The 72,089-nt window shown below is 33.9% G+C and overlaps 4 protein-coding genes across 6 annotated transcripts; 2 read left to right on the forward strand and 2 right to left on the reverse strand.

Annotated features, from left to right (window-relative positions):
• Positions 1 to 27,822: 27,822 nt before the first annotated feature.
• LOC141680505 (inactive protein RESTRICTED TEV MOVEMENT 1-like) lies at positions 27,823 to 28,705 on the forward strand. Its single transcript, XM_074486713.1, has 2 exons — positions 27,823 to 28,029; positions 28,176 to 28,705. Exons 1-2 carry the CDS (start codon positions 27,823 to 27,825, stop codon positions 28,494 to 28,496), a joined length of 528 nt encoding a protein of 175 aa, XP_074342814.1. The 3' UTR covers positions 28,497 to 28,705.
• Positions 28,706 to 38,426: 9,721 nt separating this feature from the next.
• On the forward strand, positions 38,427 to 40,624 carry LOC141678274 (inactive protein RESTRICTED TEV MOVEMENT 1-like). Its single transcript, XM_074484553.1, has 2 exons — positions 38,427 to 38,769; positions 38,909 to 40,624. Exons 1-2 carry the CDS (start codon positions 38,572 to 38,574, stop codon positions 39,236 to 39,238), a joined length of 528 nt encoding a protein of 175 aa, XP_074340654.1. The 5' UTR covers positions 38,427 to 38,571; the 3' UTR covers positions 39,239 to 40,624.
• Positions 40,625 to 42,883: 2,259 nt separating this feature from the next.
• On the reverse strand, positions 42,884 to 45,339 carry LOC141676536 (uncharacterized). Of its 3 annotated transcripts, none has more exons than XM_074482203.1 (4): positions 45,176 to 45,339; positions 43,950 to 44,543; positions 43,438 to 43,579; positions 42,884 to 43,324 (listed from the first exon to the last, which is right to left on the reverse strand). In XM_074482203.1, the coding sequence occupies exons 2-4, from the start codon at positions 44,503 to 44,505 to the stop codon at positions 43,261 to 43,263; spliced, it is 762 nt and encodes a 253-aa protein (XP_074338304.1). In that variant the 5' UTR covers positions 44,506 to 44,543; positions 45,176 to 45,339; the 3' UTR covers positions 42,884 to 43,260. The 3 variants fall into 3 exon arrangements, with proteins under 3 accessions (XP_074338304.1, XP_074338306.1, XP_074338305.1); XM_074482205.1 differs by having other exon boundaries at positions 42,884 to 43,321; positions 45,176 to 45,333; XM_074482204.1 differs by lacking the exon at positions 45,176 to 45,339 and adding an exon at positions 44,636 to 45,079.
• A 4,144-nt stretch (positions 45,340 to 49,483) lies between these two features.
• Positions 49,484 to 57,116, reverse strand: LOC141677580 (galactokinase-like). The gene is made up of 12 exons (XM_074483576.1): positions 56,710 to 57,116; positions 55,539 to 55,585; positions 54,209 to 54,303; positions 54,023 to 54,105; positions 53,120 to 53,188; positions 52,133 to 52,318; positions 51,526 to 51,660; positions 51,198 to 51,332; positions 50,918 to 50,988; positions 50,210 to 50,287; positions 49,905 to 50,046; positions 49,484 to 49,778 (listed from the first exon to the last, which is right to left on the reverse strand). The coding sequence occupies exons 1-12, from the start codon at positions 57,058 to 57,060 to the stop codon at positions 49,668 to 49,670; spliced, it is 1,503 nt and encodes a 500-aa protein (XP_074339677.1). The 5' UTR covers positions 57,061 to 57,116; the 3' UTR covers positions 49,484 to 49,667.
• Positions 57,117 to 72,089: the final 14,973 nt, after the last annotated feature.

The raw sequence follows: 72,089 nt of genomic DNA on the forward strand, positions 1-72,089 counted from the left end.
TTCTTTAAATCTCTGTACATTTTGGTACTCCCTGGATGGATGGAATACCTTGAATTATGTGCCTCCTGTAAAATTTCATTTTTCAGCTCCGTCACTGGTGGAATCCAAATTCTAGATGAAAACCTCAGAATACCTTGATCATCCTTTTGCGTGCATAATTCTTCACCTACCAAACGATTTATATCTTGATCCATTATATCTTCCTGACATTTCTTTATTTTCTCAAATAATTCTGGTTGGAAAGTCATACTGTATACTTTCGCTTCCTCAGGCTTGCAAACTTTAATCTCCAATTCTAATTTCTGAAATTCCTTATATATGTCTTCAGGTACTGATAACACATTCAACCATTCCTTCCAACTCAATGCGTCTACTACCACGTTCGCTTTATCGGGATGATAATTAATCGAGCAATCATAGTCTTTGATCAACTCTAACCATCTCTTTTGTCTCATACTAAGTTCCTTCTGTGTGAATATGTACTTTAAGCTTTTGTGATCCGTGAAAATCTCGCACTTTTCTCCATACAAATAATGTCTCCAAATCTTCAAAGCGAAAACTATGGCTGCTAGCTCCAAATCATGAGGAGGAAACTTATGTTCGTGTGGTTTCAATTGCCTTGACGCATACGCAATCACCTTTTCATGCTGCATTAGAACACATCCTAATCCTTTGTGAGAAGCATCACTATAAATTACGAAATTCCTTTGATCATCTGGAAGTGACAAAACTGGTGCCGTGATCAATCGTCGCTTCAACTCCTGAAAACTTTCCTCGCATTTGTCGTTCCATATAAACTTCTCATTCTTTCGTGTAAGCTTTGTTAATGGTGTGGCAATCCTCGAGAAATTTTGAACAAATCGACGATTATATCCCGCCAATCCTAAGAAACTTCTTACCTCGGTGGGTGTTTTCGGTCTCTCCCAATTCGTAATTGCCTCTATCTTTGCCGGGTCTACTTTGATCCCTTTATTACTAACTATGTGCCCTAAGAACTGAACTTCCTGTAGCCAAAACTCACACTTCGAGAATTTAGCATATAACTTCTTTTTCCTTAAAATTTCCAAAGTCGTTCTCACACATTCCGCATGATCCTCTTCCGTCTTTGAATAGATTAAAATATCATCTATAAACACAATAACAAACTTATCCAAATACTCCTTGAAAATTCTGTTCATTAGGTCCATAAACGCTGCCGGGGCATTGGTCAATCCAAAAGACATCACTAAAAACTCGTAATTTCCATACCTTGTTCTGAAAGCTGTCTTTGGTATATCTTCTGACTTGATCTTTAGTTGATGGTATCCTGATCTTAAATCAATTTTGGAGAAATACTTGGCTCCCTTCAACTGGTCGAACAGATCGTCAATTCTGGGTAACGAATATTTGTTCTTGATCGTAAGCTTGTTAAGCTCCCTGTAGTCAATACACAGTCTCATGCTTCCATCTTTCTTCTTAACAAATAATATCGGGGCTCCCCACGGGTATACACTGGGTCTGATTACTCCTTTTTCTAACAGTTCTTGCAATTGCTTTGCTAGCTCTTTCATCTCAACAGGCGCCATTCTGTACGGGGCCTTGGATACTGGTTCTGTTCCAGGTGCTAAGTCGATCGCAAATTCAATTTATCTATCTGGAGGAAGTCCTGGTAACTCATCGGGAATTACGTCTGGAAATTCATTCATAACTGGAATATCGTCAAGTTTTGTTGGTTCCTGACTTCTGTCAATCACATATGCCATGAAATGCTCACATCCTTGTCGTAGTAACTTCTTGGCTTGAATCATCGTTAAAAACTTCTTTACTTGTTTTTGACCCTTGAACGTTATTATCCTTTCGTCAGGCGTCTTCACCATTACCTTCTTATTTCGACAATCTATCTGGGCATCGTGCTTAGATAACCAATCCATCCCTAATATAACGTCAAATTCTCCCAACTTAAATGGTATCAAATCTACACAAAACTTACTACCAGAAATCTCAATCTCACAATTCCCACAAACTTGATTAACAGATACACGTTCTTGATTTGCTAATTCCAAAGTCATTATTTCATTTAAACACTCAACTGGACAATTTAACTTACTAACAAAATCTTGTGAAATAAAAGATCGAATTGCTCCCGAATCTATTAACACTTTGGCACATAAAGAATTCACATTGAGCGTACCTGCCACGACATTTGTATCCTGGATAGCATCCTTCACTGACATGTCGAAAACTCTAGCCCTTGGAGTCTCATTCACGGTTGAGGTAGATCCCATAATCCTTAATGCATTACTGACTGGGGCTGATGTCTTGCAATCCCTGGCCATATGTCCTGGCTTTCCACATTTAAAGCACATAAATCCAATGGCTGGAACCTTTATTGCTGGATTCCGGATAGGCTGATCATTACTTGCTGGTTCTCTTGCTGACTGATTTCGGCACTCCCTCGAATAGTGCCCTTTCTGGTTGCATTTAAAACATACCACATTTAACTTATTACAAACTCCTTCATGCTTCTTTCCACATACTTGACAATCTGGAAAAGTTAGTCTCAACTGATTTGGCTGATTTATATTAACTGGACGGTTGCTCTGGCCTCCGTCTCCTGCATTATGTTTTCTGAAATTAAAATTTCTCCCTGGCTGAAACTTGCCCTTCTTAAAATTTGGAAACTTCCCTGGTTGTGACTGACCCTCACTTCCCTCAACCTTCCTTTTCTTGCTTTCTTTCTCCTTCTGGAACATCTCACTCTCTGTCTCTGCGATCATAGCCTTCTGTACTACTCCTGCATAGGTATCCAATTCAAAAACGGCTACCTTCCCTCTGATCCATGGTTTCAAACGTTGCTGAAATCTTTTAGCTTTCTTTCTGTCAGTATCCACATACGATGGTACATACCTTGACAATTCCTCAAACTTACCCTCATAATCTGTTACCGACATGTTCCCTTGCTTTAATTTTAAAAACTTCTGCTCCATTTGATCCTGAACAAACTGAGGAAAATATTTTTCTAAAAACAATTCCTTAAACCTTTCCCAAGTAATAACATCTGCACCTTCCAATGTCTTCACCATCTCCCACCAATAGGTGGCTTCATTCTTCAGATAGTAACTTGCAAACTCAACCTTCTATTCCTCCTTTACTTTCACTAAAGCAAATGCCTTCTCTATTTCCTTTAACCATACATTTGCTTCAATTGGCTCTAAGGAACCCTTGAATTTTGGTGGGTTTACTGCCTGAAAAGTTTTGAAAGTTACTTGGGGGTTGGTCTGCCTTTGTTGTTGTTGTGCCAGATGAACTGTTTGTTGGGCCAAGATTTGAAGAATCTGGGCTATTGCTGGGTCTATGGGTCCTGGGTTCACATTTGGGTTTGTATCATCTTGGTTATTATTGTTGTTGGTTCCTTCATTCTGGGTGTTGGTGCGGGTATTTCTTCTGGGAGGCATTTTCTGTAAAGAATCAAACAACTTATTCAGCTTTTGAATCAAATCTTTGTATAAAAGAAAAGTTTTGTAAAACAAAGGTATCTCTTTTTGAAAACAGTTGTAACTAAGTAAATTGGATGCTTCTTTACAGAATATAAATAGTCATGGAAAACAGGGTACATGGTTTCACAGGGTATAACTGGTGCAATAAATAACGTAAAGTAAAACATGTGTGATAAGGTAAATGACAGTGCTGGAAAGGAAAAAGATACTGATATATATAAATCCAAAGTTTTAGGTAGTACAAGCGTAAAGACGCTTCGGAAGTAAAAGCAAAAAGGGTACAACAACCTGCTCACTAGTCAGCATAGCTAGTCTATAAATACAACTCAAAAGTCTACTGATATACACTACACACTACTGTACATACTATATAACCATAACAACACTGCTCAGCATCTCCATCTCTGAATCTCTGGCTCATGGCAAATCTGGACCTCCTATCTCTTCAAGCTCCTCTAGAACCCACTTAGCCCACTCCACTAGGAAATCAGGGGTGATGTCCTCATGTGTAGCCTCAGCAATCCTCACAGCAGCTGCTCTACGAAACGCCTGGAGCCTCTCCCTAAGTCGCCTCTCACCACTCCCCATCTCTCTGGTACGCATGATATGCAATAACTCCTGGATCTGACCCTGTAGGAATCGCTGCTCCATAAGGCAAGCCTCAAACTGATGATATGGGACAGGATATGAAGAGAACTGGAAAGGTACTCCTGTGACTGAATGACTAGTAAAGCCTGAATCAGCAGGTGGGGGTCCTCTGATAGGTGACCTCATGCCTGGAGGTGGAATAGCCTGCAATGGTACGGGCTGCAATACAGGTAGAGGTAGTATAGCCAACACTGGTGGAACAATAGGACGTGGATCCGAAGATGGCACTCCAACTGAAGGCTCTGAGTGATCAGCTGATACGGGAATAAAAGAGTCGGCCATCGCTGCTATCTGAAATCATATCGCAATATCAGAATCTCAACTCATAACGCGAATTACACTAATCCCTGATATACTGAAGCACTCAACCTCTCGATGTTCTATCTTTCTATTCCTTACTTCTAATCCTAACCCTCTACCTATTCCCGTCAACCTAGGCTTGTGTCAGTGACTTATAACCTGTAGCTCTGATACCAAACCTGTGGCGCCCTCCAAACCCGGGTCAGAAGTTTGGGGTCCACATACACACACATCTTATTTATAACCTTCTTATAACAATAATAAAGATAATAATAATATACAGTGACCCTATTTACCAACTACCACGGATCGCAACAGGTTAAAGTATGCACACAAGCCACACATCTACTTATATTACATATCGTTCAAATCCCAACCATTCAAACTCAAACTGAGTATTAAACTTTATTACAAACTTTTACAGACTTAAATTATTCCAAAAGAAGCCTACTAGCTCAGCTTTCTCAACCTGAACCCCTAGCTCTCGCGCTGGACTGGGGATCCTCGTTACCAACTGGTTCCTTTTAGCTGAAAAGAATATAAACAACATCGGACAAATGAGCTAACTAGCTCAGCAAGTCATAATGACAAAACTGAGAATAATGATCATCAGGTGAACATGATTATGATATTAAGTGAACAATGGATTATGATTTAGAATTGGATATTATACTTTTAATTTAAAAACCAAGGTTAGGCTGCTGATCAGTCACGCACTAACCCCGAGTAAGGCACACAGCATTGCTCTAACTACTGGATCCAAGGCACACATTGGCCTAACTTGACCATTACATGGTCTGACCACGAATCTGGTCCACAATTTTATAAAAACAATCCAATTCTAACATAATAACAGAATAAGCAATAATAAACAATAATCAGAATCATTAACAATAATGAGTGTTTAACAATGAAAGGGTTTCAATCCTTGTAAGGATCAATAAGATAATTTAAAAGCTTGGATGCTGGTATTGAAAGAATTGGATAACAAAGGAATCAACATTTCAGGGTTTCAAAGATTTGGGCTTTCAAAGCATATAATACAATGTTTGAGTACATAATTAATTCAGTTTAGTGTTTGGGATTTTGTTTGCATGTATTTTTGGAGTAGTATCGTATACTTGAGGTTCGTGTTTGGGTATACAACAATCAATGGTCTAGAAAGAATAAGGTTCATGGCTCAAGATCAATAAGTGGAATTAGGGTTTAGGTTTCTGTGCTTCAAAGCACTTGCAATATCACATGATTATCCAGTACTATAATATCTCGAGAAAGTTCAGAACACTTGCCTGGTACTAGCTTACTATTCTGCACTCGCTTCCAATCACAATCGTCTTATTCCTCAATTACCTGTTTCCCTTTCCTACGCCTTGCCTCTTCTGCTCACATATCATAAACATCTATCAATAATCGACTCATAGAGTTCTATTCAACACATACTTCTATCTACCCTTCGTTTTACCCAAATCCGATTAACGGATTGAAAGTTATGTAATAATCAAGTAAACACCGAATATATAGACTGATAGTTAATTAACAAGTCACATATAACACATAATACATCACGTACTCAATGATATATTATTTATAAAGAAGTCTCTGGTCATAAATAGGCTTTCGGGTATTTAAAATGATTTTTAAAACATTTTTCGGAATTAAAACGGGTCGTTGGATCAATTTCGGGTTAATAAACAGGGTTCGGTTGGCCAATTCTGGCTCCGAAATAATTTTATAATAATTATCGAGCCTTGGAAATAATTTAGAATAATATTTTAAAACTCGAAACTATTTTTTGAAATTTTTAAATCATTTTTAAATAATTAAATCTAATTAAATAATTAAATAAAATCAATTAATAATTAAATAAATCAATTAATCAATTAATTTTCGAATTAATTGACCAATTAATCAATTAAAATTAACTGAAATTAATTAACTAATTAATTCAGATTTATTTTTGAATTAAAAATAATTTTCGGAATTAAAATACTAGTTTTTAAGAATTTTTATAATAAAAATAAATAGGAAATATGATTTTTAAACATTTTTAAAACAGGAATCCTAAATTTGCAAAGTCTGGAAACCTGGGGGACCAAACTTCATTGTTTTCAAAGTATAGGGACCAAACTGCAATTTTGCAGTTCCAGTCGCCGGAAAATGTCGGGGGTGGCCGGAGAACTCGACTCCGGCATCCTCCCACCACCACAAGCTCCAGATCAATACTACACAATACCAGGAATCTATATCTCTATATCTGCAATCAAAATTCATCAATAACCCCAGACTTGGCCGGAAATTGGCCAAGAACATCGCCGGTTTCCGGCGAACATCGTGAATTTTAAAAACACAACTCCCTTCGATTCAAATATCCTCTGATAACGAGCTATATACCAATCGATTGTAAATTTCATAAGGAACAAAACCCACTATAAATCAACAGCTAATAACCCCTAAATCAAAAACCCCCAAATTTCAATTGAAAACATTCATACGGGTTATAAACCCTAATTTTAAAATTCGAAAATCAAACTCAAATTTGAACATGTTATTGAACTCCAAATCAGACGTATAATATATCAAAATCATCAGGAAAACAAGCTCTACAACATGCAGTCATCAAATCATACAAACAATCATCCGAACAAAATTCATATTTTTAATAAATTTAATTCGAAAATAAATAAATTTCTAGAAAATAAACCTTTGATTCTGCAGTGAAACAAAGCTCAGAATCTGATAGAACACTTCAAATCCTTCGTTTTGGTTACTCAAGCTTTGAAAACAAAGATCGGTAACGCCTTCATTTTGCTGTTTGATTCCTAGAACAGTTATAAAATTAACTATCTGCAAATGATTTTGATACGAAATAAAATACACTAAAAGGCTATTTATAATTACGGAAAATTAGTATCCCGTTGGATCATTCCGGATATAAAACGGTACGTTTATTTATAAAAACTGATCCAAACGGTATCGGTTTTCGGGATAATTATCCAAATCAGTACAATTTGTACTGCGGTCTTGGTCTCAGCGCCTGGTTACACGTACTACGAAGTGATAATTGGGATAGTTTAATAAAAAGCTCCTGTTTATCGAAAATACGGGTTTTATTGATTTACCGAAACGAATATTGTATCGAAAATGTTGCGCCGGGACTCGCGCAGAACAAACCGTACGCCAGATCGAAAAAGTCGAAATATTGAATATGCTCGGAATATTACAATTAGGTTAGGAAGGAGTTCTCGGAAGATTTTCGGGTTCCAAAAACGTAACAACGGATGACGTCGATTGGTTCCCGTTTTTGTAAAATAGATTTTAAATACTCGGAAAAAGATTTTATAAATTTCATATGATCCTTAATAATCCATAAATCAACATAAAAATAATTAGGAAGATATGACAATTATCTATATTTTATTTTGGACATATAACAATTGAAATACGCAATTAATATTATTTTTGAATATCCAAGTACAGATAACACTTAATAATTAACTCACAGAATATATACTGAATATACATAATAATTATTTAAGAGCAAAAAGAATCGCACGATATATCCGGGATATTACAATATAAATTGGAGAACTTGAGGTGTTGGGGCTGTTGTAGTATGATATGGATGGATTTTGGTTGTATGAATGAATTGTGGTTGATTGGTGGTTGGTTTGGAGTAGAATAAAAATTGGTAATCGCGTAAACATAGCCGTCGTAATGTCCGATCTACTTAAACTGTTTTTGCTCTTAACATCAGAACCCGAGAACTCACTGTTAGGATTTTAATATTGCCATGATTAGATAGTTCATGTTACGAGCTTCGTTTTGATATGTGGTTCATTTGAATCCGATGTACGGTTTAGGAAAAATGACCGTTTTAAGTAACGGCGTTTCGCGAACGAACCATTACCCCTCGCCTTACTTTGAAACATAGGTTAAAGACCTTAAAGGACTAATTGGAGTATGAATCATTTATGTAAAGTGTATTAGGCAGTTGGTAAGGCACTCGCGAAAGAATCTCCTTAAAACCCTTAATGGTTAATTTATTAAAAATGGTGGAGCCGAGGGTACTCGAGCGACTTAAGGGAATCGTTGAGCGCAAAGCCAGTGTTAGAGTCTAATTGGTTAAAGTATAGATTCATAAGCGACTTTGGTTTAATTCCAACTTATATGTTGTTTATAAGTTGCTCAGGCAAGTTTTCTACCCGTTATACTGTTGTTGTGATGTATATATGTATATGCATTATTTTTTGATAGATGCATGTTGGTTAATTAACAAATTTTGCGATATATTGAAGCATGCTGATATGGTATATATATGCATGTCTGTTTCGTAATCTTGATATATATTTGTTGATTCATATGCTTATTAGTTGCATAATACCTATGCTAGAGATAAGCATTAGTTGCGTATACCCTGAGTATAGGGGACCCAAAGGTGAACATTTTCTAAAACCGAGAATCAATGTTCCCGAGTATATTATATATATATTGATATAGTTTTCAAAACTATTAATCGAATAAGGTTTATTCGATAACTTTATTTTAAATAATGAATATTATTTGAATATTCATTCGAGGACTTATGACTCTGTTCATTTGATTTAATGAATATTATTTGAATATTCATTCGAGGACTTATGATTCCGTTTATTCTACTTATTGAATATTATTTGAGGACTTATGACTCCGATTATTTACTAAATAATATTCTTTATTTTATTAAAGAATAATGTTTCGATAATCAAACTTATTTTCGATTATTCAAATAAAGATCGTACTTTCGTATAAGTATATCTTTGGTTATTTATTATTCATTTCAAGTATGAGTTTTAAAACTTCTACTTCAATTATTTTTATAAGGATTATCCTTAAGGGAATATTATTTAAATGATAATATTCAGATATTTTCTAATATATCGGGACTGATTTACTTTATTAAATTAGCATTACTCCAAACACTCTTTAAAGTGTTTTCGAGTCTTCAAAATGATTTTTAAAAGTTAGAGCGGATCCCAAAACTCATTTTTATATTTAAGATCTTCCTTTTAAAGGGGATTTAAATACTCGCTCAAAACCTGAGGGATCCGGCTCTGTGGTGTATTTTATATTCGCAACGAGGTTGCTGTTTTGGTAAATGAATTGATTACTTACCCAACGTTCGGGAAGTAAGTCCATCTATTGAGTCGACATAAGAAACATGGGCTCAGTGGGCGTCCATGAAAGTGTAAGTGGCTCAGTGGGAGTCCATCAAATGCGTAAGTGGCTGAGTGGCAGTCCAGCATAAGGTCCTATTGCGACCAGGGTGATGACCAGTGGGGAATTCATCCATCTACTAGTAGAAAAGGTTACTTATTGGTATCTTTGCCTGATCAGCAAGTAATCAAGTTTATGCCAAAATTCTTTTCCTTTTCAAAATTTATTGGATATTACAAACTCTGTTCATACTTTACATAACAGAGGGTTCCAGGAAATGTATAAGAGATATATATATGGATATATATATCGGGACTAAATAAAGTATCTCGAAACTTCATTTCATTCAATAATATATCAAAGATTGAATCTATTCAAGTCTTAACTTGTGGTCTCATCTATGGGATGACCTTTTGAAACCTATAATACTTTGAACAGTGGTAGTTCATGTAGTTTTATAAATGATATAAGTATAGTGAAGTATTTGGTAACTTCATCCCTTGTTTCTGCTTATATCTAGTAAGTAATTATCTTACACTTGATAAGGGTTTCCAGTAAGTTATCCATTTAGATACTTGCATTATTGTTTACACTATATATTATCTTGCGAGCTGTAATGCTCACTCTTGCTTCATTTCTTCATCACACAACAACAGTTAGGAACGATGGCCAGACTCAAGCAGACCCAGCGCAAGAGCGTGGGAAGCGCCCCGCGCCTTCCCGTTGAGATCATAGTTGCTATAGCTGCAGAGGTAGATCTATCTGTAGATCAGACCTTCTACTTTTGGGAATCAATTATGTATAATTATAACTTGTAGCAGATAATGGCAATTAATTGTAAACTTATCAAGTAATCATTTTGGTTGTAATAACATTTAAATTGTGGATTCAAGGACTTGTACTTATTTCAATTTCATCTCTGAGACTATAACGGGTTGTGGTGTGTGTTAGTGTGGGGTCACAGCATGAGGTTATTTATTATTAATTCAGTTAAGTGATATTGTGGAAAGAAAGACCGTGACGACCCGGATCCCCGACCCCGGATCTGGGGTGTTACAAAGGCGTACCAATATTCCATAAATATATAGAGCCCTTTTCTTATTTCATTTTATTCGTATAATCACAATCAATCAGCAAAAATATAGAATTTACAGAGAAAACCTTAATTATTCGTTACATTCTTGAAAATCAAACTTACAAACGGAGGTGTTATCGAATTTGGAATCGAGCGTGCAATATATCAAATCGAAGCTCTTGAAAAGTTCTTACTGAATCACTCAACCATTTTAGTGCAGAAATCAAGGTGATTTTCTTATTTATTTATTTTAATTCAAATTATTTAATAATTAAAAGAGAAATTTTTGTTCTTGATGTTGTTAATATGATTTGATGGCTTAATCTTGTAGATAATTTTATCCTAGTCATTTTGGTATATTATATGACTAATTTGGAGTTCAATAACATGTTCAAATTGATGTTTAATTCTCGAATTATTAAATTAGGGTATTAAGTGTTTGAATGTTCTTAATCAAGAATTGGGTGTTTCTCCCTTGAGGATTATCAGTTATTTTTTATGATTGCATCGTGTTCCTTGTTAAATTTAGACTCAATTGGTATATATGAATGCAACAGACGATTGCTGGACAGTGCTTAATTGAGTTCATCGGATTCTGGTCGAGTTCGCCGGGATTCATATTGATTCCACTGGATTTTGAACTGGAGGCTTTGTTGATGTTGATTTCCAGCTTATATGTGATTCTGGAAGGATATTGAATGAGTTTGCTCTGAAAACCATTGAAAACGAGGGTGTTTGGAGGTCGAATTGGAATCGCCGAATTCCGGGAGCTCGCCGGATTCTGCAGAATCTAGGCGTGTTCTTGGCAACCCGATTCCATTTCATACCCGACCCGTTTTCATTTCTAAAACCCGGTTTTGATTCATTTTACTTCAAAATCATTTATGAAATGTTGTTCTAACAGTTTAGCCCCTGAAAATTTCTAAACTTTGCAAATTTCAGACTTCTGTTTCAAAAGTTTTCGAAAATTGGATTTCTGTTATAAAATTAATTTCATAAATTGTTTTTAATTTCCAAAAATTCCAAAAATCATTATTTTAATTGCAAAATTCATTTTTAATTCAAAAATAAATCTGATTTATTTTATTAATTAATTTTAATTAGTTTTTAATTATTTTAATTAATCGATTAATTTTATATTAATTAACTTAATTAACTTAATTAATTATTAATAGATTTTAATTGATTTAATAATTAGATTTAATTATTTATTTTGATTTAAAATTTCTGAAAAATAGTTTCGAGCTTTAAAATGTTATTTAAAATTATTCTCAAGACTCGATAATTATTATAAAATTATTTTAAAGTCAGATTCGGGTGTTCGAACCCTATTATTTAATTATAAAATGATTCGGAGGCCCATTTTAATTCCGAAAAATGTTCAAAAATTTTTATAAATACCTGAAAAATCATTTTAACCCCGAATCTTCTTTTAAAAATTATTTTATCGAATATATTGCGTGCTATATGCTACGAGCTATCTGATTGATGTGTTATATGCCTATGTGGTTATTGTTTGACAGTTTTTGCTGTAACTTCCAATCCGTAAATCGGATTTGGGTAAAACGAATGGTAGATAAAAGCTTATGACGTCTATGTGACGATTATAGTGATATGAGATTGAGTATTGATAGATACTTGTGATGCCTAGCAGAGTAAGCGTGACTTAGAATAAGAAAATTAGTGATCCGTAAATAGAACTAAAGCATAGAAAGAGAATGCAAGTGATTGATGAATAGAAGTAAGGCATAGAAAAAGAAGGAAAGTGATTGATGAGTAAAACTGTTAGATTAGTACAAGTAAAGTTGGAAATCATCTGTGATAAGGCAAGTACTTCTGAACCTTTCTTCAAGATATATTGCAAATATTTTCGAACTTTCTCATAACATATTGCTAGTATTCAAAATATATCCTATTTTATATTGCAATCACTTTAAACTATTCAACCTTGAACCCTGATCATATCATTGAACTTGAGCTGTAAGCCTTATTTCTTGTAAACCACCAACGATTGATTTCCCAGATATTAAACTATACAAATACGATACTACTCCACAAATACATACTCACCATAAACAAAATACTGAAACATAATTACTTGAGCATACAGAAATGTGTATACTCTATACTACCCTATATCATCAAAGATCTATACCCTGCTTTATCATTGAACCATTGTTTATCAGATACTTGATTCTTCATCATTCTTGAAGCCATTCTTCATATTTACACCTTGATATACCCAGGTGATACCTATGAAATGGTTTATGCTCTAAGCTAAATGTTTTATCAATGTTAATTATGATTATGTTTTTATTGAATTACAATGGTTATCATACTGAATTATTTAAGAATTGGATGGTTTTATAAATGTGGACCAGATTCGTGGTCAGACTAGATTCATGGTCATAATAGGCCAATGCGTGCCTTGGATCCAGTATAGAGAGCAGAGTTGTGTGCCTTGCTCGGGGTTAGTGCGTGACTGATCAGTAGCCTAACCTTGGTTTTAAAATGAAAAGTAAATATCCAATTCTAATCATTGCTCATCTAGAAACTTGATTCTTCTGAATCATTTCATTTGATCATTGTTTAATCTTAATTATTGTTGTTATAACTTGCTGAGCTAGTTAGCTCACTCTTGCAAACCTTTTTATATTTTTAACAGTTAAAAATGAAATTGTTGGTAACAAGGATTCATTGCCCAGTGTGCGAGCTAAGATTCCAGGTTAATTTGGATCGAGCTAGCGGGAGCTTTATATTGTAGATGAGTTATGCAAGATTGTAAGAACGAAATCATTATCAGTTGTAATTTGAACAAGTTGGGATTTGGTATGATGTAATAAAAGTTAAGGTTGTGGCTTGTTTTTATACTTTAACCTGTTGCGATCCATGGTTGTGTAAAGAAGGGTCAATGTCTATAATATTTTATATACAAGTTTATATATTGGGTGTGTGTTGTAAACCCCAAATTTCTGATCCGGGTTTGGAGGGCGTCACACAGGTGGCCCGGATCCAGAACCTTTCAACGGTCCGGATCTGGAGATATGTTAGCTCATCACAGACGTCCACACTTCTTTTAGTCCAAAACTCACCAACGGTCCAGATCAAAGGTACAAATCCCTAAACCCTAATGGAAAGCCTATAAAAGGTTGATCAAAAGGTGTATTAGAGTTTACTGAATCCGGAGGGTTGGGTAAAGATTAATTCAGATGCTGCTTGTCGAGTGAGAACGAACCAAACGGGGGGTAGGGTGTATTATCCGTCATGATCAAGGAGGTTTTATCCATGATAAAAGTGTGGTGGTTCAAAGACGATTGTAGTCTAAGGAGATAGAAGCTATATGTTTGCGCGAAGTATTGTCGTGGACAAAGGAGTGGACGACGCATAAATGTATATCTGAGTGTGATGCTAAGGGGGTGATAGATGCTATACATGCAGAGGGTGGGCATACATTTTTTGATACGATTATTGATGACTATAAGGATATTCTTAAACACTTTACTTATGTGTTAGTACTACTGATGTGTTAGTAGTGTTAAGCCCGAGATCTGTAAATACGGTAGCACACTTGTTAGCACAAGCTACATATTCTATGTCAGATTCCAAGAAGTGGCTGGATACTGCTCCTAGTTTCATTGCTTGTAATATTGCAGCTGAAGTTGTTTGATTTAATACAAATATGTTTATTTTTTTTAAAAGAACCAGACGTCAATAACATGATTTTTCTTTATTTAACCGCCAGTAATGTTTCTTACATTATTTACCTTTTTATTTAAAAGTTCTTATCGATTAAGCATATTTTGTGAAAAACAACTAAAAAGAAAATTTACATTGTTTTTTTCTTATTTAAAACAAATTATATATTTAATTCTTATTAAACGTTTAAATAAACGTAACTATTTTACTATTCCACGCTTTTCAACAGCCTTATAAATGCGCTATTAAATAAAATATATAAAAATATATTTGAATTTTTGATTTCATGTTGATCATTCTGAAATTATGAATAATAACTTTAGAGATGAATCATCGGCTTTTTCTGAACTTATCTATGATTTTCGTTTTACTAGAATTCTTGAGTATAACCCAATGTCAAGTAAATTATGCTAGCAGTGACCGTATAGACCTCGGGTTTTACCGTTCTACTCCCGCATCAATCAATTTGATTAACGTGCATATTACATGCGTGTTTATAATCACATTAAACAATAAGCATAATAATAAACCTAACAACATAATAGTAATCTTAATTTACTAAACAAAAGTACTTTAAAATGAACCATATAAGACCAGACCCCTGGACTTGCAAGCCGAAACAAATTTGCAAAACACAAAAAAAAAATATTCACAACTTCAGTCAGACGATACAAGTAAAAATAAGATCCGGTGGCCTAAACTCGTTATAGTTCTTAAGAGGAAAATTATAAATAGAATAAGATCCCTTTAAAATAATTAATTATCTTTTTTATGAAAAAAAATCTTCTGGTGAGGACATTAAGCTTAAATCATTGTTAACTTGAATAAAGAGGATATAATTTCTATTATACAAATAAATTTAAATTTAACTTTGTATATGATTTCCATTTTGATAGAACGTACACAGCTCAAAATGTTCAATATGTAAGTTGTGCTTGATTTGTGCAATGTCAAAACATATTTTTTTTAAGTTCGAAGTTTGTAGATTTTATTCTGAATCTTTATACAAAGATGTAAATCATGTTCAGTTTGGTGACTGGATGCCCATGACAGAAGAATATCATATATCTTTTTGAAAGAAATGGATACATAAGTCCTACAACATCTGTAATGATAAGCATATTCTTATGTATATATTTCAGAGACTACAAGCCTTTCTGCAGGTCTGCTATTTATATAAAATGCACAAATATTTTTTAGTTGAAATCATTTATTTGTGTTTCGTCATGTTGCTCATGGTTTACTTATTTTATTGATGAATGTTATATTGTCGTGGATATATAATTATAAAACTGGGTGAATTATGAGTCTTTCAGATGATCTGATTGATAATAAGCACATAAATAGCACAGATCTTTATTTCTCGGTGTGAAAGACGCATTAAATTTATTCAATTTGTTTACCATGAGGGTGGAGGAAACAAGCTTGTGTTGTCTAAGAAGATTGGTGGTGAGGTGATGGTGGTCGGGGTATCTTGCGGTAAAACTTGATCTGCAGGCTTCATTCATTTAAATTATCGATTATTTTCACTATGTTAAAGTTTGGGCCATCCTGGAGTATGAAACATCAGAAATAGCAGAATTATAGTTGCTGGTAGTTAACTTGTCCCTTCTTCGGTATATCCAAATCTAGGTTCCTAATTCTTTAGATTACAAGAATCCAGATACTTAAGTCCAACATATGGAGAAGTGAGGAATCGAACCTCCAACCTTGTTTCAGCAAGAAACCAATAAGATCACGAATGATGCATATCAAAAACAGGTTATTGCTCTACCAATTGAGCTACTTCCCCAGTTACAATAAATAACTAAATTCTCAAATATTTTGTAAAAATAAAGAAATATGTGAATTTCTAGATAGTAAAACTATGAGCAGGATTTGAAGCCCGGTTATTGGACACTAGAGTCTAGGCTCTTTCAACACTCCTCACATATTTCTAATTAAATTCTTGTAAATACAAAAGTTTACATAAAATATTTAAAAATAAAGAAGGGAAAATGTTCAAATATTTGTTCCTCCTGTTCACTAGTAATAGTTTGAAAAATTTCTCGAACAATCAAATGTTTTAATTCTTCACATCGATACATAATCCCATTATAATACCTAAAATTCTAATAAACTAAAGAAATGGAGAATTGCCCTATATTCATATAATAAAATAGGAAGTTTACGGAGGCGTGTGAGAAGCATTGTTCAAGAAATTGGCCGATATGCCGATTTATCTTCTGAAATATCGCTCCAACACAAGCTACCGATCTAATTGAAGTGAATCGCTAGATTATACATTTTGTGAACATCGGGTCAAAAAACGGGTCAAAAACAAGAAATCAGGTCGACGAATCAAGCAAATTGGGTCACTGACTCACTATACTTTCGTTGATTCATGCTTTAAGAATAGAGAAGAGAAAGAGGAGTAAGTTAACACTTATTGATGAGCTTGTATGATAGGAAAGCAGCGTAACCAATGAGTTTTGAATTGCTACTCAATCATCTTTCCGCCGATGAGCTTGTAGTCGATGCCGCCTTCACCTTATAAAAAACTATATATAAACAAGTTCATGCTTTCTTGATGATATTGTTATACACGTGTAGGCTATTTCAATTTAATAGAATATAATAGTATCATATTGTTACCCCTATATTTTTGTATTATATATTTGCATAAAAATAGTAATGTCTTAATATTTAATTTCTAAACAATATTTAAAATACATATGATTTATTCTGATTTAAGATTCCGATAAATTCCTGATTTCTGATAAATCACAAATCGGTACCTCAACCGATCTAGTCCGATTTCCGATTTTTATAACACTGGTGAGAAGTCGAAACTCGAATCTTTGTTTCATCAACAAACCAAATAAGATCATGTATTGATACTATCGTTGTTAACTAATCGTTACTCTATTTGGAACTGCTTTAATCAAGCTGATTTTCTACCTTTAAATGGGAGCATAACATATGATAACTATCACCAACAACTAGCTGAGGAGATCGTCAAAGTTTGGGTTGTCTATCTAAGAAAAGTCAGAATCTTCTACAAGGATGGCTCCTTCATTTTGCTAAGCAGAGAAGTAATGGAAACATTTTCCACCACAGAATTGAAGAGAGTGATAAGTTTAATGAAGGATAAGGATACTAGTACAAGAATGTGGAAAGTTGTGATGTCTGAAAGGCTGAGAGAAAGGGATGAAAGGCATGCAAGGATAAAGGCTGAAAGGGAAGAATGAGAAAGGCAATATGCCAATAAGATTGAAATGTTTGAACAAAGATCGAATGAACTCAAGGCAAGGGGGTTGAGCAGACTTTCAGAAGATGGACATTTTCAGAATATTCAAGTTGGCGGATTTTCAAGATTCAGGGTCAATTATCTCAATTACTCATTGGATGAATGGCTCAAACTGGTGGAAGCTTTAAGAGGGACAAAAATTATTGAAGAACTCCTAGTGCTAGTAAATCTTAAGGACCTCATTAGGAAAGAAGCTGGTTATGAGAAATTCACCTGATGGCTGTAATTTTGAACTGATGTAATTGATCAATGTACATAAAGTGTAATTCTTATTTAATCTGACAATTTAATATATTTGATTTTAGCTTGGGGATAGTCTTGTTATCATGCAAGAATTTTTGATAAGCAATCTTTTCACAAATTGGGGGAGATTGTTGTGCAAGACATGCCTGTATAATAACAAGACTAAATCACATTGACAACCCTAATATTTAGTTATATGTTAATCTAAGTTTGTATTCCGTATTATATTCCTCGAGTCTGTAAAAGTGTTTAGTAGATTAGACTGGGGGATTTTTCTGTGAATAGTTTCAAGCTAAGGAATAAACTCTAGAAGAAGATCAAGTCATGATCATGCCTCAGAGAAAAGATGTAGAATCTTGAAGTTGAATAATGTTGTTCTAGGAAAAATATTATACGTCAAGATATCGACAAGTCACAGATCAAGGTATATCGAAAAGTCATTCGAATAGTCCAAAATGGCTTATAGAGAAGTCTCAGAGATATCGACAAGTCAAATGCATGTAAAGATCTTAGAGATATCGACAAGACAAATGAAGATGCATATATAGAACTGAAGATATCGATAAGTTAATTCTGCATGTAGAGATTTCAGATATATCGACAAGTTAAATTCTTTATGTAGAGAACTCGAGATGTCGATAAGCCAAAAGCTGAGATCGAGAACTGGAAGATGTCGACAAGTCAGTCTACATATCGAGAACTAGAGACTTCGATAAGTCATTAACATATGTCGAGAACTCAGACATCTCGATAAGTCATTAACATATGTCAAGAACTCATACATCTCGATAAGTGATTAACATATGTTGAGAACTCAGACATATCGATAAGTCACTTTAGTTATCGAGATGTCAGTTATCTACTAAACCAAAAGGGGATCTCGACATACTGTCTCAAATTCAGAATACAGACAAGTTCAAGATTCAAGATTATCAGTCAACAAATAATTCATTCACTGAATTTGAAAGTCGACAAAGCAGCTTGAAGAATACAAGATCAAGGGCCAAGATTAACTGGACAAATGATGGTCACAGACCTCCAAGCTTCTACACAGTTTTGCTAACACCGGAAAAGGAAATAGACAATTTTCTTTAGAAATTGGTTTAGTACATTTTAGTGCAAGTTTTGTAAACCTGTGTTGCTAGTCTATAAAGCATGCTCGAGTCCTTAGTTTACAAGTAACAAACATATCTAGATTTTTTTGTATTCTCTCAATAATAAAAGCTGAGTTCTTATTTTCTTAATAACACAGATTTGTAGCAAGACAAACTTGATTAATACAATTAAGTGAGTTTTTGATATATTGTATTTGTGTTCATTCTGTTAAGCATAATATCTACATTTCTAAACTGCTTTGTTTAAACCAAAATTCATTGAGCTTAAAACCAAGAAAAATCTAAGAAACACATTCACCTCCCTCTGTGTTACATTTCATATCATTCAATATCTAACAATAAACCCTTACAAATAAAAGTTAATTATGTTTATTTATTTAAAAAATGAATAAAATTACAAACTCAAATTAATTTATGTTGACGTTAGAATCTAAACAACATACACTAACTTCTTCCTAAAGTCTTCAAACTAAAACTCTTCCAAATTCATTTAAACAATTAAAATTATTAAAGACAAATAGAAAAATAAATCAATGAAAATGTTATAAAGTGAGAGATGTTAATGTCCAAATTATTTTCAAAATTAAAATTCACAAAATAAAATAATTGACAATAGAAAACATATCAAAATTAAATGATAAGTAACAGTATCATCAAACAATAAAAGATTAAATACAAAATTCCAATTCAAATGTATATTGAAAATAAAATAATAAATAATAAAATGGTATTCTGTTATGAATACCATAATTTTAAAAGTTTTTACAAAAACACTATCACTTTTCAAAATTATTTAACACAAATACGTTTTGCAACCTTGGAATCGCTTTGCAATCATATTTGCAACATAATTTGAAATAAAATACAAAATAAAATGAAAACCAAAATACAACCTAAAACTGTTGCAAAATTGAAACTAAATACAACATATTATGCAACCTCCTATTTTTGTAAATATTTTCAGAATAAAAAATTATTACCACATCGAGTAAATAGGAGATATTTCTACTGTACATAGAGCAGCCAATTAACTTTTTTTTGGGATATGCAATGCGGGGTTTGTCCGAAAGGAGACAATATCATACAAAGCTCGCAACAAGCCCGCAAGAGTTGACTCAGTTGGTTAAAGAGGGGATAACTATCCTCTCGGTCACAGGGCCGAATCCCTCGGGAGGAGAATTTATGATTATACCTCCTGAGCCAGAGTTTGTCGCTTAAATGCGGTTTACCTTGGTTCACGTAGTTTGCAGGCTATTGCGTGAGCCCCTAGGGCTTACCCAGAACGCACCCGAAGGATAGCGGCTGTGGGTTAGTTACGATAAAAAAAAAGTATCTCGCAACAAGTGGTGCAAATAGTTTTAGAATCAGGTAAAATTGCAAATAATTTTATGAGAACTTATATTTTTGGCAAATTCAGTAAAATTAATCCTTGCCCACTCTTAATAAAGAATGGCTAGTATAATAAATTAAGGACAATGTTTAATCTCTTATATATATAATATATAGTAATTAGGGGCTTTCTTGAAATAATTTATTCATTTGAAATTAATGAATTACCCCTCATTTATATACAATAATAATAATAATAATCAAGTTTAATACCATATGCTAATGACGTCTAGCTTATTATTTATTAATAAAAATATATTTATTACAACTTCATTATTGTATACTAACAACTTAGATTATGAATCACAATACATGCTTATGTCAAATTAACTATTGTATTACTCATTTTCACACAATTAACAACTTAGATTATGAATCACAATACATGCTTATGTCAAATTAACTATTGTATTACTCATTTTCACACAATTAACATTAAATACATTTTATGTGTGTATATATAACACATTTATACAAATATTTAAAGTAATATAAATTTATTTATATCTAGAGTACGGTCGTTGGGTAAGACCAAAAATATGATTACAAAGTAGTGTCTAAAATATTTGTAATTTATACTTTGATGCACGATATACTTTCTTCATTTTGAAACAAACAAACCTACGTAGAACGTGTTGAAAACTTCAATTAGCTAACTCTCATAATTAATGAAAAAGACAGTGAGACGACTGCTATCGTGAGTATTACAAACCTAACCCAGGATATTAAGCAACGAACACAAATAAACTCAATTTCTTCTTAATTGATCAAAATGAATTTAATTGCTATCATAAATATTGCAAACCCAGAATAAAAAATTTAGGTGACTTATACAAATTAACTCGATTTCTTCTCGATCGATCAACATGAATAAATATTCATTTTCAATGGCATTAATTGCAAAGCTCAAAAGTTCAAAACACATTTACATTTTTTATGAATATTATCTATCAGTTGTCCGATACAAAATTGGAAGAAAGTTCATATCACAACAAAATATATCATATATTTCATATATGTAACATGAAGATAATTTATTAACGCACATGCTTTTAAAAAATACACGTGTTTTGCACGAGTTATAAAGTATACAGATTGAATAAAGAGGTCAGCGTACCCAAACAGAAATAATTATTCATAATATTACATATTTTTTATTTAAAAATATGTATAGAGAGATTATAATAGCCGATGTTAGAACATACCCGTACCTATAAAAATTATAATAGGGGAGTTTAGAACATGACCGTGCCTCGGGTTACAGAGGTAGTTAATCAAGAGAATACGAAGCAATGTAGCTAGTGAAGAGTGCTTGAACTGAAAGGAGGAATTCTTATAGCTTGGGATGGATAATTTATTTGGAATTAAATTAATGACAATAGGCATTCAAATCTTTTTACAACTGGAAACATTATTCTAATGTATGTGCATTTGAACATGCATGTACATTTAACTAGATAATGGCGTTTCTTGATCCCCATCAGTAAATACTAGTAGTAGGAGTATATATATAGGTAAGTTTTATCCGGAAAAAAAATTACTTGCAACTTTCACCATGTTAAAAGTTGGGCCATCTTGGAGGACTCGTACAACTGGACGTAGTGCATCTGGACGTAGTGCATGGGATCAAAGAGGGAAATCTGATATCGCAGAAATCACCGTATCTCGGTCTCAAACGCGCATTTCTTTTATTCATTTTGTGTATAGATGGAGGTAATAGACTTGTGATGTCTGAGAAGCTGGGCAGTGTTGATGGTGGTAGTATTTTCTTGAACACAGTAAGCACCATTTCTATCGATCATGAACAATAGATTACCTATAGCTTCATTGTGAACTGTGTTTGCGATAACAATATATTTAAATAAATTACTGCAGATTATGCTTGATTATCCACATGAGGTCATTACTGGAATATCTGGCAAGTACGGAACTGATCTAAATGTCCATGGATCAAAACGCTTGAGATGTATTACTTTTGTTACAAACAAAGGCAAGTACGGACCGCTAGAAGTAAGCTCAGCAAAATACAAGAGGGAAATTGAGTTCGAATATGATGTTGGATGTAAGCAATTCGGTGGATTTTTTGGCACCTTCACTTCTGATGGCATAGAGACTATTGGAATGTATTTGAAGCCCCTTGAAAAGCTTACAATTCACCCAGTCAAAAAGGAGTGATCAAGCAGAGTCAGATAGTTTCAATTATTTATGTTGAGTAATTAGTGTGTTCTTTAACATAAGGGCTAATTGTTAATGAAAAATTTTATTTGAATATTTCCGAATGATCCTATGTACCTGTTATGAATCTTAACTCTTATTGGAACCTCTAATAATCAGGTAACTTTTATTTAAGCATTTTATTAATTTAAGCTTTATGTTAGTGGTTAATGTTATTGGATTTTATTCTGAGTAATACCAAATCATCCTCTAATTTGTTCTTTTATTCTTAACTTTATAATACAAGGAAATTATAGTATAACAGTTATACTAATGCATATCCCTGTCTAATCTGGAAATTATCAAGCTGAGGAAGCTATAGCAGAGACCAAAATGTTGTTTTCACTTTACAATTTGTACTGGCTTAATTCTAACAATATGTATAAACTGATGCAATTAATTAGATATATATATATATACTTCAGAAACTTTCATCTATGATTTTCTTAACAAACAAGACATTGGCACTTGTTAGAAACAATACACCCACCTTTTGTCACTTGGTAGTTTCTGGCAGTTGATAATCAACTAATAGAAAATTTTCAATATTGGCTGGCTTTACTTCTACGGGTTTTTTTAACAAATTACTGTGAATTAAAATGCATAATTCAACAGGCATAAAAAGTGCACAAAATACTAATTAAAGCTATGTTTCCAGAACTTTGTGCAAAATCCCACATGACAGATTGATCAAACACCAAATCTTTGCAGAAGAATAAGGACAATGGTGCAGAACGTTAGACACACACTGTATAACTTATGTTTTGCAGAATAGGGCATAACTTAGTGCAGAATCCTGCTAACAAATGTATCAATGCCACGTTTTTCCATAAGAACATAAACCTTTTTTGTTAAATCATGCACAACCTTTCTGATAACAAGTGATATTTTGTAATAGAAAAGCAAGTGTTTGACAACAAAATTATATGGAAGAAAATAAACTTAAAAACTCAAGGAATTTAAATACTTACGTTGGATAAAAAAATTTAATATTTATAATATAGGATTAAATATGAAAGTGGTCACCCAACTGAAAGCCTTATATCAATTTAATTATCAAATTTAACGAAGTATCATTTGGATCACCCAATGAAATAATAAATATCAAATAGATATCTCTAAATATGTGCTCGATAATTATAAATTATTTTATGAAATTCTAAACATTTTTTAAATCCTATTACAACCAAACGAAAAGTTATGAATTCATAATATTTTAGATGACATAGTGAGATTTTTAATTTATACTAATTTTTTTATTAAATAAAGAAAATTTCTACAAAATTAAAAATAAATAGTAGATAAAATTTAAAAAATCTTACTATATTAACTAAAATACTAAAATTCATATATTTTCATTTGGTTGTAAAAGAATTGAAGAAAAATATATAGAACTCCATAAAATATTTTTTTATTCTCGAACACATATTTTGAGGTGCCTGTTTGATACTCCCTCCGTCCCTTTCAATTGTTTACATTTTTTAGAGAGTATCCGACACATATTTTAAGGTGCATATAAAGTATAGTTCTGTAATTATTTTTTATAATTTTGTTTTTCTGAATAAAAATTAAAACATTCAGCTTTTATTCAGAAAAAAATTGTAAAAATAAGTTCCATATTTATACTTTTTATGCACCTTAAAATACGTGTCGGCACTTCGTCAAAATATAAACAATTGGAAGGGACTGAGGGAGTATTTATTATGATTTTAGTGATTCAAATGATATCTCATTAAATTTGATGATTAAATTGATATATAGCCTTAAGTTGAGTGAAAATTTTGATAGATAACCCTTAGAATATACCCCTCCATGTGTCCTGTTTTGACTAGTCGACAGTCAAATTATTTAAGTTTTGATTTATGCATAATATATAATTAAATAATTTTTAAAACTAGTATCATTAGAAAATATATCTAATTCTCTTTCAAATTTATTTTTTATTTTTAAAAAATAATATATAAAAGTATCGCAATTATCAGTCAAAACTTGTCAAATTTGACCATATATTAGTTAAAACATGACACAGAAGGTAGTATTTCACTAGCGGAAACATTCATTTGGTCTAGTAGAGATCTTCTTTTTCTAGCGGTTCTTCATGGGAATGCACGTAGATAATTGTTCCCAGGCTTCCTCTTCAATTCCATTGGTAGAGAACAGGAATTCTAAAGTATTAAAGTTAGATAGACGTCTTAAAGTTTTCCTAGCCACTTTTCCATCTCGATCAATAAAAATCCAAGAAAAGGAAAAATTTGCCCCTTGCATTGCATTGCAGCCATATAGCACTGGACGCAATCTATGAGGGTCGGGGACATTTACCCGGAGCCCGGGTCGTTTTTCATTTCTTGATCATTTCACTTCTTCTTCTTTGACTTGGATCATCTTTATAGGCTTTTTATCAATATTTGTTTCTCGTCATCGTCTTCTACTATGGCGACTGTCGTATTACCATTATCGCAATAGTCGTAGTAAGCGACTCTCATATAGGTAACGCATATAGGGGCGCCCTAGGCTCTGGAGACGCGTTCCGGAACTCGTCCGTCATCTTTCTCGGCAGTGATCCAACCCATTTTCTTAAATGACGATTTTATGGTATAACAAATGTTAAATGCAGTCAGGTTATTACTGGAGTGACCGGCAAGTACGCAAGTGATCTACATATCGATGGACCAAAACACTTGAGATCTATTACTTTTGTTACAAACAAACGGAAGTTTGGACCGGTAGAAGGAAGCTCAAAAAATTGCAGTAAGGATGTCGCCTTCGAGTATATTGTAGGAATTAAACAATTAGGTGGATTTTTTTGGCACCTATTTAGCTGATGGCATAGGCCATAGAGAGTCTCGGAATATATGTGAAGTCCCCTGAAACGTTTACAAAAAGGAGGGATCATGCAGAGTCATATACTTCTTTAACATAATTATGGAGCCATTGGTTTAATTATCTGTGTTGAGTAATTATTGTTTCCTTTAACATCAATACTAATTGTTTTTTTGTTTATGCTTTGTGATACTGTTCTATTATCCCTTATCGGAGGTTTATTTACAATAATAATTAGTTTAGTTTCGATATTATTATGATAATGCCATGTGCTTGAGTTTCCATAATTTTGTGGGTTTTAAACGTCATATTTTGATTTCGGAGTTTTTGTCTATTGTATTTTAAATTACCCGATCTGGTATCTCTTCACTCTTTGTTCATATGTTATTTTTCTTTGGATATATTAATAATATGTATTCTATCATTTAATATGTTTGATCCGGTGGCCTAAATCATTATAGTTCTTAAGAGGAAAGTTATGAATAGAATAAGATCCCATTAAAATAATTAATTATCTTTTTTTATGTATACGAATCTTCTGGTGAGGACATTAAGAGGGTTAACTTGAATAAAGAGGACATAATTTCTATTATACAAATAAATTTAAATTTAACTTTGTCTGTGATTTCCATTTTGAAAGAATGTACATAGCTCAACATGTTTAATATGTAAGTTGTGTTTGATTGGTGCAATGTCGAAACATAGATTTTTTCTTCAAGTTCGCAGTTTGTAGTTTCTATTCTAAATCTTTATACAAAGATGAAAATCATGTTCAGGGTGGTGACTGGATACACATGACAGAAGAATATCATATATCTGTTTGAAAGAAATGGATACATGAGTTCTGCAACATCTGTAATGATAAGCATATGCTTATGTATATATGCCAGAGACTACAAACCTTTCTGCAGGTCTGCTACTTATATAAAATGCACAAAGATTTTTTTTAGTTGAAATCATTTATTTGTGTTTCGTCATGTTGCTCATGGTTTACTTATTTTATTGATGAATGCTATATTGTCGTGGATATATAATTATAAAACTGGGTGAATTATAAGTCTTTCAGATGATTTGATTGATAATAAGCCAAGACGCATTAAATTTATTCAATTTGTTTACCATGAGGATGGAGGAAACAAGCTTGTGTTGTCTAAGAAGATTGGTGGGTGAGGTGATGGTGGTAGGTAGCTTGCTGTAAAACTTGATCTGCAAACTTCATTCATTTAAATTACTGATGATTTTCACTATGTTAAAGTTTGGGCCATCCTGGAGTATGAAACATCAGAAATAGCAGAATTATAGTTGTTGGTACAGTTGTACTTAACTGGTCCCTTCTCCGACTTTCAAATACTTAATTCCAACCATATTTCAAATCGAACCTCGAATCTTGTTTCAGCAAGAAACCAATAAGATCACGAATGATGCATATCGAAAACGAGTTATTATTCAACCAGTTGAGTTACTTCCCCAGTTATAATAAATAACTAAAATCTAAAATATTTTGTAAAAATAAATAAATATGTGAATTGCTAGATAGTAAAAGTATGAGGATGATTTGATTCTCGGTTATTGGACACTAGAGTCTAGACTCTTTCAACACTCCTCACACAGTTTTAATTCAATTCTTGTAAATACAAAAGTTTACATAAAATATTTTAAAATAAATAAGGGAAAATTTTCAAATATCTGTTCCTCCTGTTCATTAGTAATAGTTCGAAAAATATCTCAAATAATTAAATGTTTTAATTCTCCACATCGACAATTAAACATAATCCCATTATAATACCTAAAATTCTAATAAACTAAAGAAATGGTGAATTGCCCTATATTCATATAATAAAATAGGAAGCTTACGAAGGCGTGTGAGAAGTCGAAACTCGAATCTTGTTTAGACAACTGACCAAATAAGATCACGTATTGATACTTTTGTTGTTAACTAGTCGTTGCTCTATCAATTAAGTTAATTCCCTTGTTACGATAAAAAAAATCAAAATCACAAGTTACCCGTATAACTTTTAAAATTAGAAACACAATCAACCGAAAAATAGGAAAAATTATAATGTTTTACTATTTGATTGCGGGACAGGGGAACAAAGTACACTCGTTTTTAATGTTTCTAAACTTGAAGTAAATTAAAAGGGCACGAGATGAAGAACGTAGCTGGGGAAGTGAAGTTAAACTGAGCGGGCGGACGTAATTAATTGTCTACAAGATTATGTTAAGTTCAAAGTCACTAAATGCCATTTGACAGCCTGAAAACTGAATGGTCATTCGGCGTCCATACATAATTTCATCAATAATTATTACTCCTACTATATATAGTAAATAGCACATTTTAGATATATCTTGTTTGCATTTCTTACAATGTTGAAAGCAGGACCAACATGGCGCACTAGGGGACAAGCATTTGATCACCAAGGAAACACCGAAATCGCACAAATCTTTATTTTTCGTGGTGAAGACAGCATTTTCTATTTTCAATTTCTTTACGCTGAGGATGGAGGAAATAAGCTTGTGCTATCTGAAAAGATTGGCAGTAGTAGTGCTATTGGGAGCAACTCCTTAGACACTGTAAGTGCCCATATATTTTTCAAAGTTTAAGAATCTCACGTTAGGTTTCTTTGTTGTATCATAGTATTCAACAGCTGATGGCATCGTTTCCTACAAGTTGTGTACGTAAACCTATTATTTGTTCATGTACATTGTTGGTAATGCAGGTTACTCTTGATTATCCATCTGAATTCGTTACTGGAGTTAGCGGCAAGTACAGACAAAATCGATCTTTTAACAGTCCGACAAAGTTGAGATCCATTACTTTTCATACAAACAAAACCAAATACGGACCATTCGAAGCAAGGCCAATTCGTACACAGCAGTTTCCTCCAGAATCTGAAATGGAGTTCAGTTATGATGTAGGCCTTAGCAAATTATGTGGATTCTTTGGCACGTATTTGTCTGATGGCATTGAGACTATTGGAATTTATCTGAAGCCCATTGAGAAACTACCAATCAATGCTGTTAAAAAGAAGGGCATGTGATCAAAAGCAATAGAATTGGTGCAATCGATTTATCAATGCAGAGGAGTATGTGCTTTCTTTGACGATGATGATGAGTTAAATTTAAGCTTTGTGTCGGTGGTTAATGTTACTGAATTTTATTATGAGTATTTCCAAATCATCCTCCTATTTGTTTCTTTCTTCTGAATGTAACAACCCTGCTATAATATGTTTACTTCTAGTTTATTTTTTCCCGAAATTATTCCATTAGGTATTATTCAGTGATAGATGCTATAATCAATTATTGTTGGTATGTTATGATGTTTATCATGTCTATTCTGGAGACTACCGAGCTAATCAAGAAGCTATAGCTAAAGACAAGAATGTTGTTTTTACTTTACATTTTGTTACTGCCTTACTGGCCACTGGCCTTTTGATACAGCGATTACGTTTTTGAAAAAAGACGCTTCAAGTCTGCTTTTTTTTTAAAAAAAAATTACTACCTCTGTCCTTTTCATAAATATTATCTTGTACCCGTCTTTATCAGTTGATTTAATACTATGCCAACCAAGGCATAATATTAAATATTTTCCAATATGATTCTTTATTTTTACAAGCAGAATCATCATAAATGAGCACAACCTCAAAAAATTTCTTATTCTTTTCAAGTTCTTCATAAGTCCGCTTAAGTTCTGAATTAACATAGGAGGAAAGACATAAAAATATAATGCTACGACCTTATTTTCAAGAGTATGAGTAGGTACCCGAGTGAAGTTAAAAATTATTAAAAAAAAATTATCAGATAAATTATTAAATAACTTGCAGGTTTAAAAGAGTATTAGTACAAGAGCTTACATGGAGTGGAGAGATGAGATTAAGCGTCTTCAATGATTAACGAATAAATACATAATAGCAGGTGATGTATGGCTCAGTAATGAAAAATGAAGAGATAGTCCCAAGGTTTTGGAGCACCTAAAGGTCTCTTTGTGTTTGATTTAGTTAATAACTAGTCGGAAAAAAACCTATCTTGGAAAACACTAATGGTGTGTCCGGAAAGGATTAGGGATTAGGAAAGGTTGGAAAGAAAGAGTTTGAAATGGCCCCGCCTTATAACTTGGTCCCCTCACAGAATCTGATATTTGAGATGTTAGTAATGCAAAATGTTTAGGTATGATTATCTTCTTAAAAAGTGACTTGAGACCAAATGATTAGAACAAAGTATATACTAGAATATTAGGTATACCTTTTGATTATCTTTATATATGACGAGATAATCCCTCTTTTCGGTAAAGAGAAGGTCATGCAAATCAATAACATCTCCGTTAGTGATTTGCTTCCTCACGGGTTATTTCCGCTTTTTCGCCATTCGACTAGAACTAGATCCTCCTGATCCTTTTTTTTCCTCTTCTAGTTCAATATATATACTTACATGTAGAGTATTCTCCAAACTGAGAGACCTGCAAGAAACACGGGAATGACACTGATTTATTCTTGATAAATATATGTGCTCCTGGGATTCGAAACAAAGGCCCCCCTCCTCCTCGCACCCGACTTCTCAACATCCCCGACATAAATATATTTCAAGAACTTGCGTTTTTACTACCGGGGAAGCCTCTGCCTCTCTAGGTTATATAAGTATCAAATTTAGTTAATTTAAATACAACTAATTAACCGCCATTACCCTTTTCTTATTCTCTATGTCTTTTTGTGTAAAAATTATATCAACATAGCAAATTATGTGAAAAAAACTAAGAACAAAATGTAAATTGTCTTCTTCTTTTTCTTATTTCTTAATTGCAACAAATATTTATTTGAATCTTATTTTTATGTTTCTTATTATGAATGTACGCTTCGTATATTTAGTGTACAATTAGTACTTTAGAGTTTAGATGCAAAAGAATAATGTACAATAGGTCGATTCTCTGAGTAAACAAAAATGCTAGGGTACACCTTCATTCATTCACACCAATAATATCAATTAAATAATTTATCAGTCATGCCACATCACACGTCATACGTCATTTAATAACAATTTTTTGTGCACCTTTTTTTTATGCCTCTAGCATTAGTATCCTCCGTAATTCAAGCTAGAGATCAACTTCTTCGTTTAATCCTTTCATTTTCCTCTTTCGTTTAGTGTTCACTGTTCTGCTAAACGGTGACATCATATCGGAGATCTGGTGACAACGGATCAGGGTGGTAATTATTTTCACTACAAGAAATATCATTATTATCAACGACATATTCTATTGGGAAGTTAATAAAATCTGTGGGTAAAAACGTTTTCTAACAGATCGCCTACTAAATTGTATCGTTAGAGAAAATGTCGTTGGGAATCACCTTCCTAACCGATTTAGATTTAGGTATCTGTAACTAAGTTAGCAACAAACTAATAACACTTACAAAGTAATCAAAAAATACCACCTGACCAACAGAATATTCGGTTGGTAATTCTAGTAACAAACTGCTAACAAAAAAATTATTGTTAAATTTGGTTACAAAATACTATGCGAATTTTGACAACTGAATATCAGTTTGTGTTGACACGCCCTTTTACAACCTCAAATTTGTCCAGAGAAAATCTCTTGTTAATCAATTGGGAGACCTTGCTAATAATCACATTTTCTAATATGATATTCGTGCAACATTTCGCTCTCTAAATATTCAACTCCACTTATAGTTACAACTCATTGTAAAGGTAAAATGAAAGATTCAAAAAAGTTAAGAAATTTTAGAATCAATCAAATATAATTGTACAAACATTATTTCTAACACCAAAAATAATTGCACATACAACACTCTCAATATATACAATTTCCAAAACTTAGGACTTCCTCAAAAGATTCTCATATTTTATACAAAATTAATTCAACCATTTATACTAGTGCCTAATAGCAGGAGTACTCAATGCATTCTGAGCTTCAACCTTTGTTTCGAATATCGAAATCAAACCCATTTGGCCTTTGTGGTCTTTCATCCGGTGTAAATCTAGCTACAACAAAAATTAGTTATTAGTCATATATAAAAACCCAAAACTATAGTTACAATCAATATATTTATAGTCATAGATGATTACCTTCTGTAACTGAACTAAATGGTGAGCATAACTTCTTTAATTCTTGATTTGTGCTTTAAAATGACGCTCAACAAAAATATGTTAATCTTTTTTAACTTGTGTGTGCAAGTGTGATAAAGAGGGGGGTAAAGAATGAGAAAGATAAAATTGCCGATAAATAGCTAAGAACTTAATCGCTTCGGCGCTAGAACTCAGGTCCCTACTTGAGAATACAAAAATTGAATTGGGTGTATAGTGTTGGGATGGGAGGGTGTAAGATGTGAGAGCAAAAAAAAAGAACAACAGCGTGTAATTGATTGTATAGTTGTGATATAGTAGGGTGTGATATATATATAGGCCTTTCTTCAAGAGAGGACTCTCTTATATAAAGAACCGTAGAGAACCTTAATTTCATGCTAGAATTTCATTAAATTTGTTGCTAATGTAGAATAATAATTATATTTAAATATAATAAAATATTTTATTTGAAAAAAAATAATTTTAAAGTTGATTCTATTGTGAAATGAGTTTGGATAAGTGTGAGTTTAATGTGATTCTACTACAGAATCACTTTAAACTATTTCATCAAATTTAAATGATTTTTTAAATAAAAAAAGTGTGCAACTTAATTTTTTAATTTGATAATTAAATTTTGTAACTATAAATGATGAAAAATAAAATAAATTATCTATTTATATTATTTTATTAAGGGTTCTCTACGGACCTCTATATAAGAGAGACCTTTATAGATTGCTACCCTATATATATATATATATATATATATGATAAAATTTTACAAGAGGTTAACAATAAAAATATGCACGACCAATCTAGAATTGCTACAGATTAGTGACAGAATAAATATAATCGATCTACAATTATAACAGATTAACAAGGAAAAATAGATAACTGATCTATAATTATCAACTGATTACTAACTGAATGAAACTGACATCAGTTAGTATTATGTTAGTAATTTATTATTATTCTGTTAGTATTCTGTATTTAAATATCTGTTGATAATTCATTAGTAATTCTGTTATAACTTTTGGTCAAGTCAATGGAAAATTTCATTGGCAACTTTTCATTAGTAACCCGTTGCAAAACCGTTGATATTATATCGGCTCTTTAAAAGTTTGCAATTGGTCGGCATTCCGTTAGTAATTGCTAGCAATCCGTTAGTAATTGCTAACGGATAGATTTTCGTCATCAACTTTTGTTGGTAAAAATGAGATTTCTTGTAATGATTTTGATTAGAGTGGTGGCTTAGTTTTTGGGATTGTTGACTTTTGTAATTTGCAGTTGTGAGTAAATATAGTTCAGCTTGATTTTGATTTTCTAGTTTTTATACTTATAATTTGATAGTTTTTTTGTTTATTTCTTTTAATACTTATACTGAAATACTCAATAATTTTGGTATGTAGTCTGTTTCCAACATCATGGATAGTATTTTATTTGCTCGTGTTGGTGCTAAATTTTTACTTTTAATATCATATGACCAATTGTATTGTATGGTAAATAAAATAGTTTATGTTCTTTTTCGATTGTTTTGGAAAGGCATGTGGTGAATTCAAAACATTTAGTTTTGAGTGGGATCTTCAAGAAAAATATTTAGAGTTCAAGACATCAAAATGAGTGCAATACGAGGAATAGAAGTGATTTATGATAGTCGCCATTGGCCTTCAAATCTCTCAAATGATTGTGCTTTAATGGAAAACTGGTAGGAGAGAAAGGCTCAACTAATCTAATGAGAATTTTTAAGATACACGTAAATCACATGTGAAAAAAAATTATAGGCCAATGTATTGTCTCGCGCTTACTTTACAGACTATGGCTCTGTTTGGGAGTGTTATTGAAAACTGATGTGCTGCGAGAAAAAATGCTGGCAGAAAAAGTGCTGTCAGAAAAATTAGATGACTGTTTAGTAATTTTTTTAATTTATACATATTTTGAGATATAATATATGAAAATAATGTTTTTGAGAAGGTTTGACGTTTACACTGATAGCTACTTTCTGCAAAAGCTGGAAACAGCTTTTTCCAAAAATATGAGGGGACATATTTTTGCTAACAACAGCTTTTAGACCAAAAGCGTTTTTCCAGACAACAGTTTTTAGAATTTACCAAACACCTTTCTGCTGTTGTAACTGTCTGCAACAGCAATATCAAATGGGGTTTATATGATCAAATTTTTAATGTTGAGATGTAATGTACTTTTATGTATCATTAGATATCATATTTACCTAGAACTTTGTAGAAACAATCTCTTCGTTCTTTTAAATGAGGATAAAGTTGCGTATATACTGATTATGGTTGATTTGGTTTAGTGTTCACCGTTATACTCCATTTTGTTGCTCATGCTCGCGCACATACTCGTAATATTTTTAATTGTTTATTATTTCCAGATTGTTTCACGCATATATCACAACTCGATTGGTTGGTTTAACTATTCTCTTATAGTACGCATCTATGCGAATATAAGATTTGTCACAATGTTAAAAGTCGGATTTTCTAAAATCACACAAATATTCATTTGTCAGTCTGATAGCCAAGTTAATTTTATCCAGTTTCTTTATAATGGAGCTGGTGGAAATCAACATCTGGAGTCGCGTAAGATAGGTGGATGTGGAAGTGGAAGTAATTTGTTAGACTTGGTAAGCACCTCAAATTCAATAGAGTTGGTTGTCAACGGTGTTTGTAATTGTGTATTTCCTACATTTGTGATTCTCCGGCTAGTTTGTTTAATAATACTATTTATGCCAATGAAGATTAGGTTTGATTATTAAACATTATACATTATTGGAATAAGCCGCAGGTATGACGATCATTGGGGTTTAAATACTTGGAACAAACGCATGTATGTGTTGTCGGAGGAAATTGATAACACGGATGAGAAGGTGTTGGAATATAAGACCCGTGGATGGGATTCTTTTTCCCTGAGATGTTTATAGGATCCAACCCACCGTAGTCTATTCATGAGAGACTTCAAAAATAAACTTCATATGCAGATTGTATCTGATTAATTTTGGTCGTTTTGATAACTTCCTGATTTGAAGGTGTTATTAACAAAATATTCATTCTTTCCTCATTTTGAAGAGAAAATATTTCTTAGAAATTAAGCAGTAACTATTAATCTAAATTAATAATTCATAAGTGAGAGATTTGAGAATTATTGAACTATATCAAAATAATGGCATAATAGGATGGACCATTTGTTGCAGCCAGTTCAAGCTGGTGGCACTGGCACTCTACTTCAACTATAAAGTGGAAGAGCCTGGGAGGTAAATTTGTGGCTTTTTTGGCACCATTGACATTGGAAGCATTTGAATCTATACCAAGCCAATTATAAAAGCTAATCAGCCATGAAAGAAATTTGTTGCGGAGTCGTAAAATTCATAATAATATATCATTTTCACTGGTTCAAGGATATATTTGTTTTTCTTTGCGAATTGTGATAATTATTAATGCATCCATAAGATAGTGATTTTAATGTAGGCTCGTGTGTATTCATTTGACTGGTTCAAGGGTTTATATCTGTCTGTGTTTACAAATTGTAATGGTTATGAATCCATGTAAAACCTCAATCGAACTAGGGTGGTTATAATGAATATCAAGGCCTTGTTCCATAGTGCATAGGCCTTAGGGTTGTTCACGAACCGAGCCGAGCCGAGCCGAGTTTTGATCGAACAAGGCCGAGCTTTAATTTTTTTTCTGACGAACCGAACCGAGCCGAGCTTTCTAATCGAACAAAAAACGTGTTCGAGCTCGAGCTCGTTAACTAACGAGCCGAACACGAGCTTGTTCGCGAACATAAACGAGCCGAGCCGAGTCGAGTCGAGCCGAGCCAGAAAAAATTCTGGTCAACAGATGTTTGACTGTGAAAATAACTTATCAAATAAATTTATTTTTTTTTGAAAATTTGGTTATATCACTAAAATATATATATATCTTGACATCCATACGGTTGGATCGAGGAAAAATATTTTTAAAAAAATCGAAACACCAATTAATGACTAAACACTAGTTAGTGGTAATAGTCAAACTACTACTTGACTGTTAAAATAACAAATCAAATAAAATTATTTTGGTCTGAAAATTTGGTTATATCATTAAAATATATTTATTTTGACATCCATACGGTTGAATCAATTAAAAATAATTTTAAACAAGTCGAGATACTAATACAGGACTAAACACTAGTTACTAGTACTAGTCAAACTAATATTTGACTGTTAAAATAGCAAACCAAATAAAATTATTTTGATCTGTAACTTTGGTTATATCAATAAAATGTATGTATTATGACATCCATACGGTTGGATTAATATAAAGTATTTTTAAAATAATCAAAACAACAAATCAGGACTAAACACTAGTTAGCGGTAATAGTCAAACTAATACTTGACTGTTAAAATAACAAACCAAATAAAATTATTTTGATTTCAAACTTTAGTTATAACATTAAAATAAATTTATTTTGACATCCATACGGTTGGATCAATTAGAAATAATTTTAAATAAATCGAGACACCAATACAAGGCTAAACATTAGTTACCAAGACTAGTCAAACTAATGTTTGACTATTAAAATAGCAAACCAAATAAAATTATTTTGATCTAAAACTTTGGTTATATCAATAAAATATATTTTTTATGATATTCATACGGTTGGATCAATTAGAAATAATTTTAAATAAATCGAGACACCAATACAAGACTAAACATTAGTTACCAAGACTAGTCAAACTAATGTTTGACTATTAAAATAGCAAACCAAATAAAATTATTTTGATCTAAAACTTTGGTTATATCAATAAAATATATATTTTATGACATCCATACGGTTGGATCGATATAAAGTATTTTTAAAATAATCGAAACAACAAATCTGGATTAAACACTAGTTAGCGTTAATAATCAAACTAATGCTTGACCATAAAATAGAAAATCAAATAAAATTGTTTTTGATGTGAAACTTTGGTTATATCATTGAAATATATATTTTATAACATACATACGGTTGGATAGATGAAAAATATTTTAAAAAAAATCTTAACTAAAATATAATTATGAAGCTACATTTTAAAATTAGAAACTAAAATATAAAATTTCTAAATCACCTCAAAATATATCACATATGGTATGCAAAATGATCGTTGGAAGATAAAAAAAATACAGTTAAGTCGGATTTTAAAAAAAAATCATACCTATATAAAAATATTTAGGATATATTAGAATTTTTTTGAATTTTAACGAAGGAGTTCGAGCCGAGCCGAGCCGAGCGCGAGCCGAGCCGAGCCGAGCCGAGTTTGAGCCGAACAACTCAAAGCTCGGCTCGAGCTCGATTTGCTTAACGAACATATTTTTCTGTTCGAGCTCGAATTCGAGTTCGTTAACGAGCCGAGCCGAACGAGCTCTTAACGAGCCGAGCTCGAGCTTGTTCACGAACAGCTCGGTTCGTGAACAGCCTTAATAGGCCTTGGCTTATTTGCTAAAAATTTCTTGGGGTTTATTATACTTTGGCCCTCGAAATTTCATGAAATGTACACATGAACTATTAAAGTTTAAAAACGTACCTCTTGACCATTAAAGTGGGCTAATGTACGTCTCGTCCCTATTTCGAGTAAAATTTGTAAAAAATTGAATATGGGCGGTGAAGGTCAGGGGTAATATCGGCTGAAGTGCTAAAATATACAATTTTTTAAAAAGTTTGTGTTAATGTTTTCAAAACTTTAAATAGTCTATGTTAATATGTATGAACATTAAAACTTCAAGAGAAAAAATAAACAAATGCATAACTCCTTCCAATTCTTCAACTCTGAAAACTTCACTTCAACCTGCACTCTTTTATCACCCTACCCATATCAGATAGTCTTACTGAACTACTTCAGATACTACTTCAGATAGTTTGAACTACTACTCAACAAATCAAACCAAATTAAACTTAAAAATTAAGTTCTTGTAACGGGTCATCCTAGCATGTTAAATCCACCGGAGGATGACTTGGGTCATCCTAGTATGTTAAAGTTCCTGTAATGGGTTGTGAATGTAGATTTTTGTTTAAAAATTTTAATGGTTAAGTTGTATAATTTTTAAAAAATTTATATTAATGTGTACAAAGGTTAAAATTTCAAGAGCAAACATAAACCAATTTTACTGTGTAACGTTATAAACCTCAGGAAAATTACTATCTTGCCCTTTATCGTAATGTCCAATATAAAATTTTTGTCTGTTTTGAACGGAAATATGGTCGGGACCTACATCCGCCATACTTCAATGGCAGGAGGTATGTTTATAAATTTTAATTGTTCGTGTGTACATTTAATGAAACTTCGAGGGTTAAAGTATTATAAACCCAAATTTCTTGTGCAGAAGTTAATAATTATGTATTTCAACGGCATTTGATCGGCTTTACAAACAATTGGTTATTTTTAGAATATAATATAACATCCTCGTATGGCTCCTTCTAACTCCTCCAGGATTCTGTTCATCATCAAAACTCTGGTGTTCACATCCTGCACCAGAAGATGTACCCGCAGCACTCAGACATGAAGTCAACTGTAAGTTTAAACATGATACATTAATTATATGAAGTCAACGAAATGGTTGTTGGTGTTTCAATTAGTTGTCAATCATAGTCTTCAATCTATTATCTCGTCATCAATGATCCAATTTTTATTACTATTATATTTTAAGTCATGGATCGTTTAAAAGAGTATTCTTAACAAATTATTTGTTCGATAATTCATGTGAAGTAGTTAACTATCAGCTGAATTACAAAATATCAAAGACAACAACATATTGAAATTTAATGAACATGTAGTGTGTTTATAAGAAAAAGACATATGCCGTGTGAAATGAAGAAAATATGCAAGTCAATGGCACGTAAATTTCTGGTTGGCCTGAGCTGTTTATTTTTTGCATTATTTTGCATACATTTAGATACCATGATATTGCGATGAAATGGTACTCATTAGTAGTTGTTAAGAGTTTATAACATAAATTATTCAACAAGTCTTAGACAGTATATGAAGTTCTATTCTGGAAGCTATCATCTCCCACAATGATCAAAGCTGGACCAACTTGGAGAACTAAAGGAGATGAGTGGGATCACAAAGGAAGATCTGACATCGCTCAGATTATTATTTCTCGCTCTGAACATCGCATAAAATTTATTCATTTTCTTTATGTCGAGGACGAAGGAAATAGGCTTGTGCTGTCCCAAAAGATCGGTGGTGGTGGTGCTAAATCTTTAGACACTGTAAGCCCCTTACTTACTGATCCGTATTTAAGGAGCTTAAATTAATTTGTCTTGAAATAATTTTCAATTTATCAGTGGCCTCCTCCCTGTTTATGCAACAATACCTTTAACTGGTTTAAATGTATTGATGTTACTGCAGATTAAGCTTGATTATCCATCCGAGTACATTACTAGAGTTAGCGGCAAGTACAATTATCGTTGGTTTTCAAAATTCTTGAGATCGTTTACTCTTGAGACCAATATACGCACTTATGGACCTTACCAAGCTGGTACTCCCAGCTGCTGGTACAAGGAAATCGAGTTCAATTACGAGGTTCAAGGTAAATTCTGGGGATTTTTTGGCACCCACAGGAGTCTTAAATTTTGTGGATTATTTGGTGCCCACAAGCGTGATGGCATTGAAAGCATCGGAATTTATATCAAGCCTGCGGAAAATTTAAATCAGAATCGTATTAGTTACATCACTTGATAGAGATGGGCTTAAAGGTTATGCATGGTTATGTATTTGTGATGCTGGCTAATGCTCAGGGTATGAGGCCCTGTTTGATAAGCACCTGGTCATGTTCGTAAAACTACTAAAAGTGCCGAGTGTGGAGTTGGTGGTTTGAGTTTCTTTCTACCAAGGTATCAAATCTGTAAGTTGTGGACGCATCTCTTCTTATGTTTTGTTGTATTTCTTTTGTGTAGCAATCCCTTTTATTATTTTACAACCTTTTTTTAAAAACTCTTACAAGTGTTAGAAAATTCAATTGTGCGGATATTGGTATCTTGTAGGAGAGGCTACAGTTGTTTTTATGTCTTTCCTTTGGCTAATATTTTTTCCCCACATATAAGCTATGTTACTTGGAGTTGGGTAGAAGTGTCCGCTATGAATACGTGTCTAAGTATTAGACTCGGCAACATTTTGAAAAATCTACATGCTTTTTTATGCATAAAATAAGTGTACAAGTCCGAGTGCCGAGTGTACGACACCGGTAGTTAAATGTTAAATGCATAGTCCGAGTTACATAGCTTATAAGTCAAAGAAAATAGCTAAGAAGTACTTTTCAAAAATGAATTGAACTTGCAAGTAGGGCAGATATCAAAGACTAAACAAGTCAAGTACTGCTTTTCATCCTCAAATCATTCGTTGTTGAACCACATATCTAAAAAATGGCAAAAAGGAGAATGCTCCATGAATTGCTTGATATCACTCTGTGAACAATCTGAAATGGCACAAATTTTGATTGGCAGCAATGAACTTCAACCTATTGGTTCCATTCAGTTTGTTTTCATTGAAAAGATGACCACCTAATCTTGTCTAGCCACACTGTTGAACCCGACCACTATATACTATGAGTGCAGTAGCCCCTGAGATATGAGTGATCCAAAATTTGCATTGTTTGTTTTAAGTTTTAACTTGTAATTTAGAAGAAATTACAAGTTAAAACAAAAGAAAACCCAAGTAGATAGTAGATACTGTGTCTCAACTATAATATCAAATCCCAATAGCTCAATGGCCAATTTTGGCCATCTAGGCCTCATCATGGCCAGCACTGTAACATCGGAGCACACAGCAGGGCTTTAGAACATCCAAGAGCTTTTGATGTCCGATCCGGTCCAAGATTAGAAAGCAGGCTAGGTTAGTGTTTACTGGTTGTAAGAACACAAGTCAGTGCATTTTCCAGATCAGACCTGCAGGGTAACACTGAGTGAATTCTTTTTAGCACTTGTATGCTGAACATGTGTATTTCGAGAGACCGAATAATTTTAATCGTAGAGACAACCAAATAAATTGGCTAACTGTAAATTCAGCTTCAGTTCCTGATGTTTTAGCAATCATGCTAGATTAAATTGCTTCCCTATAATTAGATGTCATTATGATTTTCAAAAGATTTGTGTTGAAATGATATTGTATTATTTATGGAGCTTAGTTAACCTGATAAAGGAATGCCTATATACGGGATCAGAAAGTTTTATCCATTCACTGAGATTATTAATCTATCAAGGTTAAAAATACACTGACATTGTTCATCTATCAAGGTTAAAGATGCAATATCCATATCATGTTGGAATAAGAAAAAAATTGGAATTAATTCACTGAGCTTCTACTGCAAGGATAAATGTCCAGCAGGCTTCTGGATATATACATGACATGGCCCCTGCAGATTATCTTCATATATTGCAAAACATAAAAGAATGTGTGCCCATGCCAATTTATAAAGGATGAGGATTACAAATTCAGTCTGTTCTTGCCATCTTTTACTTCTCCGTCTTAATCTCTTCATTTTTAATTCAACTGTCATGCAGTTCAGGATCACGTAATAATTTAGTAAATTTAGAACAACAGATGATTCCAATATACCCCGATAAATGAATATTCGATAAAAAAATAACCTCGTCAAATAAATAATTTTTCCGGTTATAATATAATATACACAATATATTTTTAACTTCAATAAATAAATAATCTCATTAAATATATAAAATTTTTAGGTCCCTAACGTATTCATCTATCAAGATTTAACTGTATGTGCATGCATGAAGATTTTCTATAATTTAAATCACTGTCAAAAAGAAAAAGTTACACGTAATCATGAGAAAAATGTGAAATTCCACAAATTTAAACATTAACATAATCATGTCTCAATCATGTCTGCGGTCCTAGCTGAGTCTCCATCCATCAACTATATTGTAATTGCGAGGCTATAAGTTGACTGGTATTTAAAACTATTCTATTTAAAATAATAATTTTAATTAAAAAAAATCTTTTTTCTTTAATTTTTAAGAAAATAAACTTAAAACGCGGTGAAAATACCATGAAGTCATAAAAAACCAAGGGTCATCTAAAGCAATAAAATGTTTCACAAAAAAGAAGAAAAAAACAACTCCGACCCAACACTATAATACTTAACGGTGTAAATTTTGGTCTGAAACCAACTCTAACCCAACATTATAACTACATACGCAAGGAAGCTTTTGGGGATTTCCATCTGGGATGCATAGTTTGATCTAAGAATTTAGTAGCTATCTGTATTTAGGTTTTCAATGTCCATTTGAATAAGTAGATCCCAGTAAAGCTGCAACTTGCCAATTAAAAATGCATATGATTCATGTGAACAATTATTGCTTTCATGATTGCCAGTCTGCCACCACAGAGCTGCCAAAATCTGTATCCGCAATAGATTCCGCAACAGTAATTAGCATTAGTTTTGCTTAAGATATGCTCATGCAGGATGCAGCTGTGTGCTTTCTTGCAATTTGCTCAAGTCCTAATAATTCTACCGCACCTCCTGTTGTAGCGGTATCTCACTCGAGAGCGTGAATATCAAACTCAAGTTCTTTTTTCAAAGATTAAGGATACGCTTTTATAACTAAGACATACAATCCTCTGAAATATTAAGATCTTTAATAATCAATCAAAGCTTGATCAAGCAATGACCTCAAGTAGTAATTGCTTATTCCTTCGAGCTCTGAAATATTTAGAAATATTAATCTCTATTTTTCTTTTGCAAGATTTTGTCAAAGGATTATTGACTCGTTTAAGTTCAAATTTTCCTCATGTGCTTCTCAACAGCGAGATACAATATAAAATGCCTCATGTGCTTCTCAACAGAGAGATACATATGAAATCTCCTGCTAAACATAGTGTTAGAGATCTTGCATGTGTCTCAGTTCTCTCAAATGCAAGCAACAAGGATTATTCTAAATTGAACAGCATAGACCCATATGGGCACTTGTCAGATATGTGCCTTGGTAACATGTGACACTGCTCAATTGAATTACTCCTGATTATGTAATACTTGCTACTAATTAACAATATATTTGAATTTAGTCAACTGCTGATCCTGGGACAGGGATGGAAACACAGAAAACTAAGGCATAGCACGCTGCTAATGAGACGGATATTGTTTATATGAAGAACAAAGTTGTGCATACATTCTGGCAATTTCGATGTTTAAACAAATTATTCTAGACAGCGTCCTCATCAAACACTTCATCATCCCGTAAACTCAAACCAGTATTGCATTATCTTAGTTTCATAATGAAATAGCAAACCTGTAAAAGAGTGAATTCTGAGAAATAAATGCAGAAAATTAAGCATGTTAAAGAAAAATCAACTGTAACTGATCCACAAAAAAAATTATTTATTAATATAATTCATCACGATACTTAAAATGGCTTCAATCACCACGATCTACAGAACTGTAAGATATCTATAGTATTTACAGGGGTTTACTTTGGCAAAATATCACAGATTTAATAAGAAATCTTCTTAGAGGCTTGATTTGGTGACTAGACAATCAATCTGAATAGAGCTGGAGAATGCTTATAGGAAATCCGCCAGAGATTATATGAATTTTTATACAGCCTTCAGAATTTCACAGCGCAGGCACAATTATTGTCAGAAACCACAACGTAAACATGTCATTCGCGTGAACCCCGAGAAGCTTGACAATTTCTTATTCTTATCACTTGTGTGTATAAGGCTTTTCAGATTTTGATACTATTTCACCTTGCTTCTCTGCTCCCCTTGCTCTCACGGTATAAAATTGCAAACTGTTCTGCAGAACTGCTAGTTTCCAAGTAGCAAATAGAAATTGTTTAGGGAAAGTGACAATGACAGCAAAAAATTACAGGTGTGAAAACCAAAGCAGACAACTTAAAGCGGGGTAGAGAAATACGTACTTGGGGGACACTGAACTATGTAACTCAGTACCAATAGTGGAGGGGTTCCGGTGGTTAGCATTTATTATAGAACCATCCTCAATAACTCTAGCAGATTCTGGAGAGCCCGCAAAACTTGCTGTTGAACTTCTAGAGGACACTCCTACAGAAACAATTAGGATCATGAGTTTTGCAATTTTTGAAGGGAGAATAAAACAGGTAAACTTGCATACAATATTTGGCATCAATCAGTAATACTCAAAGTATCCCTAGTAGCTGATACATTACTCAGTAACTATAATAGTGCTAATAAACAATTAAAAATAATCTTCCTGGATTTTTATTGCAAAGGCAAACCCAAATTCCAGATTAAAGGGAACTTAACTATATCCCTCGGCAAAGAAACAAATATCACAAAGCTGGAGCAAGGAGGAAATGTCGTCTATGAAAATATTCAATTTTCTATACACAAATGGAAAACACCTATAATTAACAATACACGATAGATATATACAATCAATTAAGATGCATACCTTGAAAAAGTATAACAAGACAGAAGACAACGGTGAAGAGCATGGCAAACAAGTTTCCACTTGACGATGATGATGATGATGATGCCTTGGCAGCTTTCATTTTCTTCAATGCCTTCATTCGCTCAGTCCTTGCCCGTTTCATCATAGCTAACTGTGCAAACTCTTTAATGAGCTTCTGATCAGCAGCATCCAATGACAGACCTCTAGGTGGTCGGGGAGGTTTTGGAGCCTTCTTAGCACTCAACGTTTTACGTTTATCTCTCCCGGTATTATTTTCTTTTAGATCAGCAACCTCTTCTCCCTGCACCTTTTCATCCATCAACAATTTCAATCTTTCTGGAGAAGTCACAATACCATTTGATGATTTCAAATTCACTTCATTTTCTCCCTTTTCTATAACATCAGCACTAACAAATCCTCTAAATAACTTGTCAAACAAATTTTTATCTGAGTTGACAGCTGAAACATTGTCTGCTTGTCGCGCTTCATCACTAATATTCACACCGGCCTCAAGATCAATCACGGACTCCCTTTCTTCCAGAAGAAGTTGATCCATCAGGGCTATTGGTTCTCCTCTCCCAAAATCCTTCAATTCTGGAGACCAAACCAACCAAATCTTTCAGGAGAACTCATCAAACTCTCAAGAATATATGCCAACAATTAAAAAAAAAAGCTTCTCAATTTACCTAGGACCAAAATCCAGACTTAATAAACAATTAACTCCATCTCCATATCACAAGACAATTCCTTGAGAACCTCCACACAAATATCCAACTATTCTTTTTGCTAATTAAATTCCCACATTTTTTCCGAATTTCAAAATTCCCACATTGAACAATGAAAAAAAGGACTACAGAAAGAATCAGCAAGCAAAAAAAATATATACACTTCCTTAAAATTCTCCATAGTATATCATACATAATCACACATAATCAAAATTTCAAAACTTTCAATTCCATATAAAACAATAAATTTCAAAATGATCAATAAAGCTTAAAGGACAAAGTACTACAAGCCCACCAAAAGTGACATAAAAACACAATCTTTACACAAAACACGCATAAAAATCCAATCTTTCAAAATGCAAACAATCAATTACACAAAAAGACACAATCTTTACACAACACAAGCATAAAAAATCAATCTTGCAGAATGCAAACAATCAATTACACAAAAGAAAGACACAATCTTGAAAATGTATGTAATAAAAGGAACTAAATTTTTACCTTAGGGAGGAAATTAAGGAAAGCCCAGATCCAATGAAGGCCAAATGGAGTTGAAGGGGTTCCTTAAAATGTGAATGTGAGTGAGTGTGTGTGACACAGAAACAGAGACAAAAAAAAGATGAATGCACGAGGGTTTTGGGGACAAGCAAGAAAGTAGTAAATTTATTTCAATTTTTGAAAGTAGGACAGGGACTAATACTATACACTTCACTATTAAATGTACATTTATGTACACATGCATGTAATTTCAAACCATATGATTTCTGGTTTATCAAAAGAAAAGAAAAAGCATTCAACATTCGATTATATCAAAGAGAGGTCATCATTTGATATTCCTAAAAATCCTAGTCAAGCTCCACCGACACCAAGAGTGACTCTACATGCATGCATTTCATATTTTTTGGGAAATTATGTTCTTTTTCTTTATACAAATTTGATCATTTTATTTCTCCCATTTATGATAAATTAACTTTACTTGATTGTTTTATTTTCCTTTGAAACATGTTCTGATTTTCTGTTCAAATTTTTTAAAATTGACTACAAATTTTATGTTGATATTTCATAATTTTAATTTTATAAGTTAGTTGAACTTTGTATCTTTTGTTGAAGAGGCGCGCAAGAGTCGGCAACTCTTTTATAATGAATATACTTAGTGACTTAACTTTTCACTTTCAAGAAATAAGATTTTAATTATCATTTTATTTTTGAAAAAAGTAATTCTTTTAATTACAAGTTAAAGTAAAAATGATCAAAATATCACTACTCAGAAAAAACTATTTTTTATCAGAAAAAACACAAGCTAATTATACATTTATAGAAAAACAAAAAATCATGCGATAAAAGCACAACAACTTATTATATTGGGTTAACAACGTAAACGCATCTTACAATGCTTTTTCAGGAAAAAAATTTCTTTTTTAAAAAAAATTGTTTTAAAATCTGAAATTAATGAAAAACTGAAAAGCATGTGTTAAAGGTAAAAAAAAAACCAATAAATATTGTGTTTATAACATAAATAAAAAAAAATATCTTATGAACGCGCAGCTGCTACCGACGAAAAGGGTAGTTATCAAGAGAGCCAACTTTTGCGGCTAACATAAACCAATTTTACATGCAGGAAAAAGAAACTTTCTTTTTAAAAATTATTTTAAATTCTAAAATTAAAGAAAATATAAATTAAAGATGCGTTTTGATAAAACAGTAACTAAACTATATGTATGTGATGTAAAGGATCCCTTGATATTTCGAATCATTTGTGCTTTGCACAGGTATTTCAAAAATTATTTAATAAAATAAATAAATAAATTTATAATTAAAATTAAATAATATAATTCTGAAAGATTAAGTTATTTATATAATAAGTGTATTGCATCTACATATTATGATAAATTTATTTAAAAACTACTTTCGTTACATAAGTTATTTTTCTGTTATATATTTTATGAGATTATTTCTATAAATAAATCTGTCAAAATTTGAATTTGTATTAAAAACTTATCATAAGTAACACAATTTATATCTATAATTGTATTGCAACGTTTCTATAATTAAAATGGGTCATAATAAATATATGAATCTTTTATAAACATAATATGGATATCAAACCTAAAAATGGATAGTCTACTGGGTCAAATTAAAGTTAAAAATTATATTGAGCCAAAATATGGATACAAAACCTTAGAAAAGGGTTATCTAGCAATTTATAATATACATATTATGAAACGGCCAACATCCCAACCCCTATTTTGGCTGTTTAATTTAGGGCATGTTTGTTTCTAATTATAAGTATCGATGACGAGTGTTTGTCGACACAATTTATAAATTGAATCTATAATTTATAAGTTGAATGTTAGTAACGACGTAATTTTTCTTAATTTATTTTGATTTTTCTGTTTTTTATTAACTTTATTTTAATAAATATGTTTTTAAATATCAATCTAATCTAAAATTCATGAATTAAGATAATTTTATTTAAAAATTATTTATTTAGTTTTATTTAAATAAAAAAATTCTAATTTATAAGTAAAATAATTCAAACACTTATATAACTTATAAGTATTCATCTACTTATCAATTAAAAGTCACTTATTTATTTTAATTCATAAATTAATTATTTTAAAATTTCTCAGGCCAGCACTTACTCTTGTCCTTTAGCTTATCACTTTTCAAGAAATAATATTCTAATTGTTATTATATTTTGTCAAAAAAAATATACTTGGACCATAGTCCAAACATGGAGAAAAGTTGAGAAGACCATGATTTGATTTTCCAAAATATGTATTTACATATATAAATTTTACTAAAATTCCAAGAATGATGGGACCTAGTTAGGTAACAGCGGTGACGACAACAATGATCTTTACAAACGATATACATGTGCCCCTGTTTTTATAGTTGGCGTATATAGTGTCTATCAAAATTTATTATTAATGTGGTTTTTATATAGTTTCTATTTCCATAAATTTATGATAAATATCTATTTCACAGTAAATTACAACAAACAATACTTTAAGCACGGGCGAATAGCGCAGATTCATCCTGAAAATTTATTAAAACGGATATTTAATTATTTTACATCATATTTGTCAAAAAAAACGCATTAACTTATTTAAATGGCTTACACAACCCTTGTTAATAACATGATCAAAGAAAAGTCAGTAGTAACTGATTAATTCGAAGGAATTTCTTGGCTTTTTAACAAAAAATGGGGTTTAAAATTCACATGTAAAAAGGATTTAAAAAAATTAGTATCAAAATAAATGAAACAATTACTATTTTAAAGTAGGAAAAAACAGGTGCCCGCACAAATGAGGTGACAGATACATCCGTATTTCACATGAATCAAATAGTAAAAGTGTGTATCCTTTTTGTAGTGGGAGCCTGGTTCATTTAACGGTTCTCGAGTTCATCGGCATCGCAAGAACAAAACTCTATTTCATTAATCTTTTAATGCAAAAGTTGTATATTAACCCTTTTGGTCATAGTTCCAAATAAAATGGTTCAGAAAACGTAGTGCCGGCCGAGGGTCGAAACCATGATCGCAAAAAAACAAAAATGACTACCAAATCAATTTTTTATACTAAATTAATGTTAATATGATTTATGAAATTTTATTGGTGCAGTGGTTAGAGCTCTTGCCTCCCAGAGAGTAAGGATTCTTCTCTGCATATTTGTGAATTTATTTATAAAAAATATACAGTTTAGAAGAGCAGTTCATTTCCGAGCTCTACCGAAAATAGTTACTTGTACAAACAATTGCACGTGGTTTTAAATATTATTTGATCTCAGAATTAGACAAATCTTCGTGTTACAATTATTGAAATGTTGGTCCCTAGCAAAGATACATCAAAGATCGAAAACATAAATTTGAGAACAAAAGTGGACCAGTTTCATAGCATGCTATAAAGGAGGAAAAACTAGCGAGGCCCTTACAACTACTATCCTAACTGCAACTCATTTTGATCTCTTTTTTTTATAGTTCATTTTCAATCAAGATCAAGAACACTGCTTCAACCCGTAACCTGTATTATTGTTTCTTAAGGACTTTTGATGATAAATATCAGGAATATAATTAAAAATGAAATGAACTATATGAAAATAAGTGTTATAGGGAATAGGTATTCAGTTAAATGAAAAGAATTAGTTATTATATGGTTCATTTATTACGTTTTAATATATTACATAGTTTCCGTGAAATTTTTAATTTCATTTAATTCAATCGTATCATGTTGTTAAATTTTTTGAAAGTCAACATTGAAATAAACGTTTTTTGTTAAGTGGTTGACGTATTATTTACCTGAATGTGATAATCCTTGAACCCATGTTATCGGCGAGTATATTCATTAAAATAAATATTTTTAGATATAAATAACCCTAAAAACTCCGATGAAAAGCATATATACATGCAGGTATGTCTCAAAGAAACTCCAACAAGACATAACTAACCATCAGAATGTCAGTTTATTTTTTTTCATCAACATTTTTTCAGTTATTTAACAAAATGAAACATGTAATCTAATGAATAATTTAAATGAGACCAAAAATTTCATGGCAACTCATTTAATATATTGAAACATAATAATTGACCTATTTGATAATTAACCGTAAATGGAAATGAGATTTTCGTGCTGACAAAATATATTCTCAACCAATTACCAAAACATAAAAAATAAGTTCTGAATTTCCTTTAAATAGACTCCATGAACTAAAAGTACTTTTGCCTTTGCATATATTAATAATTTAGATTACTTAATCCGCTAGTGCTGGGTTTAAACAAATACAAAGTGTTGTTATAATGCTAGCTGAATCTTGTTGTTTTGAATATTTAAACGAAGAAAAACAAATGTACTATTAAAAATGGCTGCCGACAGTTTCACAGCCACTGGGCTCACAATAAGTGATATACAAATGGCCTAAAAGGCAAAAGCCCATTAAGAACATGTAGCTGAATATACACATAGTATGAATTACAATCCAGACGCAATTAAAATATCTAGAACTTAAAAATAGCAGCACCACTAGATGGCTTAGAAGCAAAAACATAGAGACCGAGATCAGTTTTGTTGATCACTCCTTTGTCAATCCTTGATTTAAAAAATTGTTCCTAGAACAAATAAATTAAAAGCACGTTAAACTGTGTTAACAAAGAAAAGGCTAACCATTTGCTTTGGCTAAAGGATTGCAGCATTCACTCCAGCAAAAATTTCAACTGAAATATCTAGGTACTTACCTTCAAGTTGAGGATAAACTGTGGGACAATGCTTTCTTTCACTAAAGCTACAGCACAACCACCCCATCCAGCCCCAGTTAGCCTTGCCCCAAAAGCGCCATTATCTCTACAAACCTCTACAAGTTCTTCCAACTCCGGACAACTAACATACATATTCAATACTAAGTCATCAATATGAATTTAAGAAAAAGACAAAAAATCAACCTGCATGCTAGTACGAAAGTGTCTCGCAAGCTCAGTAGTAGATGAGCCTTTTCTGAATGAGAGCAATTTCATATGATGGAATATTTTTATGCAAAACGTACCTGCATTCATACAGCACACTACAACTATAGTGACTATCATTCATAAGGTCCCCAAGCTTTTTCAGCTTGTCTTCTTCACTACAATAACAGAAACGTAGTTTAATTAGAAGTTTGACGGTTAAATACTAATTGTTAGAGCTGATATTTACAATATCTTAGTTGTATAGTATATCATCATTCAACATCAAAGCCATGCGCAATATATTTTAAGTTTTAACTTTTCTCGGATAAATTCAATATATTTGTACAAGGAGGGAGAGTGAGGAGTTGAACCCATGCCCTTCGTCATGGGTAAGGGATGTAAAAATTATTACCTTAACCTAGTGAAAATCGAATTGAATGCCAGTATTTTCTTTTAAATAAAAGGAAAACTATTTAATGATTAGATTGTTCAAAAGCCTCTATCAAGATGCCACAACTAGAAGTCTACAACTGATGACAACAGAACAGGGAGAAAAGTATGTAATAAAACAAAAGATGAACAACCAGATCATTTTGTTAAATACAATTTCATGATTTTGAAAAGCTCTACAACATAAAACGAGGAAATTTACAAAGTGATCTTAGCTAATTGCGTAATTGCATTCAAGTGTTGGAGCTGGTAGCATTTTTACTCGGATAAGGTACTATATTTAGGATTTAAGCAGCAAGACATAACCTAAAAAAGCAAAACCATATAACATGCTGATGTGGAGGAGTATTACCAACCTTGCATCCGACGAGACTGCATTTTTGAAATTATATACACGCTTGGCTTCTGAGTACACATGAGAGGCTCTCTGGTAATGTGGTCAATATTCATTAGGATATGGAACAGGACAGGTAACAGATATATAGTAACTCGTAACTTTTACTTCAACATTACTAGGAAACTTCAAGTAAATGTAACTAATTTATAAACAAAAGTATACCTAGAAAAATGAAACATCTAAAAGCTAGAATCATTATCTGATTCGCACATACATAGAGGCCTGCTCAGATAACTTACCTGGAATAGCTTGAAGTGCCTGGCTGCTTTAATCACATCCAAAGAAGATGGAGAATTTGCAAAAACCACATGTAGATTTTCACCAATAATACTTTCAATATCTCCGGATGTATATGGTTCTTCATTTAATAACTCCTGTCAAGCACAGGGACTGTTATAAGTTGATCGTGTGGGTCGAAAAAATTGTTTCTTACAAGGAAGAACGATTCTGAAGAGATGTAATAAATAAGTGTAAAGCCAACATATCATCCAATTACTAGACAAAGCATAATTAAAAAATGGAAAAAATAATAGAAATGCTTGTATGAGATTATACGGATGAAATTACCTGGACAGCAATACCAGCATCATTAGACCCTCGGCTCTCTGCAAATGCGACACATAGCCTTTCAACATCAGAAAGAGTTTTAACTTCAGATATTGCTTCTTGAGGTTTTTGTCCAAGCTTAATAGCAAGAACAATCTGCAAATACATTAAAAATCAATGGTTTGTACAAAATCAAATTTGACCAAATTAAACTCGATTTGCAGTTATTATTTTTCTCTCCTTTACGCAGGAGCTCAGGTACATAAAGTCTGACATAGTGACGTACATAGATGAACACGAAAGCAGCATAAGAAACCAGATAAGCAGCATCAATGGATTCATAAATTAAAAATCATCAAACAAGGAATACATTGTTAAAGAATAAAGCATACAAAATATCGTTTTGAACCCGAGGATACTTTTTTAACATTAATGCTCATTTGAAACCTACTAATTTAAGTTCAGCACATCCAGATTTAAGCCCAATTCCAAAATATGCATATTTGTGATGGCCATGGGAGTAGAAGCAGGCACAGATCAAAAACTCTCAATGACGGAAATTGGAGGAGCGGATTAATTTTTATTTTATGAAGGGATATAAATAATAGAGTATTAAGATCAAACTTACGGCTGCCAGTCGGCATTCAACGACCCGATTATTGTAATTTGTAGCAGCCGTGACTGCTTTCTGGGACTCAGCTAAAGAATGAGCTATCACAAAAGACCCGCCAGCTGGAAGCTGCACATCAGTTGCGCGTATAGGGTTGAAATCAATTAGCTCTGCAAAACCAGCTCTGGCCATGACGGAAATAGCCTGTTGCAAAAAAAAGTACCAACCACTCAAGTACTCACCATATAGTACCCTAACCACTTAAGTACTCACCATTAAGTACCCCAATAAGGAGATTGAAGATGTATAGAAGTAAAAAAAACATAATTACATTATGCACCCTCCATAACTACAATTTTAGCTGCTAATGAGAAGTGTTAAACTTGCCCAAGTGCAGTAACATAACGAAGGGCAATGGCTTAAGAACCCCCCCTGGTAATGCTAAAATTCTGTAAACAATGGCATGAACGGTTAATCAAATATTATATGTTTACCTGCAGAAAGGATTGGCATGTATGACTTTAAAATCTATAGTGCAGCACAGAAGCCATTTTGTATGATCCAGTTACAGATCTATTAAAAAAGCAGATAAAGTAAACTTCAAGGAGGGGAGGGGAATCAAAGTTCTGCATTCCAAGAGGGACTGATGTAAATTGATTCCATCTAAATACTTTAGCACTAGGTGATCAATAATACATATTGATATTCATAAATCAGTGATTGAGCAAGGCAGATAAGTAATCGTAAATGCCTAGCATAATTATGAGATTGTACAACAAAGTTGACTAAATAGTTTACAGTCATCAAGGTTTCTATGCATTAACAAGAAAACAAATAATTAATATCTTCCCACAAAATATAGAAGGTAGCAGAATGCTAATACATACAAGTTAAATCTAAAGTATCACATTAGGTGGGAAAATAAGAATGTAGACACAGGGAATCAGGAACTATTAGCTATTTAGCAAAAAAAAATAGCAGCTACCGCATTAGTAGTTAAATTACCTGATCCATACCACCAGATTGTGTCCCAATGTGTCGCTCACAATCACAAGTAAGTTGAGCAAGTTCTTTCTGTAAAAAAAAAGCGTAGAAAAAAGAAATAGGAAAAAGTTACAACTTAAAATTTTCCAGTGGTATATTGTTAATTCAACATCATATATTAGAATATTCCGACTTACACTATTACTACCATTATCTACATAGATGCTATAGTAGATGCAGGGAGATAAATTAACAGCAGAAACACAGAGGAGAGACCAAAAAATGATAGGTACTAAGGACCAGGATAACTAAATATTCCCTTTAAAGATTGTTTAGGTACCTACAATCTTCCTTGTTAAGTCTATAAATATATGTTAAGTCTATCTCTTCATCTTCTGAGCTGATCTATTTTCACAAGGTATATTCCAAAAAGAACGTAATACGAAATTTAACCAAGCACGCGGTTTTAATTGTTAACAAATTTACATTCCCAAGTCAAAGTAGAAAAGAAGCATAAGCATGGATGTATAAAACCAAAATCATGATATTTTTCATCCTAGCGAGAAATATTTATAGTTCCACTTTGTCACTTGTTATATGAGGATGGGAAGGTACTAGAGCAAAGAAAATGTTACCCTCCAAATTTTGATAAACATATAAGATCCAAAATTGAATTAATTTTATTTGGAAACTGGTTTCACTTATAAAACTGACTAGCTGGAGATATATGCATAGATATATCCATATTGAAGTATTATATGGAAGTTGCAAAAGAAAAAGTCTTATGCAAATTGTGAACATGACAGGAACCTATCTGTGGAAGTAGTGTCCAATGATTCAACGGTCTAAACTCTATAATATTCATGTATAAACCAGCAGGATTGCCAGAGAAAAAGTATCTCTGTTGATAGGCAAGTACAATACCTTTGCCAAGCTAACATCAGAGGCTGCCATTATAGCAATTGTAGAAGAGCAAACAAATGCTGCAGAGCTCGACAATCCAGATCCTGTCAATGAGGCACTGATTACACAACAGCATAACAAATTTTACACATCACCTAGAAGGATACCATGACATGCAAATCATGTAGTAGAAGTTCAGAAATATACCCGTTGGAACTGTCCCATCAACTAAAATATCAAGTCCTACTAGTGGACCAACTTCCAGTCCCTTTAATTTAGCATACTCGTAATATCCCTTATACCTGCACGAAGGTATAAGCAGCTTTGACAAAAAAGGAAAAGTGTAGTTGTAACTTAAAATACTTGTGCAGGCATGTGTGTGCAAAAATCAGGACATAACAAAACCCTGCTTTCTTATTTTTCTTCTGAGATTTGTTTATCTTTCAATATTCAGTGTTAGAGTGGACATCTAAATTCAAGGGATTATCAACCATTTTTTTAGCGATATCTCTTCAACTTTCTTGAGTCAAAAAAGTAAATAAAAATATTTTGGTTACCAGAATGCAAATCAGTGTTAATTGTTAAAGGACATCTAAGTTAAAGTATTAACAACTCCTTGATTCAAAAAAGAATACAAATATTTTAGTCTTCAAAATGCAACTAACCAGCACTGGTGCTAGACTGCAGCAGGCAAATGATTACGAAATAGACACAGAGTTCAACACCGAAACAAATTTTCATAAAACTCTATTACCCCCATGGTTGTTACGTCGGTGAGTCGAGCCGAGTCGACCGGGGTATCCGACAAGTCGAGTCGTGACTAGTCGAGACTAGTCGTAGACTAGTCGACAAGGTATTAAATTATAGGTGTTATAAATATAGAGATATAAATAAGTAAAAAATTTAGTGTAAGTGCATAAATAAGTTAACAGCCACTATGTAAGTGTGTATATAGATACATGTTTAGTGCTACTGTGAGAGTGTGACTGTGTGAGTTTGGGTGTTTGACTGTGTGTATACAAAAACAAACAATAACAAAGTTACAGAGTTTAAGTGCTACTGGGCTTTTGTTTTTAGTATAATAGGTTTTTTTACAAACTTTTATTGCAACTGGGTTGGGCTTTTTCGAATTTCTGAACCAGTCGACCGACTGGGTCTTCTAGTCGACCTGACTAGTCAACCGAGTCGACCAGTCGACTACCAGTCTCCCGAAATACACACAAAATCTCAGTCAGAGAGTTCAAGTCGCTCTTACAAAAGCGACTGCTCGACTCAACAACAATTTTACCCCCGCATCCGAAGCGTTTTTAATTTTTAATTCTTTTCAGTTTAAGCAGTATTATCTGCATGCTTATTAAGAAAAAGAAGGGAAAATGGCAAAGTTAATCCTAATAACATTCTTATTATATATATTATCACTTAAAACTTGAATTTCACATCATCTAGCCTTAAACAAACTTTAATAGCGTCGATGAATTTCAGTTACATAGCATTAACACTTAGCATGGCAGCAAAACAAATAGATACAGGTTCTTACCCACAAATGAAGTAGTGTCCCCATCTATGATTTTTTAAATCGATCTCCTGCATACAAAAAGTAATACTGATCAGCACAGATACCAACTAAGCCCTATGAATGCACTGCAATTAATTTAGATGAATTTGCTATTACTTTATCCTAGCCTCTAGGTCCTGCTTAGTCAACAGATCCGTACTCAAACGTCAACACAAGTCATAAATAAAACTAAGAACACATCTACTTCTTCAACCTAAGTGTACACACACAAAGACGCATTCTCTCTTTACATCACCGTAACTATTTAAATCAAGTTAGATATTAGTTTTTCGTTGCTCCTGCCCAGTCAATCAAACAACAAATACATACCTTAACTCAATAGCCATACACAAGTCCACAAAGCACACTAATGAAACTCCGATCACCACAATCAATTAAAATAAGTTACATTCACTTTCTCATAACTTCTGCTTAGTCAATTAAGCAATCATAACTCAAAAAACACCAGCGCACAACACAACATAAACAACACACACATAACATACATATAATGATACATTTTATCGGTATCGCTATACCAGGCCTGGAACAACAAAATTAAGTGCACGTTTAATATCTATCGCTAGTCGCTACTTACTAAACTCCAATCACCACGATTAATTACTTTTAGTTAGCTCTGTAAAGTAATCAATCAAAAGTCAATCTCAAGAGTATAAACACTATATACATAAACAATACATGTTTTTGTTCTACCGTATACCTGAGTCCAAATAGCAGAATAAGTGCACAATTCATATTAATCACTACTAACTAAACTCGATCACTGCGATTTGTTAAATTAATTCAGCTCAGTATATAAAGCAATCAAAAGTCAAACTCACATTTTTACTTCCACATTTTAAACAGCAGAATAACTTCACATTTCACATAAATCACCACCAACTAAACTCCCCGCTCACTGTGATTAATCAAATTAAGTTAGCTCAGTAAAATTAAGCAATTAAAAGTCAAACTCCGGAGTGCATACACTACATATGCATAAAATGCACAATTTATCATTCTACCTAAGTCGAAACATCACTGTAAGTACACATTTCACATTAATCACCACTAACTAAACTCCGATCATCGCGATTAATTAAATTAGTAATCAATCAAAACTCAAACTCAAGAGCAAATACACTACATATACCTGAGTAGGATCAGCAGGATAAGTGCACATTTCATACTTATCATTAACATTCGCTATCCGAATAAGCTTCTCCGGTTCACTAACATCGTGTTTTCGAATAGCGATAATAGTATCTTGTCGAATAGCCATAGGTAACACCGAGTAGCCTTCGTAATCAATGTGTTCGCCGATCAAATTGACTCGACCGGGCGATCGAGCGTATAAATCAGGAGATGAACCGAAAAAATCGGTGAATTTAGAGTTGAGAGTGTTGAACCGGAGCTCTGCTTCTTCTAGTTGTGATCCGGTTCCGTAGACCGGGTCGAGTTTAGAGTAGATTGGTACTTGTAGCTCTTCTAGGTTCGTCGCCATTGTTAGTTATCGAGATAAGTGTTAAGTCAATGTTATACACAAAATTAGATACTTGGAGTATATTGTGTAGTATATATTATCCTGTCCTTGTTTGATGGTGAAATTATTTTTGTTTGAATTTTTTTAGGGGCAGATAATTTGTATATCCTAGCTGCACATCCTTATCACTTATTTATTTGTTTGTTTACATTAGAATGAGCATTAAAACATGGTTAAGGGATCATAAAACCAAATCATGAATTAACCTCCGCATTTGAGAGGAATACATGATCATTTTGATTGCAAATTTGAAATCTCGAGTTTTTGTTTTTGTGATAACCTGCCCCCGATAATAACTGATAGCCTATATTAATACAGTTCCAATAATAGAGGCTCAGGGTCCAATAAGAAGAACCCAGGAAGTACTTAACTTTAACCTTGAAGAGCCCAGGACGCGTGGCAACATCACCACCGTCTAGATACCCCGGATCCAGAACATTCCTACGGTCTGGATTCGATAGTACTCTGACGCATCCCAGGGGTCCACATGCCCTACAGTCCAAAATGCACACCTACAGTCCAGATTAAAAAGTACAAACCCCTAAACACTAGTAGAAGGCCTATAAAAGGCAGGACAAAAGGAAGGTTACAGGTTACAATCTCTCTCACATTTTACTTACATACACACACGTACACACCACACAAACACTTGCATAATTCCCGTTTTGCCCCTTTTCTCCTTAAAACCCTTTTTCATTCTCACGTCGGAGGTGTCGCGGGGACGCCACCCCCCTCCGGTTCTGTTTTGTAGGTTCCCACCTTACAGCTGCACCGCACGCCGCCGTCATTTCTGTCCAAACGGAGCTTGAGACCGAGTCCAGCAAGGAGAATACCCCAGGGTGAATTGGGATTATCATTGGCGCTAGAAGGAGGGGTCGAACCTCCGACCAGTGTTGTTCATATCCGCAACTTCTACCCTTCCCAGCAATTCTGAATACCACCCCTCAGTAAGAACGCCACTCCCAATCTCTTAGATCTGTTTTTTACGAATTGTATTACTGTAAATTTGTGGTACTGTTGAATAATCATGACTACAAGAAAGAGAAAATCGGTCGTTTCTACTTCTTTCCTTCCACCTCCCCCCAACCCAGGGACGGGGATATGGAAGATCTGGATGAAGGGCCCCCCATAACCCAGACTCCCTCTCAAAATCTCCAACCAGGAGACCAGAGAATAGTCATTGAGAAAGCTGCCCATAAGCATACTGGAACTTCCGCCAACCCCTGAGGAAACATGACCACGGATCAGATACGGGCTGCGATGGACCTGTGGAAGGAAAAACATAATGCCAAACCTGAGACCCGCCCAGGGGATCAGCAAGAACGGTCCGGAGAATCCCGGGGATCCGTCTTTGATCGGATTGCAAAGAATTTAAAGAAACTATTGGAGGATGCCAGGGATGAAATAAAGAGAGCTACCCTCCGAGAGAGAATCCGGAAAGAAGAAGAAGCCAAAGCCCAAGAAGCTATCGAAAAGCGAATCCGGGAGGAAGAGGCAAAGCTAAAAAGAAAGGCACACTGAATTCATGTTTCTTCCAATTCGGAGCCTAAAAAGGAGTCTAAGCAAGAACAAATGGCCCGGGCCCTTCGGGATCTCAAAAGAAAAGTAGAGGGCGATATGGAAGTGGGTGCGGCAGCCACCCCGTTTGTGACGCCCTCAATCTCGGGGTTAGGAAATGAGGACTCACACACCTTTAATCTAATAATTAAATATGCATAAACCCCGATTAACTACTAACATGATCAACAGGATAAAGTATGAGACAAGATTACAACTACCAATCACAAAATATAACTTACAAACCCAAAATATTATTCAATAAACAATATCGATTCCGGCTGGGAACCGACAGATAACCCATTGTATCTTTAAACACTTCTTTCTAGGCGCGAGCTCACTCATAATTACCACTACCTGCTCTGGCAACCGGAAGCCCTCAACACAGTAGGGACCACCAGGTACGCTCTTACGAGCAGTGCGCCTAAGCCTGACCATCTTATTGCTTAACTGCCATGGTTAGGTTAAAACAAAACAAATGAGTATAAAACTCAGCAAGTAACTATATAGCAGTTCTACAATATCAAATCACAATATGCTTTACCAAACTCAGGGCATTCTACTTTATTTGATCTAGGTGGCAGATTTCCAGCTTTTGGGTTAAGGAAAGGTTTTTGAAGGATAATGTGGGGCTTTCAAGGAACAATGTTCAAGCAGGACGAAAGCCGACATTCATCACAAATCAATAAAGGATCAGAATAGATCTTTTCAATAGAGGAAAGCAACAGTATCTCATTACATGGAATCAATCATATGATCAACAAAATTCAAGAATCAGGGTTCTCGAGCTTTAAGCTTCACATTAACATAATCAACTCTTTTTCAAAGCAATATAAACCATTTTCATTTTCAAGAATCAATTTACTGAACAGAAAGTTTCAGTTCCCCTTTTTATTTTTTAAATAATCACTTAGAACCCTTGATTGGATCACTTTATCTTTCTATTTCATTATATACGGGTGATCAACCCGTATCGACCTCCATTCCGGTCTTTAAGGTACCAATCGGCATAATTTCAGCCTTAAGTTCGACTAGCCCCGCTAGCCTCTTACCATGACTGGACTAGTCCCTAGCCTCTTACGTCCCAATCCAATCCATCAGGAATTCATTTGGAAAATCTTGAGTTGGAAAAACAAATAAGTTTTCTAAAAATTCATTTTATCATTACCGAGAATGTGAAATCATTTAGACTCTTTCAAGTCGAAACTATTCTTAAATCAGATTTTAAGGAAACAAAGTTCAGGGAGTGATTCAAAGATACACAAGGAACAATTCATAAGAATTCTGTATCAGGGATAACAAAGCACTTAAGTTAGAAGGATCAACATTTGTTTAGGGATCAATAGGGTGATCAGGGAGAACAGGGTATCATTAAACAGGGTTAACAAGGATAATCAGAGGGTCCAATATATTTCATGGCTCAATACATAATTTGAACATGAAGGACATATTATCAAAGGGTGGAATCAATAAGCTTATCAATAACAGATTATCAAGAACAAGAGTACTTCAAATCAATATCAGGGTTTCATAATTAAACAGTTCAATACTCTACATGGTATGAACAACATTCTCTTTATAACCATTTACACAAGTAATCAGAGTTACTTGCCTGAATTTGCTTTCCTGAAGGTTGAACTACTGTCACCTAGTAAACCATTTCCTTTCCTAGCCTGAATGCCCTCACGCTCCGAATCTACAATAAAACCAAACCTTAATTAGATTCTCAACTCTCGTTCCCGGAACGATCACTCTATACGATAACTCGATTATATCATTGACTCGAGTATACGAATATAGCTTATACACATAAGCACGTAACACATAACACATTCCTTCTCGTAACCTTTATATCTTTATATACTTAATAATCGAAGCACACTTGATTAATCTTAGCTATTTCTCAAATCACACTAATATAACTCTTACGAGTACATGATTTATTTAAAACCAAACATTTACGACCATAGGTATCACCTATAGCTCTTTTTAATATCAAACGATTTAATTCCTCTTAATTCGAACCAAACATACAAAACACATCCACATATATTCAATTTCAATCTCACACATTCATGCACAACTAATGCAATTTACAAGATTCATTTACTCACTTTAACCTTATCCTTTTTAATCAAAAATCCGAATCATAAACACATTAAGGGTCAAAATCAACAACTTCTTTTAATCATCAAAATTCGAACACAAACACTACTTAATCTTTATCATGCAATCAAGCTCTCACTAGCCATTAAACCAACTTAATTCCACCTTTTTACTCATAAGAACCCATTCGGGTTTTCCATAAATCAAACATGCAAGAATGGATTTTGACATGCAAGGTTATATATCACATTTCCCACTTGTTTTAGTCCTTAACTAGATCATTCCATTCACTTAAACACCAAATTCTAGCATTACCTAGTGACTTTAGCTTTAATCAATTCATTTTGTCAACATGCATCCACTTAATCACCAAATTATCCCCTTTTTAGTTTATTTTCCATTCGGCAAGAACATGATTTACAACTGAAGGACTAATCAATGACATGCACATCTTGATCTTCTTTAAAACTAACATGCAATCACTTTTTAGGCCATATAAACTTAGTGTTCACCAAGATTAACTCACAAAATCAAATTCCTCTTCTTAATTAGCATAAAGGCCAATGATAAACTCACATGCAAACCTTAATTTTTGATTTTCTAAGCAACAGTCATTTACACACATCCTAACACAATCAATACAACCATTTTATCAATCACGTACTCAATTTTCAACAAAAGAAACAAAACCCTTTTTCAAGCTTTCAAGAAACCATAACATGCAAAGCTAAAATCAAATGATCATATCATGGAAACTCCACCGGCTCTCCTTTGGATCATGGCCGGTGGTGGTCGAACTTGAGAGAGCGTATAACGGGTTTCTTCTCGAGTTTATGACCCCCAAAATGCTTGAATTCACTCTCATGGTTATGCATCAAGAAATGGTTTTTCTTGAACACCACCATAGTGATTAACCAATCAAACTTCTATAAATACTTACATGCAAATAGGAATCGAAGAGTATACCGAAAATAAAGACTAAAGGTAGCAATATCTTTGAGTTTGAGTAGGTTTTGAAGGTTGCATGCAAGTGAGAGAGATGAGAGATGGAGATAGCCGAGAGAGAGTGAGAGAGAGTGTTCGAAAGAAAGAAAAAAAAAGAGAAGAGAGGGGAGAGTGGGTGCACGGGAAAAGAAAGGAAAAGGGGGGGGGGAGAATGAATTTATACTCCACCAAAACAAGGGCAAATTGGGAATCTACTAATTCCCTTTTAGCTCATTTGTTCCTTTTCTTTTTACTCAAATGTAAGAAAAATCAAATATAAAGTATATCTCTCTCGGGAAGTCGAGAATTATCGAAAATGAAAATTTTAATACGTAGGTCTCGAAATTAGCTTTTTAACCATTACTCATAATAGATTTTTGAGCAGACGGTTGATTTTATATGAATTTCGCAAGCTTGCTTTAATAATAACATTTTCCACATAAAATCAATTAAAAAACACAAAGACCATCAAATAAATTCACTCATCATTTTTAAAAAGTCTCTGGGACTACCAAGAAGATATCAGAACAAATCCCATGTTTTTATCTTACTCGGATGATTTTATAAAAATGCGCGAAGGTTAATTAAATCTTTATTTAAATCACATAATCCCTTTTACATTCATAGAAATGTCACAGAACACATAGCCGTGCACACAGACAACAATCTCACATATATAATCACATAACGACTCAGGTCTGATCATATAATTTATCCCTCTTTAATCTTTATCCTCTTTTACGCGTACCGGGTCACGTTCAGCCTGACGGCCCGACGCTCAGCGTTTCGATTACGCTTCTCATTATCTTTACCAATCAACACGTCACTTAGAACGAAATACTTTATTTATACATTCATTTCATTCACTCATACATAATTCACATTCTATATTTCTTAATTCCTTATTAGGACGGGTTCCGTTCTACCTGACGGCCCGACACCACAGCTTAACTTCTAAGCCGACTCTTTAAATTGGAACGTTTTTATTCACGCTCCTATATTCTAATATACAGAAAAGATAATTAATCAGCACTTAGTCACATAATTATAATCACATCACATAACACATACTTTATTGACTTAATTACGTCGCAAAATTCTCAGTCATCACAATCTACCCTCCTTAAAAGGATTCTGTCCCCAGAATCTAGTCTAAGCAAATAGATGGGGATACTTTTCTTTCATTTTGCTTTCTAATTCCCAAGTCAACTCTTCGACTAATGGATTTCTCCATAATACTCTAACTAGAGGTACAACTTTATTTCTAAGCGTCCTTTCTTTTCGATCCAAAATTCGCACTGGCTGCTCCACATAGGACAAATCTGGTTGGATTTCCACTAGTTCCAACTCGGTCACATAGCTCGCATCAGCATTATACTTCTTTAGAAGAGAGACATGAAATACATTGTGCAGATGTTGCATTTGCGGAGGTAGCGCCAATTCATACGCCACTTTCCCAACTCGTCGCAATACTTCAAATGGTCCAATGTACCTAGGACTCAGCTTCCCTTTCTTTCCGAATCGGGTTAAACCTTTCCAAGGAGATATCTTTAACAAGACTTTGTCTCCAGATTCGAATTGCACATCTTTTCGTTCTTGATTTACGTATTTTGTTTGGCGATCTTGAGCTGCAATTAATCTCTTTCGAATCGTTTCAACCTTTTCCTTCGTTTGCTGAACTAGCTCTGGGCCAATTAACTTGCGCTCACCAACTTCGTCCCAATAAGTAAGGGATCTACACTTTCTTCCATACAACGCTTCATAAGGCGGTATGCCAATACTCGCGTGATAACTGTTGTTGTAGGAAAACTCAATTAAGGGCAAATGATCGTCCCAATTTCCTTTGAAATCTATTGCACAGGTTCGCAACATATCTTCAATCGTCTGAATTGTCCTTTCACTTTGTCCGTCTGTCTGCGGATGATATGCCGTACTCATTTTCAATTTCATTCCCAAATGATCATGGAATTGTCGCCAAAATCTCGAATTAAACCTTGGGTCTCTATCAGATATGATAGATACAGGAACTCTATGGCGCATCACAATCTCATCTAAATACAATTTGGCCAACTTTTCCAATGAAAACCTTTCGTTTATCGGCAAGAAATGTGCTGACTTTGTCAACCGATCGATTACCACCCAAATCGCATCGTGATTTGACTTGATTTTAAGTAATCCCACCACGAAATCCATTGCTATATATTCCCATTTCCATTCAGGTATGTCCAGTGGTTGAAGCAATCCGCTTGGCCTTTGATGTTCCGCTTTGACTCTTTGGCACGTGTAACATTTACTTATCCATTCCGCAATTTCCTTTTTCATGTTGGGCCACCAATAACTTTCTTTTAAATCCTGGTACATCTTCGTACTCCCAGGGTGAATTGAAAATCTCGAGTTATGCGTTTCTTACAAAATCTCGTGCTTTAGTTCCACAACATTAGGTATCCAAATACGTGAGTTAACACGGTATATCCCGTTTCCATCCTTTTGAGCTTTAATTTCTTCTCCCGTCAACCTATCCTTTTCGCGATTCATCACTTGCTCTTGACAGCATTGAATCTTTTCCAAAATTTCAGGTTGAAACAGCATTGCATATATAGTTTCACCTCTACATTCTGGAGTCTGCACCTCTATTTCCATCTTTTTAAAGTCCTTGATTAATTCTTCCGATGACGTTAACAGATTCAATCTTTTTTTTCGACTTAAAGCATCAGCTACCACATTTGCCTTTCCAGGATGGTAGTTTATCGCACAATCATAATCTTTAGTCAATTCCAACCACCTTCTTTGTCGCATATTCAATTCTTTCTGAGTAAAGATATACTTTAAACTTTTATGATCCGTGTAAATCTCGCACTTTTCCCCGTACAAATTATGCCTCTAAATCTTAAGGGCAAACACAATTGCTGCCAATTCCAAATCATGCGTTGGATACTTTTGCTCGTGCGGTTTAAGTTGCCTTGACGCATATGCTATTACCTTCCCGTGTTGCATTAACACGCATCCAAGTCCTTTATATGAAGCATCACTGAATATCACAAATTCCCCTTTGTCATCTGGTAATACCAACACTGGGGCGGTTACCAATCTCTTCTTTAACTCTTGAAAATTTTCCTCGCACTTTTCTGTCCAAACGAACTTCTCGTTCTTTCTTGTCAATTTTGTCAATGGAACGACAATCTTAGAGAAATCTTGCACAAATCTTCTATAATATCCGGCTAATCCTAGAAAACTTCTGACTTCCGTCGAAGTCTTGGGTCTTTCCCAATTCATTACAGCTTCTATCTTGGCTGGGTCCACTTTAATTCCTTCTTTATTAACTACATAACCAAGAAATTGCACTTCCTTTAGCCAGAATTCGCACTTTGAAAACTTAGCATACAGTTTCTCTTCTCACAAAATTTCCAAGGAAATCCTCAAATGCTCCTTATGATCTTCTTTCGTTTTGGAGTAAATCAGTATATCGTCGATAAACACAATAACAAACTTATCCAAATATCGCTTGAATACTCTGTTCATAAGATCCATAAATGCGGCTGGCGCATTCGTTAAGCCAAATGCCATTACCAAAAACTCATAGTGTCCGTATCTCGTTCGGAACGCTGTCTTGGGTATATCTTCCGCTTTAATCTTTAACTGATGATACCCAGATCTTAAATCAATATTTGAGAAACACGAAGCTCTTTTTAACTAGTCAAACAAGTCATCGATCCACGGTAGAGGGTACTTATTCTTGATCGTCAACTTATTCAGTTCGCGGTAATCAATGCACAACCTCATACTTCCATCCTTTTTCTTTACAAATAACACCGGTGCGCCCCACGGGGATACACTCGGTCAGATCACTCCTTTGTCCAACAATTCTTGCAACTGAGCTGCCAATTCCTTCATCTCGATCGACGTCATGCGATAGGGAGCTTTTGACACTGGTTTCGTACCAGGAGCCAAATCAATCGTAAACTCGATTTCTCTGTCTGGAGGTAGTCCAGGCAATTCATCAGGAAACACATCTGGAAAATCTCTTACTACCGGAATATCCTCGATCTTCACAGATTCTTTTTCCACGTCCACGACATGAGCCAAATAAACTTCGCATCCTTGATGTATTAATCTTCTTGCCTCAATGGCCGTTAGAAATTTCTTTTCTTGCCTCTTTCCTTTAAATATCACTTCTTCACCATCCTTGGTTTTTAACTTCACCTTTTTACTTTTATATTTTATTTGCGCTTCATGGTTTGACAACCAATCCATTCCTAGTATGACCTCAAATTCTCCTAACTTAAAAGGAATTAAGTCAGCAGAAAAGTGTTGACCTTCTATAGTCACATTACAATCAGGACAAATCTTACTAGCAATAACTTTCTCTTGATTTGCTACCTCTATAATCAAATTAGGTTCTAGAGGGTACGCAACATAATTTAACTTATCAAGAATACTTTCAGAGATAAAAGATCTAGTTGCTCCAGAATCCATCAAAACTTTTACTTCTACTGAGCTAACAACAAGCATACCTCCTACCACGTCCACATCTTGCACCGCATCTTTCATCGTCATGTTAAAGGTTCTAGCTCTGGTTTGAGCTGATGGTGCTGGGAGAGACGGCGGTCCAGCAATTCTGAGAACATTAGCCTTTTGAACAGGCTCCTTGCAATTCCTGGCCACATGGCCCACTTTGCCATACTTGAAACAAGTCAAATCAGGCTTCCTCGCTCCACTTGGGCATTCTAAAGAATAATGCCCCTTCTGGTTGCACTTAAAACATGTTATATCCAGCTTATTACACCTCCCCGGGTGTTTCTTTCCACAATTTCTGCATTCTTGACTCTGGGGTCTGCTATCCTTCCCCGGTTGTCCAGCCTTCTGGAAACGGTCTTCTGAGCTCCATTACCGGGTCTAAACTTCTGGAACTTTTGGTTCTGACCTCCACCATTCTTCCCAAACTTCCCTATGAACTTTGAGCTTCCTTGCTCTTGCTCAGAGCTTTCAAACTTCCTCTTTCTTCCTTCGTTTCTCTTTTGGCAGCTTCCCGCTCACCTTCCACTATCATTGCTTTTTGAACCAAAGCAACATAATTCTTGATCTCCAACATTGCTATTTGACTCCTAATCCACGGCTTAAGTCCCTGTTGGAACCTCTTAGCCTTCTTCGCTTCTGTATTTACGTACTCAGGTACGAATCTAGACAATTCTGAAAACTTCACCTCATATTCTGCTACTGACATATCCTCTTGTCTAAGATCCAGAAATTTCATTTCCAACTGATCTTGCATATAGCTTGGCAAATACTTTTCCAGAAACATCTCGGTGAACTTCTCCCAAGATAAGTCTTTGCCTTCCAACAACGCCTTAGAAGACTCCCACCAGAAACTTGCTTCATCTTTCAGGTAATAACTTGCGTACTGAGCTTTCTTATCATCCTTAACTTCTGCTAACTCAAAGGCTTTTTCCATTTCTCTCAACCACGACTGCGCTTTAATCGGGTCTGGCAATCCTAAAAACTCTGGGGGATGGACAGATTGAAAGTGCTTAAAGTTTCCAACTTTAGGGGCCACAGGTTGTTGCAAAAGCTGAGCAAGTCTGCTCATCATAGTGATTTCTGGGTTTACTTCTGGGTCTTGGGTGGGAATTTCTTCTTCTTGGTGATCTGGTGAGTTGGCCATTTCTTACAAACCTGATTGAGCAATTATATAACAATACGATGGCATGGCATATATATAACAACAGTTTCTATAAAATCTCTTTTGTGGGTTTTAAGTTTTACCCAATTTGCACATGCAATCCTATTACTACATAATTCTCATATCAGTGTTGTTTTATCATGGCACGTAATAGGGTTTTATGAGCTTTAAATATGGTTATACGAAAACATGGTTGTATTAAAACATGGCATTGAGAACAGTTTATGAGATAATCAACGTGCACAATGGAAAGCAAGACAATGGATTTATTTAAACAAGGGTACATAGAGATAATTCTGGATATCATAAGTTCTGGAATAAGGTACAATAAATAGCAGGGTTAAATAGAGGAAAAACTGGAAAATATCCCCCTATCTACCCCTAACTTCCAACCACCTACTACTACAACACTGATCTGAAATACAACGAAATAAATGAAAAAGGGATCCCGGCATCTGACCAAGTATCCCAAAGCCTACCGGCGCTGAAAAACAACCATCTACGGGCTTAACCAACAGTCCCGTCTAATCATCTAGAATCTCTCTCAACACAACCAACATCCAGCGAATGATCTTATGCAGCCTCCGGGCCTCAGCATCAGCATCACTAGTGGATGGTCCCTCATCCAATCTCCTCCTGGCAACCTGCTCCACCATCTTCACCCGAACTCGCCACTTATCATCCATAACAGAGGCACTTTGCCTAGACTCTCTGGCTAGCCTACCCACCAAAGCTCCCAACTCAGGAATGTGGGAGTACACAAAGTCTCGACCCTGGGCTAACTTGCCAGTAACACTGACAGGAACAGTCTTAGGCATCTCGAACTCTGGCTCAAGGGTAGGGGTTTCTGAATCTGGCCTCAAGGGTGATATCTGCATAGGGATCTCACTACTCTCAGAAGGGTCCTCCTCTGGGTCTGAACTAACATACACAGGCTCCTCTGGAGAGGGTGGAACGGGGTCTACAGGGGTACCAGTCAAACTAATCTCTGAGTCTGAGTCACTACCACTACTAGGATCCTGAGAGAAAACACAAAACAGCAACCAAGAAACAATGTTAGGGTTAAATAAAGCTTCCAGCTAACTCACACCCTAACTCTAGTTTCCGCTTCACCAATAAACACTTTTCTTAGACTATACCTAATAGTCTAACTCAACTCTATATGAGCCGAACTCTCTCGCGATATAGATATATTCCCAAAATACCCCTTTTTAAATCTTAACTTGTCTCAGGGACTAGATCCTGTAGCTATGATACCAACTTGTGACGCCCTCAATCTCGGGGTTAGGAAATGAGGATTCACACACCTCTAATCTAATAATTAAATATGCATAAACCCCGATTAACTACTAACAGGATCAACAGGATAAAGTATGAGACAAGATTACAACTATCAATCATAAAATATAACTTACAAACCCAAAATATTATTAAATAAACAATATCGATTCCGGCTGGGAACCGACAGATAATCCATTGTATCTTTAAACACTTCTTTCTAAGCACGAGCTCACTCATAATTACCACTACCTGCTCTGGCAACCGGAAGCCCTCAACACGGTAGGGACCACCAGGTACGCTCTTACGAGCAGTGCGCCTAAGCCTGGCCATCTTCTTGCTTAACTATCATGGTTAGGTTAAAACAAAACAAATGAGTATAAAACTCAGCAAGTAACTATATAGAAGTTCTACAATATCAAATCACAATATGCTTTACCAAACTCAGGGCATTCTACTTTATTTGATCTAGGTGGAAGATTTCCAGCTTTTGGGTTAAGGAAAGGTTTTTGAAGGATAATGTGGGGCTTTCAAGGAACAATGTTCAAGCAGGACGAAAGCCGACATTCATCACAAATCAATAAAGGATCAGAATAGATCTTTTCAATAGAAGAAAGCAACAGTATCTCATTACATGGAATCAATCATATGATCAACAAAATTCAAGAATCAGGGTTCTCGAGCTTTAAGCTTCACATTAACATAATCAACTCTTTTTCAAAGCAATATAAACCATTTTCATTTTCAAGAATCAATTTACTGAACAGAAAGTTTCAGTTCCCCTTTTTATTTTTTAAATAATCACTTAGAACCCTTGATTGGATCACTTTATCTTTCCATTTCATTATATACGGGTGATCAGCCCGTATCGACCTCCATTCCGGTCTTTAAGGTACCCATCGGCATAATTTCAGCCTTATGTTGGACTAGCCCCGCTAGCCTCTTACCATGACTGGACTAGTCCCACTAGCCTCTTACGTCCCAATCCAATCCATCAGGAATTCATTTGGAAAACCTTGAGTTGGAAAAACAAATAGGTTTTCTAAAAATTCATTTTATCATTACCAAGAATGTGAAATCATTTAGACTCTTTCAAGTCGAAACTATTCTTAAATTAGATTTTAAGGAAACAAAGTTCAGGGAGTGATTCAAAGATACACAAGGAACAATTCATAAGAATTCTGTATCAGGGATAACAAAGCACTTAAGCTAGAAGGATCAACATTTGTTTAGGGATCAATAGGGTGATCAGGGAGAACAGGGTATTATTAAACAGGGTTAACAAGGATAATCAGAGGGTCCAATATATTTCATGGCTCAATACATAATTTGAACAGGAAGGACAGATTATCAAAGGGTGGAATCAATAAGCTTATCAATAACAGATTATCAAGAATAAGAGTACTTCAAATTAATATCAGGGTTTCATAATTAAACAGTTCAATACTCTACATGGTATGAACAAGATTCTCTTTATAACCATTTACACAAGTAATCAGAGTTACTTGCCTGAATTTGCTTTCCTGAAGGTTGAACTACTGCCACCTAGTAAACCCTTTCCTTTCCAAGCCTGAATGCCCTCACGCTCCGAATCTACAATAAAACCAAACCTTAATTAGATTCTCAACTCTCGTTCCCGGAACGATCACTCTATACGATAACTCAATTATATCCTTGACTCGAGTATACGAATATAGCTTATACACATAAGCACATAACACATAACACATTCCTTCTCGTAACCTTTATATCTTTATATACTTAATAATCGAAGCGCACTTGCTTAATCTCAGCTTTTTCTCAAATCACATTAATATAACTCTTACGAGTACATGATTTATTCACAACCAAACATTTACGACCATAGGTATCACCTATAGCTCTTTTTAATCTCAAACGATTTATTTCCTCTTAATTCGAACCAAACATACAAAACACATCCACATATATTCAATTTCAATCTCACAAATTCATGCACAACTAATGCAATTTACAAGATTCATTTACTCACTTTAACATTATCCTTTTTAATCAAAAATTCGAATCATAAACACATTATCTAGTGACTTTAGCTTTAATCAATTCATTTAGTCAACATGCATCCACTTAATCACCAAATTATCCCTTTTTTAGTTTATTTTCCATTCGGCAAGAACATGATTTACAACTCAAGGACTAATCAATGACATGCACATCTTGATCTTCTTTAAAACTAACATGCAATCACTTTTTAGGCCATATGAACTTAGTGTTTGTTAGGAATATGTGTATTAGTTTGATGATAAGTTAAGCAAAACACTTAAGTAGAAATCTAGTATTTGTAGCCTCAACGGATAAGACCATCTTGGCTATCCGTTGAAGGAGTAGCCTTACTTAGCAATAAGTTTGGTATTGTAGCACATTTCACTCTCTGGTTTCAAGCTGTAATTCTTAGATGTTGTTAGGAAATAATCAGTCATGTTGACTACTAATGGATGTACAAATAGGAGGGCTAATTGTATATTTCATGCCTTGTAATTTTGTATAAGTGAAGAAGTGTCAACGGATATTGAAGACCTTCAACGGATAAGAAACAAAGCTTCAACGGATGTCTCTAATGCTTCAACGGATAATATCCATCAACGGATAAGTGCTTCAACGGATAAAGCTTCAACTGCTAGAGCATCAACGGATAAAGCCATCAATGGATGAAATCTTCAATGGATGCTCAGTCTCATAGCAGTTGATAGTGACAGTTAACAAAGCTGACAGAGGCACATGGATTGACAGAGATGTGGTAGCCTATTTCAGGAACAGCAGAAAAAGCAGCCGTTTTTAGTCTGGTTCAAAATGGAAAGTCAACTTACACTGGATAAAAATGGAATAGAAACAAGTGGAGAACTATTGTCTTATTGTACTTTATCTTTGTCTTCACTTGTAAACTTGGTGATATATAAACCAAGTAGTAGCTAGTAATTAGATGTGAATTTTCCCTGAGCTGTTTAGAAATATCAAGAGAGAAAATCATCTAGTTTGTACTAGGAAGCAGCTGTGATTTAATTTTGAATCACAGATTTTCTGAAATAACACATCTCTGGTGGAACAACAAATCCACCAGAAAAGTTTTTAAGTTCTTTGTGTTCATTACATTTGTGTTTGAATATACATCTGTTTGTATCAGCTCCAAGCAATTCACACACATTTGATCACTCAAACACTTAGCCTTACAAACTGCTCAAAACTTGAAAAAGTTTTGAGATTTACATTCAACCCCCCTTCTGTAAATCTCATTGTTAGTCCACTGGGAATAACAATTGGTATCAGAGCAAGCTCTTAACATATAAAGAGTTTAAAGATCTATTCTGCTAACATCATGAGTGCACAGAAGAACTCTCCTGTTACCATCATG

Source organism: Apium graveolens, chromosome 8, assembly GCF_009905375.1.
Source record: "Apium graveolens cultivar Ventura chromosome 8, ASM990537v1, whole genome shotgun sequence".
Lineage (NCBI taxonomy): Eukaryota > Viridiplantae > Streptophyta > Magnoliopsida > Apiales > Apiaceae > Apium > Apium graveolens.

Coding starts and splice junctions, on each gene's coding strand:
- LOC141680505 (XM_074486713.1), top strand. CDS start 27,823: ATGTTGAAAGCAGGACCAACATGGCGCACTAGGGGACAAGCATTTGAT. Junction 28,030..28,175: donor GGAGCAACTCCTTAGACACT/GTAAGTGCCCAT, acceptor TTGGTAATGCAG/GTTACTCTTGATTATCCATC.
- LOC141678274 (XM_074484553.1), top strand. CDS start 38,572: ATGATCAAAGCTGGACCAACTTGGAGAACTAAAGGAGATGAGTGGGAT. Junction 38,770..38,908: donor GTGCTAAATCTTTAGACACT/GTAAGCCCCTTA, acceptor ATGTTACTGCAG/ATTAAGCTTGATTATCCATC.
- LOC141676536 (XM_074482203.1), bottom strand. CDS start 44,505: ATGGATCAACTTCTTCTGGAAGAAAGGGAGTCCGTGATTGATCTTGAG. Junction 43,580..43,949: donor TCTTGTTATACTTTTTCAAG/GTATGCATCTTA, acceptor TTGTTTCTGTAG/GAGTGTCCTCTAGAAGTTCA. Junction 43,325..43,437: donor CATAGTTCAGTGTCCCCCAA/GTACGTATTTCT, acceptor CTTGGAAACTAG/CAGTTCTGCAGAACAGTTTG.
- LOC141677580 (XM_074483576.1), bottom strand. CDS start 57,060: ATGGCGACGAACCTAGAAGAGCTACAAGTACCAATCTACTCTAAACTC. Junction 52,319..53,119: donor AATCTGGTGGTATGGATCAG/GTAATTTAACTA, acceptor TTTTTGCAACAG/GCTATTTCCGTCATGGCCAG. Junction 50,288..50,917: donor GCAGTCTCGTCGGATGCAAG/GTTGGTAATACT, acceptor CTGTTATTGTAG/TGAAGAAGACAAGCTGAAAA.